This window comes from Emydura macquarii, unplaced genomic scaffold, assembly GCF_026122565.2.
Source record: "Emydura macquarii macquarii isolate MOO-44397 ecotype Brisbane River unplaced genomic scaffold, CSIRO-AGI_Emac_v2 contig_1363, whole genome shotgun sequence".
Lineage (NCBI taxonomy): Eukaryota > Metazoa > Chordata > Testudines > Chelidae > Emydura > Emydura macquarii.
Window position 1 is genome coordinate 507,298 of NW_027131500.1, and position 60,948 is coordinate 568,245.

The window sequence follows — 60,948 nt, forward strand, 5'->3', positions numbered from 1 at the left end:
TGGTTATTCCCAATCAAATTGTGATTACATGCAGTGGCTTGGAGTGTGCTTCCATTGAGGGCAGAAGCCACACAATTTCCCTAGCCTCTGCCCCCAACACCATGTGGGAAATAAGAAAAAAAAGTTAATTAACAGTTAACATTATCTTTTTTAGTAGATGCACACATCTGAACCAGCATGGCCTTCCTTATGCGTGTGTTCTGACACTGGAGGGTTCCGCATATTTCCCAGAATTTCTGGTTCTTCATGAAAAAATTCTGGAGCTACTGCTGGTCATTCCAGGTCCACATGACAATGTGATCCCATCAGTCTGTGCTTGTGGCCCTGCTCAAGAAGCACTGATCTACATATGGGGAATCTGGAGCTATGACAACAGGCTTGAGCGGCCTTAGCAGGGGTATGGATGCCACGTCTGTACCCATTTCTGAGGGATGCCTTTGATAGGGGAGATATCAGCACCAAAATGTCCACCACATCTCATAGATACTGTGCCTGATTGCCAATATACAAGTGAAAGCATGAGCAGAATTTATTTCATCGGTGCTGGATCCATACTGCTGGCTCTGGTGGTTGCAGGAAAATGATTCAGATGGAGATACTGGTGGGCTAACAGCACTTCTGGTTAAGTGCCATGGGTTGGACAGACAAGTTCTCTCTCAATACACCATGAACCAAGCCCTAGATTGGCCACAGCTAGCAATGGTTCTAAGAATTCTAGGATATGTCCCCAGAAGCCACAGTATTTGACTCATGTCCACATAATGCAGTATGGGCACGTCAGCACAGATATGAGGCTTGCACAGCAATGCAGTGTGGACAATCAAGCAGGAGCCTGCAAAGAACAGGTTTAGGCACAGGTCATATGGATACTGGTTTACTATGCAATGTAGACATACCCCCAAATTCCTCACAAAAGGGCTGACTCTCTGGAGTGTTCCTGACATAGGATCTCTGTCCAACAACCCTGCTTTTCTATGCTCCTGCTTTTTCATAACAGGCCTTACACCCACATCTCTCCATTCATGTCCTTCATCTGATATGACAAGAAGGCAGTGTTTCCAGGACACAATTCTTAAGGATAACCAGTGATGAACGATACTAATTAATATGAATAACACTTTGATTTTCTGCAGCTTCTTTAACCTGAGGATCTTAAAGCACTTTACAAACTTAAAGCCTTAAATCACCTCTCTGAGGTAGGTAAACAAAAGTGAATGCATGTTGTTTGCTCAAAAAAATAACTCCAAAGATCAAATTTGACATAGCTGAAGGAGAAAAAAAAATTAGATGGAGGATTTAGACAGAGTCCAAAGAGAAATATGATCAAAATAAAACTATTTTGTTTACTTATAGGGACTATGACATTTCAAAGCCAAACTTTGGTAACAGTGCAGATAAAAAAAATATCATGAAGTCTTTGCCTGGGTTGCACACGTCAGTTTTAGAATGATTCTCAACAAATTCAGAGAATTGATATGAGGTAGTGTTGTCCCATAAACAGGAGACAGGACTGGGACTCAGAAACCTAGATTCTATTCTTATCTCTGCTACTGACCTACTGGGTGATTTGGGCAAGTCACTAAATTTCTCTATGCCTCTGTTTCCCCTCCAACTTAGTCTATCTTGTCTATTTAGACAGTAGGCTCTCTGGGGCAAGGATTGTCACCTATTGTATGTATGTACAGTGCTAACATTGGAGCCCTGATCTTGGCAGTGACTTCTGGGCACTGCTACACTAGACATAATGAATAAAAAAGTTACACTTTTTTTCGTACTGATCTGAACAAATGCAAGGAGTATGAAATGAAGTCTCTATTCATTTAAGGAAATATTTTAATGTTAAAGGATTAAATACAGGAATTTAATGAAGGATTAAATACAGGAATTTTGATTAGGTTTCACATTAGTATGTGACATTAAAAACTTCAATAATAACTGGTTTGGTAAATGAGAACGGTCTTATTCACAGGTCAGCGAGCAGGCTGAGGATCTATGGAATAACTCAGCCTGACAGAGCAATTGTTGTTTCCTGAGAATAATTCCATTTGAGCTACAAAACACTTGACATGCTGAACATCTTAATTACTAATAATGAATTAAATCCAGCTCTCTAATCACTGTTCAGATGAAGATGTGCCAAATTAAGAAAGGAACAGGCTAGGGACAGGCAATTTTTACCAGAGAGCAACGGGAATCATCTGAGACGAGAAAAGAAAGCAGGCATAACAGGGATAAAAAGGCGGTAGTACAAACTCTAATTTAAAAAGAAATTAACTTTGTACATAATCAGCCCAAAATACCTGTAACACTGGAAAGGGGAAGGGAAACAAGAATACAACTTCAGGGACTTAAGCAGGTTGTTACTTGCTTCTGCCAACAGAGAAACAGAACTATGGAGTTGCTTCCTGAATGAAGGATTAAGTCAGTGGATGTGTGTGAAAGAGACAGTGGCCTCATCTTTACCCTGCAGAGACACCAAACTCCTACAGTCCAGATTTAAACTATTGGTTTTATTTTCTTTCATTTTGATCCAGTCTCTGCTGATGCTACTTTAAAATAAGGCCATACACATTTACCCACAACTGGAAGACTAAGCAGCACACGGTATGCTGCAATACTCTTTCTTTATTTCTTGTGACTGTAGTGTGCTCTTCCATTTAGTGCTGTGAATTTTCTGTCCCTTTCCAATTTGTATTAAGAAGCTACTTGAAATCTCTTCCTAGAAGTGGATGGATTTCTTTGAAAGGTTTTGGAGTAATGTTGTGAGCCTGAAAATACAAAACATTATTTGGTAAGTGTACTATAACCCGAAAGTCACACCATGACTGTATTTGGGTTGTTTCCATAGACCTCCTTAGAAAAGCATTTGTTTGATTGTATTCTCACACATCACCTTTTTTATCCAAATTGTTCTTTTTGGTTTGTATTAGTTTCTCTGCACAATGCTCAAACTAAAGAATTATCCAAAACTAAAGAAAAATCTACAACTCTCAGAAATGCAAATGGACACAAAGTGTGGAATGGCAGACTTTCATTGACTGAATGGAATCTAACGTAAAAGGTACTAATTTATCCCAGAAGTTAGAGAGCCAGGTATGAAGATTCATTTTAATACTGATTTAGACATCCAGTACCTGCTTGTTTTGCTGAAAGACCTTAGCAGAAATCCAACAATGATTTAATTGAATTTAAGGTTTGATTTAAAAAACATTATAAACAAAAAATTTCCATTTTCTTTTTCACATTAAAAATTACTTTTTTATGGCACTATGCTAATAATGAGGGCTTGCACACTTTGTACTTCATGTAGGCCAAACTTACTGCATATATACGAGTCTCCTTGCAACCCTCCGTTTGCCCGCAACTTCAAGCTTATGTGTCACCCTATCATCCCCCTCTTTTTCAGAGACTCCCTGCAACTCCTCCCTGCCAGGGGTTCTGTGTGCCCCCAGTTTTCCTCTTCCCCCTATTTCTACCCCCTAATGCCAGTGCTACTGTGTCACCCTATTTCCACTTCCTCCCATGCACACCTCCCCCATCTCCCTATGACAAAGGGTCTGTCTCTCTCCTCCCCCCCATGCCAGGGACTCCCAAATAGCCCCACCCGCCCCACAACAGCAAGGCCCCCTACTCTCCTCCCCTCCCGGCAGGGATTCTGCATGCAAATCTTTCACCTGTTCCCCCTATGCCACCCATACCAATTGCCACCCATTCCCTCTCTCCCTCTATACTAAGGTCCCATAGTCTCCCCCCAGTGGTCGGGGCTCTGTGTGAACACCCACAATCCCCATACCATTATTATCTCTCTGGGAGATACGTCATTCGAGTATCAACATGTCAAACTCTCTTGGGAGGATGAGCAGGAGTACTGTGATGCTGGAAGGTAGTAATGGGTGCCTTCAACCAGTTGTTTGATCTATAGACAACTGTAAAGGTGCTTGAAGTTGTGTCTGTGCTGTGGCAGTGCCCCCATTTCCTCCCTTTCATTGTTCTGATTTTCCCCCCAAAATCAATAGGCCACTGATGCCTACAAGGTTCCCTGAAATTTTGGAATTAATTGGATGTGGTGTTCATAAGTTTTCGCAGTACATACAGACAAACACAGAAATGCCATCAAGTTGAGTGTAAAGCCTTTGCAAACTCAGCCAATTAAAAAGCATGGCTTATGTTTAGACGTTTTATAATCTAGTGTGGAATGTCATGTGGAATACACATTTCTGAGTAAGTTTCTGAAAAATTTTATAAACCACCACCGCCACCACTATTTATATGGAAATTACAACTAGAGGATTGCACACTTCGTAGCTTTTGTAGGCCGAGCTTATTGTACACACCAGGGGCTTTCGCATTCCTCCATGCCCCCAACAAAAGTTCCCTGCATGTCATTCTCCCATTCCCCTCTGTTTTAGGAACTCCTCCAATGTCTTCCCTGCCAGGGGCTGTGTGTGCCCCCCCATGTCCCTCTCCACCCACACCAGGGTTTACCACTATCACCACCATTCCCACTTCCTCCATGCCCTCCTTTCTCCTCTCCCCCCCATTTCAGAGGCTCTGTGTGCCCTCCAACCCCATACCAGGTTCCTCCAATTTCCTCCTCACCAGGGTTTCTATGCAGTATAGCTTTTTATTAAATTAATCTTTTGGATTTGCTTACCTGTTAAAAAGCCTTGCCCTGTCCATATATGATTAGCAAAATCCATGGGCGTCAATGACCTTTTATGAGGTGTGTCTGACTGTAAAAAGGGGGAAAATGACTTTGTTCATTATGGTCCTCTCATAGATTAAGTGCTTGATTGTGGCTGTCCTGCCACAGCCCAGCACAGAGGGCTGTGGTGGAGCTGCACTGCTCCAGAAGGGTATTAGAGAATCGTGCCTCCACAGGCATTTTTCTTGTATATAGAGGTGGTGCAATCTACCTCATTCATTAGGATGCAGCAGATCTCTCTTCCCAGCACACTAACCCCACTCTTCAGAGCAGTGCAGATGGAGTGCAGGAAAGTGTTACCACCCTCTTTTACACATCCTGCTCTCTGGAGGGAGTAGGAGTAAGCAGTCCTGCACTCCAGCCATTACAAGGTCTGATACTGTGGGAAACTGTTTCGTAGTCATACAAAGGTGGTGGTGGTCTTGGGGAGGCAGCCCAACATCTCTAATCACACAAAAACCCACCCTGAATGTGTGCGTTGTATTGGGTCTTGAAAACTGATCAATAATGACAGTTCGTTCTCTAAGTGGTCGTCGCTCTGTACTGTCAGGTACTGCGCTTGACACTCTGCTATGAGGATACCGTCCTCTATGCTGAAAGAGAAAAAAAAATTGAGCATTGAAATAAATGCAAATATTGGCAGGGCTAAAATCAGAATCCTTTTGACCTTTGCTTAAATTAAAAGAAAAGAAAAAAAAAAGCAAAGAGTTAATACTCCACTAAGTGAAAGCCTCATGTTAAGAGTTTTTAAAATTACTAGGCTGGGCTTTTCAATCAGATTTCAAATGTATAAAAATTAAGATAACATGTTTTATAGAGAAGGTAGGAGACGGCAAGTGTAAGTCCTCTAAACATTGGGTTTCAGTAGCAAAGGTGGGGGGTACCAGCCCAACACCACAACGGTTTTTCATGAGAAAGGACTGACTTGGCTAAGATGCCTAACTCCAGGAAAGAATTTACAGCTAGGAATCCTGAACAGAGGAAAGCTCTTCCCTCCAGCACAGAATTAGGCACCTAACATGCTTTGAGGGGCAGCACTTAGTCCTCACCCCTCTCTTCAATATTTCTGCTGGTTAGTTTAGGCAGCTCCCGCTCAGCTTGCTGGCTTCTGTGAATCTCTCTTTATGCATCTAACTCTCCCCATGCATTGTATATGGAGCATGGGCACCTAATTTAGGGTTGCAATTTCCACTAGGTAGCTGGATGCTTAAGTGCGGCGCTGCTACCCCACAATCTTTAACGTATCTATCCTCACAACAGCCTTGTGAGACACAGCAATGCTATTATTTCCATTTTAGAGATGGGGAAGTGAGGCACAGAGAAGCTAAGTCACATGCTCATGGTTACACAGGAAGTCTTTGGCAGAGTAGGGACGTGAACCAGATCTCCTAAGTCCTAGGATAATGCCCCAATCACTACACTATCCCCTTTTCCTCATAAAGGAGCATAAGATCATACAAAACGATAAAGGTTGTGGGTTTTTTCATGTATGTCTATATTTATACATTTTAAAAATATTGAGAAGTCTATTATTCAAACTGAAATAATTTCAAAATTCTAATTTGCTTTTCATCATTTTTCTGTTTTCTTGCACTTCATGCTTTTTGGACAATGAAAATGGATCAATTTCACTTTTATTTATATTCACGTTTATAGTCAATTTCATTTTTTACTTCTCATGCACTAGCACAATGCAACAAAATGCTGGAAGGCAATATATAAATTCAAAACACAGATACAAAATTAATTTATATCTGCTTTCTAGAAATTGAAGAAAAAATATTTAGTTTTAGAAAAATGTTTTTAAAATAACCTACATTTGAGGCCTAAAATACCTCCCTGTGCACCTTCAAATGTAACTACAGTAGAATTGCAGAGATCCAAACACCCGAGTTATGAACTGACCGGTCAACCACAGCTCATTTGGAACTGGTAGTGTGTTATGCAATCAGGCAGTAGCCGAGACCAAAAAAAAAAAAAAAAGGAAATACAGTACAGAAGTACAGTACTATGTTAAAGTTACTATGGGCAAGTTTAAAAGAAAAAGACTTGACAAGGTTTCTGTGCTTGTTTCATTTAAATTAAGATAATTAAAAGCAGCATTTTTCTTCTGCATAGCAAAGTTTCAAAGTTGTATTAAATCAAAGTTGAGTTGTAAACTTTTAAAAGAGCAACCATAATGTTTTGTTCAGTTACGAACACTTCAGAGTTATGAAGAATCTCCATTCCCGAGCTGTTCATAACTCTGAAGTTTTACTGTATAAACTCTCATGCAGGTCAGGGTCTTTTATCGCAATAAAATATGATTGAATGTTATTCTCCCCAAAGTAGTAATTTCAACCAAAGATGCAAAGTGGATTTGGGGATTTTTTTTGTTGTTCCCCTCCCATCCCCATGTTATGATGTTCTTTAACAATATTAACAAGTACACATCTTACAAAGCCTTGCCGTGATCCAGGTACTGAAAGGTATTGTTCAACAGCCTCTGTGTTTATTGGTGGTAACTTGTTCCGGACTGTATGTACAAGTGGAGAGGACAAGCGATCTAAACCAGTATACCTGTAGGATTCAGATTAAACAGATTTCAGATTCCATCTAATACTCTAGGGACAACATTTCTTAATACATTTAAGATACTGTAAATAGTGGAGCACTTAATGCAGCTGCACAGAGTAATGTAATTGCTGCTGCTTTCAGAACAATGCTTTACGTAAACTTCATTTTTCTGTATGAAGTGTGGAATCTTTTGGAAATTTCAGAACTAGTTCCCAAATCTTTTACACTATTCACCCTGTAACAATGAATGCTCTTGTTCAAGTTTAGCAGGGTCTTGATCTCAAGGAAGAAAAAAGAGAAACTAAAAACTCACAATTTAGTCCCCCTAAGGACTTTATCACTGTACACATTAGGAGTCTTTGAGTATAGTGGGTCTGAAGTGACAGATGGTAGCCTACGATGGGTTGGCATTTTCTTAGAAGATGCCAGCAGTACTCGAGACGATGAGAGAATACTGTTATCAGTAATTCGTCCCCGCCGATTCCGCACTGAGTTGAGAAAACCAGAGCCCATGCTATGTTGTTTGTCTTCTTGTTCATTCCTAGAACAAACACACACTTCTTAGAAGAATATAATTGCTACTTATACAAATTAAAACTCAGTCATGTCTATTATTGACAGAAAGATGTCTACATTTTTTATTACATTTTTGGCATCCCAAAGCATTTTTATATGGCCAAAATGACAAAGTACAAAATAAAAAGTATACTATTTTCATATCAATACTTACTGTATCTTGTCTGCCAAGTTTGCATGCCTCTGTTGGAGTGGTTTAGCCTGAATTGTCATAACACCATTCAAATCACTACAGAAATTGCTGGAGAAACGGTGAACCTAAAGAGAGCAAAAAAATAAATGCATTAAACCTTTTCAGTCTCATTACCTTTTATAGAGGAAGGCTTCAAAAAACCAAAACACCCAAATAGTTAGGTCAAAAGATGCTTAAAGAACAGCATGCAAAGGAAATCTCGCTTCAGATCATAATTAAGGATACAATTTGGTCACGTAGGTCATGGATTCCATGACTTTCCAGGACCTACGTGACTTCAGAGGCAGGGCTGGAGTAGCTGTCTACCTGGGGGCTGCCATCCAACAGCTGATCAGTGGGGCTCAGGAGCTGCCTGAGCCACAGAACAGCTGACCGGGAGCCAGCCCACTGGAGCAGTAGGCTAAAGCAGCTGCAAGCCTCCACAGGTTTGTTCTCCCTACTCCCCCAGGATATGTTTAGTAAAGGTCAGGGACAGGTTGTGTCTTCTGTGTATTTCTGTTTACTATTTGCGACCTGTCCCTGACTTTTTACTAAAAATACTCATGACAGAACCTTAACCTTAATCATAATGGAACATTTTCTCCATATAAAAGATAAAATGCAAATAAATAAGGGTCAGTACCCCACAAAACAAAGCTTGAAAATTAAGACTAACAGTAGATATTACAAGCAAGAATTATGTAATATTATCAGTGCAAACATAAGTAATATGTACCCCACTGCTTATTTCTATTAGAGACAGAGTTGGCAGCAACACCTATAATTAACATTGCTTAACATTTTCCATTCCATTAAAAGTAACTGAAAATGGGGCCCTATAACTTTGCCTAAAGTTTTTTCTTCAAGCTAAAATATTTATTAGGTGTCCACTTCAGCTTTACATATATAATTTATTTGCTTACTTTTTGAAAAGTTTCAGCTAAAATGATTCAGCCATTTCTGAGAATGAGGTTAGGGGAAAAGATGTTTTGTTAATATTAAAAAAAATCTTGCAACCACTTTACAGAGAAGCTCTACCACCATTCTTTAGAGTAGGGACTCAAAAATGTAGCAGGGGAGTCGCTGTGGGGTCAAGGTGACTTGAAATGCCCCCATGAAAGTCCATTGGAAGCTAAATTCTCAAAATACTCCATTTTCATTGGGCATACTCCAGCTCAAGACTGCACAGGCTGACCAGGACTTTTTGCAATTTACTCCTTCTGGCTGCTGGGCCACTATGGAACCAAGCACTCGAACTAAGAGCAGAGAGGTTATCTTTCCAATGTTCTCAAAGCTCCCCTTGCAGACACCTAGGAAGCATGGAGGAGGAGGAGAAGAAAGCTGTTTGAATGCAGGGGCAGGGACATGCTGGACAGGAATAGGAGTAAGTTATGGGAAACAGAAGCAGAGGGGACAGAGATGGAAAGGGACAAGCTAGAGGACAGAGGCAGAAAAGTATGTAACTGCTAGAGCATACTCACCTGCAGAAACTCAACTAGAACCCAGGATTCCCAAGTTCCAACACTGAGGCACAGACACTGAACAAGTCTCCTCTGTTCTCCAACCCATAAGGCAGTGGGGAGCGGAGGCAAGAGGAGAGACATAGAGAGAGGAGGGGCAACTAATACAATAAGACATGTCAGGGGTTTTGAGAGGGAAGCTGGGCTAGAACTTCACACACGCCTCACATGTTCATGGTTCTATTTAGAAGGAAAGGTTGTCTCTCAATATAAAGGATATAATTTTCTGGGAGGAAGTAGAGAGTACTGTTATCTGTTTTTATAGCACCTAACACAAAAGGGTCAATGCTAATTGGGATCTACCAAGTCTGAATAAAAAGAAGTTATAACAATGATGTAGATTTGTGTCTTTTTTAAAACCAGACTAAAACTAAATACCGTAGACATGCATAATCAATAAATATGGAAACTTTTCTGGTCTAAGCTAGAAAAGGTGCAGATCAACTGAAAACAGAATTCTGTTTTGTAGAACAATATTTTACCTGAGATGGAACAAAATGTGAACCGAAAGATGTGCTTCGTGCCTCAGAGCCTGTTGAGGGGGGGACACTTGCTGTATCTGCTGCAATATGGGAGACTGGTAGATGTGGCAATTTACTTGTAATAGCTTTCAATTTCTCCACCTGTTTATCATTCTCTGCACCGGTGTAGAACATACAAGCGAATAAGAAACAAAATTGTATATAGTTATACAAATTGATGATGGTAGGCAAATATCAGTGACTCAGATTTGACATATTATCTGCTAGGTAAACAGTATTCAAAATGTATTGTAAATGTTATAATGACATTTTGGCTTAGATTAGTTTTCATTTAAGACTTCATGACATTTAAAAATAAACCAATTGTCAGATTAAAAGCATTTATTTTTAAAAACATTTTCAAAATGACTGTACTTTGTCTGTCAATGTGAAACCAGCTGGGCCATGTATGTGGAAGAGATGTAATTTGCTTTTTTAGAAGACACTGGTAAAACGGCTGGAATATTGTTGAACCATTTCCACGAAAGATGTGTTAGAAACAGAAAAACATATGAACCGAGGCAATCAAATGTCCTCTTGCCAGGCAGGAAAGGACTAAAAGCTGTATTACTACTTTTTCAATGGGTATAAGCCACTATATTATTTCTATCATACCCTTAAATTTCTCAACTGTCCTAGCCCAAATACTTTGCTTAGTAGCCTATTCTCCACAAATGGATGACTTTTGTAGAGGAAAAGGTAGCAAACCTGATAGCAAACCTAAATCTCCTCTTCTTTAATTCATAATACTGTGCTAAACAATTCACTTGTAGCCTGAATAATTCTTGTGTATTCTGGCAATAATACATGCAACACTCAGTTCTACCAGCATAGAATACTGCAAGTATTTAACCTCTTCTATTTAGGCCATGTCTACACTACGGGGGCTATAGTGGCACAGTTACAGCACTGTAGCTATAACAACATAACCCCATAGCGTGGACACAGCCTACAGCAACAGAAAGGGTTTTTACATCGCAGTAGAAACATCACCCCCCTAAGCAATAGTAACTAGGTGAGTAGAAGCATTCTTCTGTCAACCTAGCTCTGTCTACACCAGTGGTTAGGTTGGCATAGCTACAGCACTCAGGGCTGTGAATTTTTTTTTTTACACACCAAGCGCTGTAGCTACGTTGACCTAAATTTGAAGTGTAGACCAGCCATAGTTTTAAAATGAATTTGAGATCTATTATTATACTAGTTTCCATTGATATACTTTTCCTTTTCCATTTTATTTAAGAATGACATTATGTATTTTTTTCTGGTATTGATTTATCTGTTAACATACATTTTAAGAAACAATGCAATCCCATTAGCTTCAAAAGACAATCCCATGCACATACCAGAAGACAAAATGTATCTTCTGAATTAAATTTATCACAGTGAACTATGCTCTTTCATCTGATGTTAATCTCTGTGTAACTAATATTCAATGTGGCAATCTCTCCCCCTCTAGTGACTGATAAGTCTACACAGTGATTTTGCTAACAGACCCTTTTAGCTTAAACGTTAGAGGCTAATGCTTTTAGATATCCAGGTCCCAGATTCAATCCCTACCAATAAAGGCCTTCCAAGGGGCATCATGTTACACCTTCTACCAGTGATCTCTCTGTGCCGACTTACACTGAAGCACTTCTTGTAAGAAACCTCCTCTCTTTATGGGTCTGATCCAACGCCCACTGAAGTAAGGAAGAATCTTTCCATTGGGAGGCTGTGGATACGTTTTATAAAGTGCCATGTAAACACAAGGTGATATTTAATAATAATAATTATTATTATTATAATAAAGAAGTTTCCTAAGCCATATTTAATAAATATCAAATTACCGTTCCAAGTGCAATTTTATAAGTTCCAGCTACAAAAACTCCAAGTACCTGTGATAGCAGTTTCCCAGTTTTTTCTAATCAGCTCCTCCAATATTTCAACTACATTGCTCCAGACACAATCAAACACTTCAGCAGCCACTGCGTCTTTGATACAGGCATTGGGAGAAACAGGAGGAATGCCACGTTTATTCCTCTTTCGAGCAAGCTGGGCTTTCTTTTGTTCCAAACTCTCATCATCACTAATGATTGAAGCAAATGCAGCTGTATTACCAAATTCTACCTGTTTCTGTTAATACATACAGTGAATCTAAAATACTTCCTTACTGAACTAGAAAAGCATCAAATAGATTTATATTTAAAAAATCAAGTTTCATATTATACATAATCCAAGTACTGTGGGAAGAAACCAGAACATCTCCAAACTGAAATTATGACTTGGTTTTACTTTGCTTTGTTGCCTCTTGCTGGTTGAACTGCACTTGTATCGTGGTGGTAGCAACATGAAAAGTCAAACTCGGGCAGTATACCAAAAAGTTTTTGAGACTCTTGATATAGCAGCCATATACATAGATAGTATAACAGGAATGAAACAAAACTGATGGAGTTGGTCATTTGGGACTCGAATCCTTTACCTCACCACCACCCAAGGAAAATACCATCCCACAAGCTTTGAAGGGGAGAAGATTATGTAGAGTAGATCCTTAGCACCCCATCCTGCTCAGTCAGACACATTTGCCATGACTAGTGGAGTGACTTGGAGGGATTTCCACAGTTTTGCAGAAGCAGGGGACCATGTAACCTCATGTGCCACTCCGACCCTTCCATTATTATACGGACATTTTCACCCCTCTTTATTTCCCTCTCTTTGTGTGTGGACTGGGGAACAGGTAGAGCACAGAACCCTAAACTCACTGCCTCATAATACCCTTAGTATGAAAAGGGTTTTCTGGAACTAAATTTTATTCTATGCCTGTTCTTACATTAACTACATCATATTACAATTTAAAAAATGGAAAAAAGGTATTAAAAACAATCTCTATAATCTTAATTCAGAAAGGCCCCATTCTTTTGCTTTTTGAGCTGCACTGTGTACACTTTAACCACAGCTGAGAGTGACGACTAAGGAATTTTCTAAAATAAACTGGAAGTAGGTTTAGAGAGAAGCAAATCCTCAGGTTTAAAGCAATTTCATGCTAGTTTTTGATTATATTCTTCAAAAAAATATATAATTTATTTACAGCTCCTTGTTGTCAAAAGCAAGATACTCTTCAATTTTTCCATCCACATCATAGATTTCTTCTTCCAGGAATGAATACTCAGATGAATCAGAAACAGAAATCCTTGGGGAACCACAATCTAATGATTTGTGTACTGGGGATGCTATTGGAACCAGTTTAGATCCCAAAATGCAGAGCCTGAAACAAAAGAATTAGAATTAAATATACATGGAAAGAAGCATAAACAGACAGCTACTGCATTATACTGAAGTGTTTTACAGCTCGTAAAATAATATGCTTATAAAATTATGAAAAGATATGACAGATCAAAGTGAAGTGCTTTTGACTAAATACATTTTATTTCCACTTCACAAAGACAACATACTAAAATGATATCCTAAAAAGGTCTGAAAAGCCTAGGCTACGATTGCTACACAATCAAGGGAATTGTTTGACATATCATACAAACTTTTCACTCATTTAATCATCTATAAGAGGTAATGTTTATATATTTGTGACTGAGGTTTTTTTTTTAATGTTAATGTAGTTACAGTTTAGTTGCTGTAAATATTAGGAATATATTGAATTCAACTGAAATGCTTAAAAAGTAACATATATGAAACTGTTAACATACTCTTTCATGTTGCTAGTGCTTTCACAGAGGCCGGGTAAAGATTTGGCATACACAGAGCTAGTAGTTCTGCTCTGAAAATGCTGAAAGCCTTCATCCTTAAGAAAAAGGAGCTGTTTTCCTAAAATCCTGCATAATACAAAATGTGAAGTAGATACATGTAATCAAATCTGAATAACAGGAAGTGCAGCAATGTGAAAAATACAGACATCTGCAATACAATCAAACAGATAGAAATAATTTGATAATAGCTCGCATACATTTATTCTGAGCAATTAATGGAAATAAGGGGCCAGATACTCAGATAACGTAAAGTTGTGTGGCTGCACTGAAGCCAGTAGAGCTATGCTAACTTAAACCAGTTGAGGATCTGGCCCATAAGCTTTAAAAATAGCCAGACCTTTACTGAAAGGATAACAGAAAACAGCCATAGTAGCTAAATGAACTATGTTATAGAAGTTGATTTGTATACAGAACATAAAACTTTCTTTCATAATCAACAGTCCAGCAGACAACTTAGAAGAGAAAATTTTAAAATAGATGGAGAACACAATCCCTTTAGGGTTGATTTAACGTCACTCTGCACAACTCTAGTAAAACAAAGGGACCTCCATGAGGACAGAGGATCTGACCCACGATGTTTATAAGGATGGCTGCTAATGCACATGTTACTGAAATTGTGTGGATTGCAATTGGGGAAAAAGTTTATTTTTCTTTTAATGTGTACACAATTACGTTGTCAAAAAGAGGATTTCAGATCATTATTTATCTGATTAACGCTCATTACTTATTACGTTGTTTTCCACTAAACATTTGCAAGGGCTCTTCGGGGAGTCTACAGCCAACAGCAGGAATTTGTATATGTCAATCTGAAATTCTCAGGTTCTTTCAAATATATGAAAATGTTTCCTTGAGAATCTCCTACTTTTTCACTGAATAGCACTGTAAATAAGGAAGTTCTGAGTAATGTTCATTAGTCACTAGCTCATTAATCATTAAAAATTATCTACTTTACAAACTGACTCAGTAAGAAAAGGCCTTTTCTTTTAATAGGTTTGATCCCCTACATCTAGAAGTCAATGGCAATTTTCAGGCCCAGTATGAACAACTACATATGTTACCTGTTCAAATGGGGACCGGGATAACTAACCTATTTTACAGAAAATGGAAGGACAGATTGTGAACCTCTTACTCACACTGGCGAACAGATCTTCACAGCAGCAGTCCCACTAGAGTCAACAGTGCAACTCCTGTAACTGCTCAACAATGTGAGTAACTGTGTTCACAATCTAGCCCTGACTGAGAACAAAGGGTGTTTTTTAAACCTCGGAGTTAACTATTTTTGTACACAGCACACCATGCATTTTACAATATCATGCTGTAATGGTGTTGGGTGATCCTCTGCACACACAACAGAGCATCACCCCACGGCTAAGTCTCCTCCCTGCCCTCACTGGGTGGTTTGCTGTGCTGTGCGTGGAAGGAAGGAGCAGTCCCTCTGTTCCCCAGGCACCTTGCACCACCATGAAAAAGCCAAGGACAGTTTCTCCCTAAGTATATATCTCTCCATTTATGTAACTACTTATTTGCTTTGCTAACATTTCACTTTGGTTCATGCTGGTTTACATGGCCCAGGATGGTGACATCACTGTGACTACATATTGTTCCTGCAGTCTGTGGACACTCTCTTTTCTCACTACTCCTAAAAATGACAGCATTCAACAGAGTAGAATTGACAGCCTGGGTGACTTTCTACTGACTTCAGTGTAGACAAGATTTTGCTGCATGTCTTCACTGAGGTTAGTTTTCATAAATATAATATTCACTGCTCTATTAGATGTATTCTGTAAATATTAAAAGTCACTACTGAAGTATGTTTTTTCTTTTCTCATATTAATTTGCACATGACTATTCTCGTGATTGCACTAATATAAAATCTTTTGCGATGATTACATTACTTCGGATGAATATCATGAGTAGGTAGAGCACTGACAGTCCATGCATGGTCAAGGACTAACACATAGTTTGACCACTGAGCTGCAGATGAATTTGAACACAATTCTGAAAATAGTATTATAAATATAATCCAATAAGAACAGCTCAGATTGAGATACCTAGAAAATATATTAAGTACTCAAACAAAAAACTCTGATTGGTTAGAACTGTGAATGAATGAATGAAATAAAGAAAGAAACTAAATTCTAGTAGGAAATTCCCTTACCTCAGATGAAGAGATCGTTTGGTCCATTCTTTACATTCTGCCTGCAGACCCTGGGTTTGAGATCTCACTTTTCCTTCAAACAACATTTCATCCACATCCCAGAATGACTGATGCACTCTTTGTGTATTAGCTTTGTCAAATTCCTACAAATAAGATTGTTTTTAGTGAATGCTTCTAAACATATTTAAAATGAGAACCACATCTAATACACAACATTTTTACTTTTTTAATTATTATTAGTCACTGGAGATACAACTAAGTTAATCAGTGACCTAGTTACTAATTCAGTTTTCTTTATTGCTATAGCAGCTGTCCTGCACTGGAAAAAAAGTAACTTTTCAATGACAAGTCGTGCTGTATGTCTTATGAAAAACTAGTTTCCTGTAAAGCAGTTTCGTCTTTCTTCAGTAAATTGGACAAAAAGTACTATTAATAAAAGTTTCTGAGACATACATCATCCCTCCAAGAATAAATTGAGCTTCTTTCAGTGGACAAGCCAGTAGTATAGCTTTGTATTCCAGACCAAGAATTATTCAAGTCAGTTGGTGTTGTAGGATTGCTAGAGGACAGTGATGAAACAGTTTCACTGTGGAAAGAAACAAAATAAAATGAAAAAAATGTATTTTTACACAAACATACTAAAAGTAACATTACACATATTCATATCATATACGTGATAGTGATGTATGCCTGTGTATGACATGTGACATTCAGAACATGCTGTGAAATCCATCTGTTAGATAAGGGTGATGAAAAGGTTGAGGGCATGCGCTTTTAGACAAGGTGGGATGGGTGTGTGCTGCAGTCATATCCATCATCCAAAAGCTGTTAGGTTAACTTTTCTTCTCTATTACACTGCTAGCTGATCATCATTTTAACTATTACCAGGACACACAGACTACGTGTACAGGTATTTACTTTACACATGCACCCACATACATACTAAATATGTGAAAGATGCTAAAAGAATGATTTGTGTCCTCCAGAATACTTTAAATCAGTGCAGCCAAAACTGTACAAATTATAGACAAGTTAACCTTTCAAAATCTATTAGAAATTGATGTGCTCAATTTGCAGGATTTTTTACTGCAAAGTTTTTAAAACAAGAAAAGTTTCAATTAATATTGTTTTATTATATTTCCTGCTACATATTACATTTTACACATACAGAGAATGGGCCCATACCAAACTTTCAGTTATGGGTTTTTCATTTGTCAGAAGGCTTTTAAAAGGCTGTACTCTGGAGTACAATGAAAATCTGAGCAGTCATCTTTGCAGACCAGCCAACTTCTAGACAGTGCTCCCGCTAATTGGAGTGAAGCTTCTTTAAAGTTAGCTGATCTACAAAAGCAGTTAGCTTTCTCTTCACTGAACTCTGAAGTTTGAACCTGGACTTTCCATGCTGGCTGCTGCGTCTTCATTTTGCTCTGAGGTTGTGGAACCCCAGAGCCTTGTAGCATAGTTCAAACCCAGAGATATTTCCAGGAGACCTGATTAACAAGATCTTGGGTAAATCAGCATTACTTGTGTTCTATACAGTAGAGTCTGTGTTTCTGTTCCTAAGTTAAATGCTTTTAGATATCATAATAGTTTTTTTAAAAAAAGAACGTGATATTTTATTACTCAGAAAGTGCAGACAGGGTTAGGGGAAGGAGAACGCAATTCTGAGAAGCAAAGAATCATGGTAGTACAAAGCATTAAGTACGCTGGAGATAATGCAGGCCACGGACAAATGTCATCAACCTGAAATGCAAAGAAGATGAACTTTGAATTAAGCAGACTAATACATAAAAAGCTGAATGTACTTGCTATCTCAGCTAGTTAAACTGCTGCTTCCCTTGCATGGCATAATGCTTATTTGGAAAGCTGAAGTCCTTTCCTAACACCTGTCATCCATGAAAATGACCTAAAATGACCAATGAAATCCAAGAGGTAATCTGAAAATTATCACTTGAATTAAGAGATTATATTTCTTGAACCATTACGCCAACAGAAAAAGCTTACTGAAAAATGATTGGTGGCATTCATGTTAATTACATTAGAGAATATACTTTAGTGAAAAGAAACTGCACTAAATTTGTGTAAAAGCATAGTATTAAACGTAGCCACTGTTTTCCAAAATAATAAAGCAATCTGTTAATTATTTAAATTTGCTGTAGACACATTGTAATATTTAACTATAATGGATTACCTCATATTAGCATTCTTGGCCCATTGTTCTATTATTAATAAGTACTATTTCAGAAGTTAATACATACCAGGTAAAATTGTCGATGGCTTCCTGCACATTTTTCATAAAAATTGCTGGAAGATTTCCACTCTTCCCTGAGAAACAATGATCTGTAGATCCTTTGGACAGCCCTTTTCTGAAAACACCACATGAAAACTATATTAATTCCAGTCTGTACATAATCATAACTCATGTCTCACTCTCAAAAACAAACGGTACAAACTAATTTACAGGTGCAGCAAACTAATGGGTAGCCAAATGAAAAGAGCAGATTAGATTTAAAAGAGGTTCAGAGCAAAGGACTTTCACACCGCAACTGATACTGTAAATTCCACTCGTAAGTAAAAGAAGAGCTCTGAGCTCCTGTACAACACTCAAGAATATGCACTTAATGATGAGTAGTAGTAGTATAGCACTGTAAGGTAAAATGAATTTGACTCCCAAACTGACAAATAAGAAGGCTTCTGAATAGGAACTTGTACTATAATCAGGGATCAGGAGTGAGATCCTTCAAACTTTTTGCACACAATCATTAGTGTCATTGGGATTATAATTAGCTTTGCATTTAGTCCATTTATAGAAAAAAAAAGTATTATTTTCCATCTTCCTGCAACCTGTTTTTCTTTGCTGACTCAAACAACGTATTTGCATGATCTGAGCCGATGACGGTATGATAGCAGAATAAATTAGTTCTTAGTACTAGGCAGGCACACTTGCTGAACAGTATCTGGCCTATGAATTCAAAGCAATGACTTGAATTTCCATCTCTGCCAATTCCTTAAAAGTTTTCATTAATAAAAACGTTTACTCAAACAATTTTAAGATACAATGAATCAATTTACAAGAGCTTTTCTGAGAAAAAAAGTGAGTGTACTTTTAATGTAATTAAAGACTTATTTTAAGAGTGGTGTTAACCTTTACAGAAATCTGCACTTTATTCTTCAAGCATTTCTGTAACCTCTATTTTGCAGTTCAGAAACCACAGGAATAGTACTTAGGCAATATTCCCTCTCAGCACTGGAGGTACTTCAAAGCACAAAACAGTAATTATTCAGACAGTATTTAGTTAAATAAATTTTGTTGTTCAATTATTAACTTGCAGCTGTTTTCACTGCCTATAAAGTCTGCAAGAAAATAAGTTACAAATATGCTAAGTGGACGATGACCTTTTCAAAGGGTCTTTAAACAGTCAACTTAACATTTTTATTAAGGAAATCTGAGATGCTAGTTAAATATCAAGCTATGGTAAGCACCATTACTTCAGTTCTGAAGACATTTGGATCATTTGCATTAGGAAACAGGCCCTATCATTTTTCATTATTCTGCCCTTTTCAATGCAACAAATATTAGTACTGGTCTTCGGACTCATTTTGATTGCTACTTTATAAAATGTCATTCCCTATGCCGCTACCCCCAATAACTGAAAAGTCTATAAACCTTAACCACATATTTTAAAATACACAGATGAAGAAAACTGTACTGTTGCTTTATTGCTATTACTATTTATTCAACAATATCTTACAGTGGAGAGAAAAGTTAGTACTTTTAAACTGAAGTATTTGTTGTTACTGTACAATCCTAAACTGCTACAATCTCAGTTGTGCAATTAATAAATTAAACTGATCCCTTTAAAATGTATAACATTTAGAAGGACTTATGACAATCACCCAGCGAAATTAATAGTAATATACAAATAACAATACTTTGCCAGTTAGCAGCCTTAAATAATCAAATTGATGAAACAATTTACCCCAACCAGCAAAACATAAAACCAGAAAAACTCCAGGAAAGCCGCTCACCCTCAGATCATAAACAGTAATATAACCTCATTTCTCTCCAAAAACCCTATCAACATACTGAACTTTCCCAATATTACCATATTAATATAATCTAAGATAGCATCTTAACTTTTGGTACTTAATTTTAGTTAAATTTGAACACACAACTTCTATACAGTATAGTATTGTTGCTAAATCATTATGTAGCAGTTTATGAAGTACAAATATATATTCAGAATGCATATACAATATTTTGCACAGACACAATCAATACAGTTTTCCTGAGGTCAGAAAAAACAACTGAAAACTCCTTAGGAGAAATATATGTGTTTATAAATGTATGTAACAGGGCTGACCAAACTTACTGTGTCCCCCCCAGACTACCACCCCACGGACAGAGTCCTCTAGCCTCACTACACTGCAGGGCAGAAGCTCCAAGCTCCCCACCCCAGTCTGATAGGCGGAGAATGGGGGGGAGGCATGGAGCTCCGTAAGCCGCACTTTAATCGTAAAAGAGCCGCATGTGGCTCAGGAGCTGCAGTTTGTCCACCCGCTATATAAATTCAATCCAGCAACCTTTTCTGAGATGAATAATTCTCAATTTAAATATTACCTATGTAAAGACTGTATGATCAGCCCTACTATTTTCCAATTTGTCTTAATGCTGACTGGGACATAATGCAAGCCAGGCTACGATTATGAGAAGAGTTTTGCGAAGAATGCCAGGAGCAATTAAAGCCTTAAATTAAGGACGGAACAGTCCCTTAGAGCTATATTCCACTCTTGTTCCAAATATGGGCCTTCCATTGAGTTCAGTTGGACATATTTGTTTATTTCTGAAGAACAAAGGTCAAATATAGTATTAAGTCACTAGTCAGACATCAAAATTATTATTACATACATGTATACGATATGTATGTACACGCCTCCTACTTAATCCTGCAATTATCATGCACCTTTGACAGCTTCAGCTGTATTCCGGCCTCTAATCCATCTCCTTTAGGAATTCTAAAATTCCAAACCTCTGAACAGCTTCAAGACAGACACCATTACTTTAATTAAATCCACTGGCCAGAGAAAATGTTTCCTTTTTTTCCTTCCCAGATGTGAATCACACGCCTCTGATTAAACTGACCTGAGGCCCCACTTGGACAACAGTCAGTCTACAATGGAGATGTATTCATGGTCAGATATGCCTCCTGAGTGCTAGAAATAAGAACCTCATAGTTTTCGAAAGGAGAGATTCCCAAAAAATGCTGAGACACTGACCTTAACATCATGACATCTGTATGTGTAAACAAAATCTACTTGTACCGAATTTTTAATGAACTAGATTTTCTCACTCCCTCTGAGGTCTGTGCAAGGTGTTTTATCCTGGCACTGAATACAGGCTGAGGTATGAAAAAGTAACCATAAAAACATCTTCAAACGCTTTAAACCCAGCTTTTCCCTATGACAGGCAGCCTATGTCTGACACTTGATGGGTATAAAGCGCTTACTGGCGATCCTTTGGCATGACCTGTCAGTTACAGAGTCATGCCAAATTTGCACCAATAAACATTTCTCCCACCCCACCCAGTATTTTATACACACGACCCAGACACAGCTTACCTATAAACAGGGTATCTAGAGACACCCGCTCTACACATTTACACACGGGTTCACGCCACAGGCTCCCCCACACACACACACACACAGGACATGTGTAAGAGCCGTGCACACACGCTGCCCCCAAGCAGCATCCGGCGCCCAGTGCCTTCCCCAGGCGCGGAGGCGCAGACCGCCGTCTCTGCCCGGAGGGACGGAGCCCCCGCGGCCGCCTCCAGGCCTGAGGAGCGCGCCCAGCCCCGCGTTTTCCAGCCTTACCCGATGACAACCAGCTCTGGCTCTCGGGCGCGCCGCCGCGGGCTGGGGGGAGTCACAGGCGGGGGGCAGGGGCGCCGCGCCCCGCTAGCCACGCGCATGAAAGGCGCAAAGAGGAGGAGCGGCGCCCGGGGTCGCAGCCGCCCGGCAGGGTCCCGATCCCTGCCCCTGCCCCTCCTCGCGGCGCCTCCCTGTCATTTCTCATTGTGACCCTCCATCTCCCGTCGGGGGCAGAGGGGCGGCTGGGAGGGGGCGAGAGACAGGGGTCCGCGGGGGGTCGGGCTGCTCCGGAGCCGCCGCCGCCCTCTCCGCTGCGCGCTGTGAGCGCTCCCCTCCCCGATGCCCGCAGCTGGCGGCAGCGGAATTCCAACACAGCTGCGGCGAGCGGGGCCGGGGCGGCTCCCGGCCGGGCCCACACGTCAGGTAGCCGCCCTCCAGCCCGCCTCCCCCCTGCGCGACACCACAGAAGCTGGGGTGGCGACTCGTTCTCCAGAGAAGGAGCGGCAGGGTTCGAATCAGAACAGCCCCACCCCGCCCCACAGTGACCCACTCCGCTGCCAGAACCTGCCCTCCCTTCTCACTCCATAGGAAGACCCCCTGACCACTACTGCATCGCCATCACTCTCCCACCACCCGCCCCCTGCTACCAATTCTTCACCTCCTTCCTGGAGCAAGAGTCCTAACTACCTGTCCCTAGTGCCAATCCTTCCTGAACCCAACAAAGCCTTACCCACCCCCACTCACCTTTCTGTGAGCCCCGAAGAAAAGCTCTAACCACCATCCTGACACACACCTGCCAAGTCCTTCCACCCCACACGACTTCAGAATAGGTCCCCCCTCTCCCATCCAATGGACAAGGGTAAGATCTCACACCCAATGAACAAATAAATTGCGGGTTTTAAGAAAGGAGACCAGGGGCTTGCAGAAACCCAGGCCGGGCTCACAGAAATCCTGACCCTTCTTCGCAGGAATTTCAGGGCAAGGCTGCTGATGGACTACTCACTGGGGGGGGGGGCAGTTTGTGCCAGCATTACAGTAAGTAGCACTTTACTGCCCTGGTAACCCCATGGGAAATGACAGGATGACTCACAAAGAATACTCACTGAATATTTGGGTTTCAATATGACCCACCTTATTTGGGAAAAAATGCCAGACAATAGCTGCCAAGAACAGTGGTTAAAAATAGTTCTGTGCTGTTCAGAAAATAGTACCAGGTATGGGATTGCAGTGACGCACAGCATCAGGCCAGGCAACAAGAATGCATGCACACCTTCAATGCACTATAAACCATACATATATGGAGAAGAGAAGAGAATTAGTGTCTCTCTGGAGAATGATGGTAGTTCCTTCCTTTGCCCAGCTGTGAGAATTTCAAAAGCACCATTTAATAAAGAAATTCCAAGGGAGATTTTTCCCAAATGATTTTAAATGAAGGTTTCTTTCAGAAATGAGTTTCTAATTCAGTTTATTCACTACAAAATCCCTGTACTTGCCCATGGTATTGGCAGATGTAGCCTATTATGTATTTCCAAAATGTACCATTTAAAATGTCTCTGTACCTAATAATACTCCTTATAAAACAATACCAAACACTTCCACTCCTATCCTCATTTCCCCAGTTGTTTCTGAAACAATGATTGTATTCTTGGCTTGGTGCAAGGAAAAGGCAAAGCACGAGATAACTCCTACGTCAGGCCTTGTCTTCTACCTTTCCTTTGCAGGGTCAATTTGTTTGGGAAAATGAGTCAATCCAGAGCAAAGAGTTGGCTAGCAGCCTCTCCCTCAAAACGCTGCTGGGGTTTAAGGAACAGGGCCACCTGAGATAAAGTAATCCATACTAGTTTTCTCCTCAAACTACCCCAGTTTAAAGTATAACTAATCTTCAATGCTACGGGCAATGGGGGGAAGGTGTGGCTGCATATTTACCTGAGAACACTTCCCACTGCTACCCGTATACAGCTTCCAACGAAACATATACATCTCAGATAAATATTGTACATCTCTCCATAAACAAACACTACCAGGAAAAGGAGAGGTCTTGGGGGAGCTAAACATAAACTGTGCTAAAATGCAGGAATATGTAACAATTTGGTCAGCTGTGTTAAAATATTTAAATCTTGAAAACGTAATGTTAGATTGTTAGGGGTTTTTGTTTGTTTTAAGAGAGGAATGAGAAGGAAAGTATGCAGAATATTTCTGATGTTTAGTAATACAGCTATCCTCAAATACAGGCTTGAAAACCGTTTACTTTACCCTTTCTTCTGAACCACTACAACACTAAATAATAATAAACACAATGCACAATCTAGACAATAAGCACAAAAGAGCATTGCAACATAATTTTAACTGTAAGCCACTATGAATAAAGACACTAACAAAATGCAGCGTATGAATTGCTCACTGTACATCTCTGAGTGTAAATGAGAAATACTCAAAGATGAAATTTAGGACAGAAAGAAAATGACAAATTTCTGAACTTCATATAGTCAGGGAGAAGTACAGTGCTTCTGATGCTCATTTGACCCACCCTGGATATAATGGAACCTGGCTTGTTTTGCACTAGAATGTAATTTATATAGCCACTAGGTGGCTACTTTGTTTACTAGAGTGTTACACTAACAACATGATACAGTAGCTCTTATGGACAAGTCACTTCAGTTATAAGACCCTATTTACATATGTTTATAACTATCTTTCTTAAGTTCCAGAGGGGTTGCTGTGTTAGTCTGTATACAGCAAAAACGACGAGAGTCCTGTAGCACCTTAAAGACTAACAAATTCCTGCGGGCATAAGCTTTCGTGGGATGCCTCTGACTAAGTGTTTACATAGAGTTCAGGAGTGCATGAGAGTATTTTAGATTATAACTCTTGAAAGCAGGGATTATCTCATTTTATGTTTGTACAAAGCCTAGCATAACAGGGTCCTGGTCTATGACTAAGCCCTTTAGACCCTACAAATACAGTACAATATTATCTACGAAATAGGTCTGGGAATACATAAGGGAACATTCTAGGGGAGTGTGGGAATATCTCAAAAGTCTCTAAAAGGAGGTTTAGGAGCATTACAGGAGCCTTAGCAAATGGACAGATTCAGGAAAACAGTGCGGAGCATCTACAGGGCAATGAAGTATTAAGCAGGAGGGATAAGAAGTATTCACAGGGGATGCTGGATTACATTAGGGAACTCAAACTATAAATGAAGTGCACAGGAAGGCTCCTAAATGGTGTGCAAATCATCAAGGATTTAAAAAGAAAAACATTGTAGGAACACATTGGGTGTGTCTATAAAAGGAGTGTGCTAAAAGTTTCTAGGGAAAAGTTGTGGAGCACTGCAAGATCTCTAAACTGGAAAACAGACACTATTGAAATTTCAAAGGAGTTAACAGATGTGTATGGCTCTGATACAGAATTGGGATCATTAGAGAGAGGTTTTCTTGAACCCTTCATGGGGGTTCCCTATATATGGAAGTGTATGAGTGAGCTCTGAGAGAAATGGAAACTCAGAGTAGAGGAATGGAAACAAAGGATCACAAAATCTTTAAAATTAGGGTTCTTGAATATATCAGAAACTACAGTGCTTCAAGGAATCTTTAGAGTGGTGATAAAGCACACCGGAGAGGAATAGGGTATGTCAGCATGAGGTCTTTCAGATGGATTTAGGAGCACCCTGAGATCTTGTCCAGATTAGCACTTATGCCAGCAAAACTTGTCACTCAGGGGTGTGAAAAAACACACCCTGAGCGACATAGTTTTGCCAACATAAGGTAGCCATGTTATATCGACAGGCGAGAGTTCTCCTGCCGACATAATAAAACCACCTATATGAGCAGCAGCAGCTATGTCGACAGGAGAGCATCGGCAACCACACACACATATACGTCGTCTCTTTCTTCCTTTGCTGACCTATTTCTCTCTTCCACAACAGCATACTAAGCAGCAGAAGAAAATTAATAATCAACATGATTTTGTCCATGTCATATTGAGCAATATTTTCCCAGAAGCCCCAGCTACAGTAGTGTAAATTAAACTAGTTTTGATTAATTATCTTCAAGCTGATGCTGCAAGCACATCTGAGAAACAATACACTGCAGGAGGACAAATACACTGGTGCTGAAGGAAGAATCCTGTGGAAATAACTATTAGTGTCTGTGCGAAACATGGTGGGGAGGGAAACTGCAGATGTGTCAAATGTAGGATAACTGCAGTATCTGCCCTGTTTAAACTCCTGTATCCTCAGAGAGTACATTATAATAGATGTTAGATAACTAACTATGCTACAAAATGAAACCATAAGAAGAAATCTGTGGCAAGCTTTCACACCTCAAATGACAACTGCCATCACCTCAACTTCCTTTTTTTCTCCTGTTAAATTATGTCTTGTGTCTTAAAATATGTTCTTCAGAGCTTTGCAAACCACTATAAAGAAAATACATTTCTAGAATAAAGATGGTAAAATTACAGCTTTGTGTTATCTCAAGAAATAAATAAGGATAAGATTATGGGAAGGATAGACTATCATATCAGCTGAACAAGCGGGTGCCAAAAGAAACAAATTATTAGAAGAAAAATGCTTAGTGACTATAATGTGATTTATTGCACGCCAAAACCTACATGCTATAATTTACCAACGGCAACAAAATCCAAGAGAAAATTCAAGATATGGAGAATTAGAAAATGGAAAAGGGAAGTGAAAAAAAAAAAAAAAAGGCTGTCTGTAAAGCTGCCACATGAAAACTTAAAAAAAAAAAAAAAAAGGGAATTAGCATCTGCAGCCTATTTCTCTAAACCCATGCAGTTTGTTGAATGGCCATTTTAACACAAGTTTATTAGCAAAAAACAGCATGACTTAGATTACACGTGGTAACAAACAGTTCAACAAAGCTTCCTTAAAAAAAACCAACAAAGAATACATGTAGCATAAAATTACTCTCATCATGCCAAAAAAATAATACAAATGGGAATTACATTTGAATTTACAGTCCCAACAGAGATTAAAAAAAACCCTTCACAACTGTATTTAAAACTTAATTTAGACTCAGTACACTTTACATGATAAATGTTCAGTGCTATTCAAGGGGGAAAAAAGTTCCTGCCCTGAAAAGCTTACTACCTAAGTTAAGAAGAATTTGACCAGCACAGGTACAGATACATAAAATCATAGAAGACCTCAGTAGGTCACCTAGTTCAGTCCCCTGCACTCAAGGCAGGCCTATATAACTAGATCATTCCTAACAAGTGTTTGTCTAAACTGTTCTTAAAAACCTCCAATAACAGAGATTCCACAACCTCTCTAGGCAATTTGTTTCAGTACTTAACAACCCTGACAATTAGGAAGTTTTTCCCTAATGTCCAACCTAAACCTCGTTTGCTACAATTTAAGCCCATTGCTTTTTTTCCTATCCGTAGAGGTTAATGAGAACAATTTTCGTCCTCCTCCTTGTAACAACCTTGTATGCACTTGAAAACTGTTATCATGTCCCCCATCAGTCTTCTCTTCTCGAAACTAAACAAACCCAGTTTTTTCAATCTTTCCTCATTGGTCACGTCTTCTAGACTTTTAATCATTTTTGTTGCTCTCCTGGACTTTCTCCTGTTTGTCTACATCTTTTCTGAAATGTGGAGCCCAGAACTGGACACAATACTTCAGCTGAGACCTTATCAGCACAGAGTAGAGTGAAATAATTATTTCTCATGTCTTGCTTACAACACTCCAGCTACTACGTCCCAGAATGGTGTTTGCTTTTTTTTTTTTTGCAATAGTGTTACACTGTTGATTCATATTTAGCTTGTGATCTGCTATAATTCCCAGATACCTTTCACATATTCCTTCCTAGGCACAGAGGAGAGGGAGAGGTAGTAGGAAGAGAGAATGAGGGTGATTATAGTAAGATCATATGGTTAATACTTTAGTTGATCAATGCATATTGCACTGAGAGTTTTATGATTCCCCTTCAGCCTCACAAGTTAGCAGGAAAAACTAAGGTTTATAGATCTCACAGCATGTGAGGGACTTGATAGAGTAGAGACATGGCAGAGCATCAAGAAAGGAGTTCCAGACTTAGGGGCCACATAAAATAAAGTGAGGAGATGAATGTGGGAGAAAGAAATGAAAGAGCTTATTAGAACTGTGGCTTAAGCTGAATGAAGAGGTGAGGGGAGGAGTGAAGAGGATGAATAAATATGAATGAAGAGAGATGCAAAGATTAAGGCTATGTCTACGCTACAGACTTCTGCCAGTATAGATATGTTGATCAGGGTGAGAAGAGGTGTGATCACTGACAGACATAGCTATATGCTGTCAGACATCTGTAGCATAGACACATATACTGGTAAATTTGTGCTTTTACTGGTGTAGCTTGCTTCACTTGGAGAGGGTGGTTTAACTGTATTGGTACAAAGTACAGCTTTGCCACTACAGCTGTATCCATACTAGGAGTGCTTTGTCAGTATAGTATGCCAGTACTCCTAAACCAGTAAAGTGCTGCTATTGTAGACAGTTTAAGTTGTGCATAGCTTAACAGAGCTTGAATTTGTTACAGAAGGCAAGAGAAAGCCAGTGAAGGGATATGAAGATGGACTGAACATATTAAAGAGTGGTAGGTGTCAGATCATTTTCACATCTAATTTTGAACAAATTAAAGAGGAAGTAAAATCAGGAAGCCAGACAGAAGGAAATACTTTACATTCAAGAAAATAGCTTAGAATAAAGAGGAATGACTTGAGGTGCACAGCATCACAACAGCAGCAATCTCACTATTTGGTTTGGGCAATGTGGGGAGGATAACGTAGACTACCACATTTCTGCAATACTAAGCATATGGTCATTGGCATTGTCAAACTCAAAGTTCCCCCAAGCCAATGGCTCATTGGGCTGACACAGTTAAGGAAGGTCAGTTTCATAGCCAACAGTACACAAGGGAATGATGTGAACAGCATCATATCTGACTGTAAGGAACCAGGGCACAGGCAGTGTGCCTAGCAGTCACAGCTGGACTGACCAACATGTCAAGGATGGCTACAAGGCAGAAGTCGGTAAGCAGGGATCAGAGTAATCACTAGAGCCAGGATCAATAAGCAAGAGTCAGAGACCAGAGATCAGAGGTAGTTATCAGGCTAGAATCAGGAGGTATGGGTCAGGGTCCAAGTCAGGTGCAGGGGTCAGAGACTGGAGATCAGAAAAAGAGGTAAGGTCTGGAGTCGTAGCAGACCAGAAGTCTGTGTCATTGCCCAGACAACTTCCTGGTGCACCCTCTAGGGTTACAGAGTGAGCAAGGGCCAATCAGAGGATGCAGGTTGCTGTCATTCTGGAAGGTACTTCCTGTGGCATCTAATCCCCACAGTACTCCTTGGATGTGGCTCTGCATGGCCTCCTGGTGGTAATGTTAGAATGTCACCTGTCCCAGGCTCAGCAGACCTGGGTTTTAATCATACGGATCCTTAAATTACGCCCCCCCCCCCCCCCCCCCACACACACACACATCCCTTCTGGGTTGGCATCAGATCTGGTTTACCCAGCTGGTCTTGAGGAAACCTTTTCACCAGGTTAGGGGCATGACATGGGCAGCTGGTTCCCAGGAAAACTCTTCAGGACCATAACCCTCTGAATCAATGAGTTTAGAGTACAGGATAGCATGGATACTCCTTGGACCTGAACTGACAGAAGTGGCTGCTGGGACAGGTCAGGAAAAGGGTCTCTGTGTAAGGCTTCAGGAGGGATACATGAAAAACATGACATGTCTTAAGGGATTGAGGGAGCTGCAATTTGAAGGTAACAGTGTTGATTTGCTGATAAATCCAGAATGGTCCAAATAACTGGTGGTATAACTTGCAGGTCAGCTTGTTCATACAGTGTTTTGCTGCAAGTCAGACCTTTTAGCGCACTGCGAGAGCTGGGCCTTCCTGGCATCAACAGTCCACGTAACACTTGTAGTCCTTTTTCGCATCTTCACAATTGTCTTTAAGCTCCCCTTGGATATGATTAATTCATTGGATCCAGTCAGTGGCTGCTGGGTTTGGACAGGCTGCTGGCAAGGCCGGGTGGTAGTGAGGGCAGAACCTGTAATTTTCAAAAGAAGGATTCTGCTCCATGGAAGCATGGTCAGTGTTGTTGGGGAACTCAGGATAAGGCAGGAGGGAGAACGCTTATCTGGATGGTAGTTGACAAAGCACCTTAGGTATTGTTTTAGTACTTGGTTCACCTTCACTGTCTGCCCATCTGTCTCAGGGTGGTTTGTGGAGGAAGTAAAAACACAAATGTCCAGTAATCATGGCTTTCATGCCAAAAGCGTGAGACAAACTGCAGTCCTTGGTCTGAGATGATATAGTCCGGAAGCCCATGAAGACAGATTTAACATGCATCACCAGCAGTTGAGCTGTTGTTTGGTCAATGGGAATGAAATGCACCATTTTGCTCACTTAGTCCACAATGGACAAGACTACTGAGTGGCCATCAGAGTCAGGGACTTCCTGGAAATCCAGGGTGATTGAGGCCCAGGTTCGAGCTGAGGGCTCTAGGGTTGCTATAGTGCCGATGGGTTTAGTGTGAGGTGTCTAGGTATGCGCACACAGGTACTGAGACACTAAGGAAATTGCAAGTTTTTAGGGAATAGGGTTGTTCTTTTTAGGCTCCTCACTCTCTTGGTAGTGTTCATCCTTTCAGGATAAGGCATCGGCTTTCCCATCCCTGGCTCCTGTGCGATAGGTAATGATGAAATCAAACCAAGGGGAGAATAATGCCCACCTGAGCTGTCTTTGGTTCAAGCCTTATGCAGATAATTGAGGTTATTATGGTCAGAAAAGAATGGTGCATTAGGTGTCAGGCATCGCTCTTCAAAGGCTGATTTAATCATGAGCAGTTCCTTACGTAATATTTCATAATTCCATACAGCAGGGGTGAGGTTTTGGGAGAAGTATGAGCAGGGATACAGCACGTGCTGTAGCCTGCGCCTCTGAATGAGCATTTCCCCAATGGCAACAATTTACGTAATACTTCATAATTCCATACAGTAGGGGTGAGGTTTTGGGAGAAGTATGACCAGGGATACAGCACGTGCTGTAGCCTGCGCCTCTCAATGAGCATTTCCCCAATGACAACACTGGATGCACTGGCCTCCCCTATGAACACCCTATGGTGAAAACCTATGAATGCCATATAAATGGATAGGTCCGGATGTGCAAGAATGGGAGCGGTCACGATAGTGGCTTTGAACTGTTCAAAGGCATGGTGAGCTTTAGGCATCCAAACAAATTTGACAGTTTTCCAGAGGTGGTTTGTCATGGAGGCTGTTTGCCCTGAGAAGCCTGGAATGAATCATCAGTTAAAAATTTGCAAAGCCCAGGAAGCTCTGTAACTCCCAGGGAGACCTGGGCACTGCCCCGTTGTGGATGGCCTTCACTTTCTGGGGGTCCATCTTAATACCCTCTGTGAAAAGGATACAATCCAAAAATTATCTGGAGGATTGGTCAAAGATGCATTTTTTCAGTTTTATGTACAGACTATGCTTCCACAGTCTTTCCAGGATGGGACAAACGTGGTAACAATGCTGATCAGGGTTCTCTGAACACACAAGTATGTCACCGAGATAGATGACTACATATTGGTATAGAATGAAGTGTTGAAAGGTTGTGGGAACACTGGTCAGACCAAATGGCATTACTAAATATTCAAAGTACCCATAGTAGGTCAAAAGGCAGTCTTCCATTCATCTCCTGCCCTAATGTGCAATAAGTTATAAGCCCACTAGAGATCCAGCTTGGTGAAAATTCAGGCAGACCACACACGATCTAAGAACTCTAAGACTGGGGCAGGGGGTACCAGTTTCAGAGCATCACCCGGTTTAGGGCCTGATAGTCTATGTGGGGAGGTGGAGTGCTGGATGAAGCCCAAGGCCAGGTTTTCTTGGATGTATAAACAAAGGCCTGCCAGTTCTGGCTCACACAATGCATAGATCCATCCATAAAGGACCTTCACCATGGGATCCAAGTCTATGGGGCAGCATAGTCCCAGTGCAGAGGCAGTAGGTTTGCATTTTTCTTGGAAGCAGTTCCTTCTGGTTAGCCACCAACATCTGGGGTTCCCCCATAGATGCTTCTGATCAGCTGCAGGAGCCCATGACCAGAAGGTTGGGACTGGCTGCATGTAGGCAGACCCTTCAGCAATGTTCAGAGGGGAAGCTGATTCTCTTCTCTCATTAAAAAATGCAGGGACCATGCTGCTCCAGCCAGGTGACACACAGAATCAGGGGGAAGCATGGAGAATGAATCACGTTGAATTGTAACACTTCCCAGTGACCCTGGAGTACAGCCTCTAAGGGTCCTGTTTCCTGTATCACTAGCCCCAAAGACAGGAGTGACCCATCTATCGTCTCTATGAGAACTTTGTAGGCTTTAAATGGAGATGGTTTGTAGGTCTCAAGTGGCTTCAGTATCTATGAAATTATCAGAAATCCTGGAATCGATCAGGGCCCATTGAGGGGAATTGGCCTGGTCCCATCCGTGGTACGTAACTGTATCTATACTTGAAGTGTGGGAAGGACCCGCATGTCCTGGATCAGGTATCCTTCGAGAGCTAGGGGCTAGTTCTGGAGCACGATGCCCTGGTGGTGCCCAGGCTGGCCCCCACGATTCAGCCTGGGCTTACTCATTTCCCAATTCTTTGCTAGTCGATGAGCAAGAGGCAAAAGCACATCCTGGCACTCCACAATAAAAGCATTTTACTGTGCTGTCACTATTCCTTTTCTTCTGGGATCAAGTGTCGGTGGATCAGATCAAACTGTGTCCATTTGTGGTTGGGTCATAGGATTTTCAGCACAGGGTATGGGCGAGATGACAGCATGGTTCCCCTTCTCTCCTCCTTTCGCTCATGCATCTGGTTGTCAATATGGAGGTGTGTCAATAAAAACATCCAAGCTGGTCAGGGTCTCAACACGGACTAGCCCATTCTTTACTTCCACACTAAGTCTACACTGAATTTGGCTCAACATCAGCCACAAATCATCAGAACTGGGCAGCATATCAGGCAGCTGGCCATTGCCCTTTTTGGAGCCTCTGTAATGTGGCTTCTGCTGAGTGAGCATGAGAATAATTGAAAATTGTGGAAAACACTCACAGGAAGGCATTCCAGTCTGTTAACACTAGGCAGTTCTGCTCCAGAAGGCCTAAACCAGCATTTCTTCAACAAGCAAACTGATCACTAATCCCACCCTGGCCTGGTTGGTGGGATACATTCAAGGACAGAGCAGGAAATGGAGACAGCAGTGGTTCAGGAACCCCCTGAACTTCTGGCAGGTGCCATCAGAATGTTTGGGTGGCAGTATTGCAGGACCCTGTTCGGAGGCCACACCCAATCCTGGAGCACAGACTTCTCTTCCTGGGACTGTGTTAGCTGCTCACGGAGTGTCTGATTTTCTGCTTGGAGCTGCGCCACTTGGTACCGCAGCACATGGTTCTCGGCTTGGAGTTGAGCAATCTGCGCTTATGAATCTGGTACCCCATGGGATCCAGTGGGTGGTAGACATGCCCCTTCCATATCCCTGCTAAGGGGCTTCCACAGAGGGATCAAAGGTGGGTCTGGGCAAACTGTACTGGGGCATAGGTGGTCTGGCCTGGCAGTTGCAGCAAGGCTGGTGTCCACAAATCAAGAATAGCCTTGAGGCAGTAGTCAACAAGCAGGGATCTAGAGCTGGGATTGACAAACAAGAGTAAGATCCAGGTCAGGGTCAGTGCCCAAAGATCAGCAGGGCTGGAATCAGGAGGCAAGGGTCAGGGTCAGAGTGAGGGGAGGTCTGGAGTGCTACTAGGCCAGAAGTCTGTGTGGTTGCCCAGACAACTTCCTGGAGCACCCTCCAGGGTTAAATAATGATCATAAGCCAATCAGAGGGCCTCAGCATGCCACTTTGGACCCCCCACAGTGTTCTTTGGATGTGGCTCTGCATGACCTCCTGATGCTGATGTGGAAACATCTGCTATCCCAGACTGCAAACCCAGGTTCTAGACCCACACATCCTTACAATGACTGCCCTAACCCGATAGATCAGGTGCCCATTTTGCAGCTGGGAGAACTGGAGCTGGCCTTTCAGTGCCCTATCAAGAGAGACTCAAACATATGACCTTCAGGCTTGCAGTCAAGCTCCTTATCCTACTCAGCCACTGCATACATTTTGTTTGTTTTAAACTTAACTCAATTTTTATTCCCTCTCACAAGCCTTCTCTCAATAGTAACGGATTAAGAACAACCTGAAGCACAATTTCTGATACATATATACATTTAAACTCTACATAATAGCATATGAATAAAAGGAGTGATGGAGAGTGGAGTCCCTTACATATGAAATTTACTGTTTCTTAAATGATTAATTGGCGCCTACGACCCACAGTGATAAGCAAATTAAAAAGTACATATACAAATAGAGAAAGAAAAAGTTATTGTGCTGTAGAACATTTCATAAGTTTTCCCTCTGAGTCCTGATATATCAAGGTTCTAACTGAAGGGAAAACTCAGGGGAAGTATAAGTGCACCTGTAAAAAAGAGGTTTATTACTTTTAATAGCAGAAGAGTACGTAGCTGATGATACCCAATGCCAGCTTTCAAATTGCATGCAGACACAACATGAAGATACTGGGCCAGATTCTCAGCTGGTTTAACTCAGCACAGCTCTACTGAAGTTAATGGAACTACACCAATTTACACGAGCTGAAAATATGGCTCTGTTTATGTATAGAGTACAGCACAGTTACCAAACTAGATGGTCACTAGATGTCACTCTTGTTCCATAAAAAATGAAACAGCATGCACTGACATTTCACTGGAGAAATTTATGGGCATCTTCCACAGTAACATCTACATGGCTAAAAGGAAACTTTAATACAATTATGATTTTTACCTTGTCACAGAAAATTTTGTGATGAAAATAAAATCATCTGCACCCAAATCCTGGATCTGATCCCCCTTCCCACTGAACTTTAGTGGTTCCGGGAAAAGGGGGGTTCAAAATCCAGATCTCAATTTTTTAGTTTTCACGCCTTATCACTTGTTTCTAAAACAATCCTTGGCATCGATACTGGGATATAGCAGGAGGACTAAAGGTCAGAACCACTGAGTGTTACTCTGAGCTGTTTTACTGTTCTGCTATGTGATTTTGGGAAAGTCACTGACCCTTTCTGTGCTTCATTTTATCCACCTGCTAAATGGGTTTACTACTATTACTTGCCTCACAGACATATGTTTATAGACAGCTTTGAGATCCATGAATGAAAGCCACTATCACCTTTGTCATCTTGTTGAATAAATGTAATACAAGATGTTTTTAACATAAAAGTAATCTATACATCTATCTGAGGAGATTGAGAATTGAAAAAAAAATTCCTTGACATTAATTTGGGAGAATAAATATTGATGCCTAGTTTTTTGTTATTGTTGTTGTTTTCTACCTGATTAAAAATACATTTGTTATTTCACAGAATCACTTTGCTAAGTGTAATGCTCACTACGAGTAGTCTCAAGGAAGTTAATGAGACTACTCATGGTAATGAGTGGTATATCCAATAGTAAGTTCTTACAGATCACATCTTCAAGCTGAAGCACAAGGTCTTGGGGCCTGTAGTGTAAACTTCAGTTTCTTCCTTTTGGTGCATAGCAACAACCAACTGGTTTGCTTTTAGCTTAGAATTTGAACTATTTTTATAGCCTTTTATTTGTTGTGTGAAGAGTGCTCTAGCCTTTCACAATTATGGCCTAATCCTGCATGCCCTTGTTCATATTCTATGCCAGTGGTTCTCAACCCATTTACCATTGTGAGCTGCATATGCAGCTCTATGTGTGTTATGCAGGCTGCATCCACACTACATATATACTAACTGTATGGCCCTGAGGATGTCACAGGCCGCAGCCGTGTGCTGATTTGACCACGCATTGAGAACCACTGTTGAATTTATGCAAATGGTGTCTGTAAACTTTCTTGCACCTGAATGGCTGCCAAAGTTTGGACATCATCCTGAAAGTACATGGTTTGAATCTAACATTACCCTGAAAATGGGAAATAAAAAACTTGGTAACAAAAGTTAAACAAATATTAAACTTTAACATGCAATAACCTGAGCTTTTGCTGTGTATTAACTCTTGAATGTTTTATTTATATCTGTTTTTAATCCTCAATTGGTGTGGAAAAACTTGTATTTCCCAAAGCAATAGGGTCATCTGTCAGATGATATATTATATACATTATTTCTTAGACTGAGTTTCTGAAAGCTACTGAGGTGAGACATACATACTTAGAAGTTCATTTACCTTTGGAGGCATATCCGACATTTTATCATATTTTTACATAAATTATTAATTAATGTCAAGAAAATGCAATCATCTTAATTAACTACAAAAACAAAGAAAGCTAATTAGTGTCTTGGCAGAGGTGTTTTATTTCTTTGCGATCCGATAGGAAGCATTTACTGTAACAGGATCAAGTGTCCCTGAAACTGGAGGGAGAAGGTGGTGGGGGGAGGTTGAATAAAATTATTGGAAATGGTCCATAAGGCTTTCAAAGCACATACGTAATAAGAATACAGTGATAAAATAGAGGAAAAACGCAATTACTATTCTTTGTGCATACAATGGATTTCTTTTATCATCATATTAATTATATCAATGTGATCAGTAAAATCTTTCTTTTCTGTTTTCCTTAACCCAAAAAGCCTTGATCATTCAGCCATCATCAGAACTATTTGATGTGTATATCGGGTACTATTGAGCAGCTAAGATAAGGCTGTACTTTAGAGTTTGCATTAAATTGTTTCAAATAAACCTCCACCCCTCACAGCAGGTCTGAACACAGCTGAAGTGCTCAAGCTGCATTTGGAGCAGGCCAGAGAAGGAGTCTGCTCTAACTTGTGCTAGGAGCCAGACTAGCCCCAGGAAAAGGATGGCACATACCTTGGTCACTGTAATGGGCTCACAACCAGCACAGGGTAAATTTGGTCCAAAATGTATGCCACACTAGACCAGACAAAAACTTGGTTTAGTTTGCATGGGAGTTCAAATGTGCAACAGGACAGCCGGTGCCCTACAGCTATTACCATCTCAAGCCTATCCCAGGACTTGCACACAAGGTGAGCATGCTCAAACAAATCAAAATTTGATGTGTGATGCCTCAGACATTTGATGTCCCTGACCTTATCACAACTCATACTGTACCAAATACTGGACTAGAAACTTTCCCCACAGGCATACTACTGTATATTTGCCTACTTTGGGGGTTGACACCTTCTTTCAAAGCATACAAATGCTTTAAAACGGCCAATTTCCATGGGCACCGGGTAAACTGCCCATTAGAGGAGGCTAGCCTATGGCTCCTCCCCTTCCCCCTGAGGTCACGCCCCTCCCCCCTCCTTCACCACCGTGGAACTCCCCTTCTCTCCCCACTGCAGCTGGAGGAGCCTCGCCCCACCCTACCCCAGAGCCAGGTCACCAGTCCCCAAGTCATATCAGGGACAACCCAGCTGGCACCCCCAGCTGCCCAAGAGTCCCAGCCAGCAGACCCAGCACCAGCAGGGTGGCCTGAGCAGCACGTGGACCCAGCCGTCCCAGAGAGCACGTGTAGCCCCAGCTGCCCCAGTGCAGCAGCTCCAGCGTGGCCTCAACCGCTCTGATGTGGCGGCCACAGCCGCCCCGAAGCAGCGCCCAGGTGGCCCCAGCAGTGCCTGGGAAGCTTCTGCTGCAGCAGAGGCAGCAGGAGGGGATGGGGCCATGCCTGGCTCTTTGGGAAGGCTGAGCCTTCCCCCGCCTACATTACCTGGCGTCCATGCCAATTTCACAAAGCTGACAACAATTATGAGCCAAACTTGATGGGGGGGAAGAATTTAACAGAAAAATGTGACTATCTGGGAATGGTTTATTAGATGCTCAAAAAAGAAACAATCAAGGAAGAAGTCCACACTGGTTAAAAAACTAACCAGGATTAGAGGGGAAGTGGAGGCCGCTATAAAAATGAAATATATATAACAAATGAAAGAAAGGGACATTTGATAGCAATGATATAAATCAGAAGCTAGGAATTGTAGAAAATTGATACGGGAAACAAAGGACACAAGGAAAAAATCTATGACAATTAGAGTTAAGGATAAAAAGAAAGAGTTTTGAGTATATTAGGAACAAAAAAAATCACGATAATAGTATTGGTCCATTACTAGATTGAAACAGTAGAATTATCAGTAATAACGCAGAAAAGTCAGACATATTCAATAAATATTTCTGTTTTGTATTGGGGAAAAAAAAGCAGATGATGTAGTCATATCATATGATGATGATGATAAAACTCTTTCCATTCCACTACTATCTCAACAGCTACCAAAGTCAGATATTTTTAAATCAGCAGGTCCACATAACCTGCAGCCAAAAGTTTTAAAAGAGCTGGCATCAGAGCTTGTTGGACAATTCATCTTGCTTTCCAATAAATCTTAGAACACCGGGGAAGTTCTAGAAGGTTGGAGGAAGGCTAATGTTGTGCCAATATTTAAAGAGGGTAAACAGATAACAACAGGCCTGTCAGTCTGACATCGATCCCAGGCAAAATAATGGAGCAACTGATATGGGACTCTATTAATAAAGAATTAAAAGAGGATAATAAACCCATGTTGATTGGCATTAATTGTAAGGAAAATAGATTCTGTCAAACTTTCTTGATGAGATTACAAATTTGGTTGATAAAGTAAAAGTGTTGATGCAATATATTTAGACTTCTGTAAGGCATTTGACTTGGTACCACATGATATTTTGATTAAAAAGCTAAACTGAAATAAAAATCAACATGCTTCACATTAAATGTACTACACAGAAGAAAATAAAATTATCACTGATAAGTTTTAAGAGGACAAAAGATTTGGGGAGTGATAAATAATGAAGAGGACAGGACAGTGACACAGAGCAATTTGTATTGCTTGGTAAGTTGGGCGCTAGTAAACAAACGTTTCAATATGGCTGTAGTGAGGGGGCGTGGCCTACCTCGGAGACAGAGAGGAAGGGATGGCCTAACCCCTGTTGGGCAGAGCTAGGACACCCATGCCCACCCTGTCTGAAGCATGGGGTGGGACACGAAGCATAAAAGGCGAGCCCTCTAGCTCAGTTGGGCTGGAGCTGCCAGAGGAGAAGGATGTCTCTCCCCCGTTGCTGGTGCCCAAGCCCAACCACCATAGCGCTGAGGAACTGCCTGCCGCATGGGCTTTGGAGGAGCTGCCTGCAACCTGAAAGAGATGCAGGAGCTGCCTGCGAATTGGAGGAGCTGCTGAAGCTCACTACTGCTTTCAATGTTGAGGGCCTTTTGGGGTTACCACTTGCAGTTTACCCCAGGGAGACTGATGGTGACCCTGAGGCCCAGGTACTCCAGGGAAGGGGAGTAGGAAGGAGCCAAGGGGAACCAGACAATTGTCCGATTGTGTTGTGGCCTGAAGCCATGTCAGTGAGTTTTGGCTGGAGCCCCGCCACTATGAGGGCCCTGCGCTGGGACACGGTGAAGTCAGAAGGGCCTGCGGCCCCCTCCCGTGGCAACTCCACCCCTGGGGTGGCAGCCTCACCTCTTCCTGTGAACTCTCGGCTGGGCTCAACCCCCTGCCGTGAGCCCTCGACTTTGCTAGTGCTCACCCACTACTTATGAGCTCTAGACTTTGCTGGTGTTCATCTTCCAGCTTGTGAACCCATAGACTGGTGGTGCTCAACACCCCGCGGTTGTGAGCCCAGAGATTGCTTGACTGCCCCACCTGACCTGAGGGCCTGGGGACTGAGACTGCTTGACTGCCCCGTCCAGCCTAAGGGCCTGGGGCCATTGACTATATGTCTGCTTTGCCCCCGGCTGAGGGGCCAAAGCCCTCGAATGCTAATTTCTCCCCTTCCCCCCGTGAGTCTCAGTACCCACAGGCACACCATAGCAAGGGGGCATGGCCTCTCCGCCCTCCCCCCAAGACAGACTGGCCTAACCTCTTACAGGTCAAATATCAATGTACATATCTAGGAACGAGGTAAGTAGGCCACACTTACATGATGGCAGACTCTGTCCTGAGAATCAGTGGCTCTGAAAGAGATTTGTGGGACATGGTGGATAATCAACTGAACATGAGCTCCCAGTGTGACACTGTGGCTAAATGGGCTAATGTGATCCTTAGACACATAAAAAAGCAATCTCTAGTAGGAGTAAAGAGGTTATATTGCCTATGTATTTGGTACTGGTACAACCATTACTGGAATATCATGTTCAGTGCTGGTACCCATAGCTGAAGAAGATTGTTGTTAAACTGGAGAGGGTTCAGAGAAGAGCTATGAGAATAATTAAAGGATTGGAAAATGTATTTTATATGATAGACTCAAGGATTTTTATCTATTTAGCTTAACACAGAGAAGGTTAAGTAGCAACTTGATCACAGTCTAACTACATACATGGAGAACAAATATTTTATAATGAATGCTTTAAACCAGTAACATAGGTATAAACAAGAGCCATTGGCTGGAAGCTGAAGCTAACAAATTCAGACGGGAAATAAGGCATAAATTTCTAGCAGTGAACATAATTAGCCATTGGGACAATTTTCCTAGAGTCATGGTGGATTCTCCATCATTGCCAAGTTTTAAATCAAGATTGTATATTTTTCTAAAAGAAATCCTCTGTTTCAAAATGGAATTATTTTGAAGAAGTTCTATGCCTGTGATATGCAGGAAGTCAGACGAGATTATCAGAGTGGTCCTTTGCAATCTGTGAACCTAATAGTGCCCACTGCTGGAGATAGGGCACTAGTTTAGATGGAGAACTGATCTGATCCAGTGTGGTAATTTTTACATTCCTCTAAAGAAAGCCAATATAACAAAGAGCTAGCTGAATTTCATTGTTCAGTTCTCAAGTTGACGTGCGAAGTCTGGGGTCACTTCCATGATCTAATTATGGATGGAGGAAACTTTACCGGATACAAACGTTGCATTAAATTGCATAAACAGAAGAATAAGGTTACTGTTAGATGATAACCAGTGCTTTCATATACAAACACTTGAAAATAACCCACCCACACATAATATGCTACCCAGGCCCCAAACCAAGATCAGTAATTCTCTTCTGCTATCAGGAGGAGGTGCCTGTCATGTCTGAATGTCTGAGGTTTATTTATTTATTTATTTATTTATTTATTTATTTATTTATGGGGGAGTTGGGCTGTTTAGGTTCTACTGTCTAGCATGGATTTAGTTGCAGGATGGCCATGTGCTTCATCTATTGTTCCCTCACAGAGGCCTCTAATTGTAGTGGGTGGGGGGATCAAGAAAAAGCTCTATAGCTATCCTCCAGAAAAGTGATTGGATTTCAAAGTCTCTCACCTATTACTGTGGAAGAGTAGGGGCCACGGTGAAAGATGTTTACAGAGAAAGCCCTGCATATTTGTGTCCCTCAACTTACCACCATTCTTTGCTGCTATCTTGCGTCTTTGTAGCCTATTCTGAAAAGTCCAAGGGATGCCTGTTGATGACTCCTTAATCGCCCCTTTAAAAAAAGTCCATGAAGGAGATCCATGGTACACTCCACAATCCTCAACCAGGTCTCAGGGAGTCCTTCTGGGAGGCCTGATGCAAATAACACACAAATAGACCCACACAGACCACCAGAAATTATATGGGGTTCCCAGGACAAGGCCACTGACACAAAATGTTAAGAACACTATTCTTTTCTAAGGAAATTTCAGAGTCAGCTGCCGAGGAAAGTCCTCTCTGCTCTAGGGCAGCTGAATTTCAGAGTAGCTTCCTATCCCAAAACAAATATGACAAAGGCATCTGCGGGGGAAGTACCAGTTATTTAGCTAATTCTCTTTTAACCTTTTCCAAAGTGAGTGAGGCCAGAACAGTAACATTCCAATCCTTTCAAAGTCAAATATCAAAGTGCACTCTTGTCACCAGACAATTCCAAAGAGATCACAAGATGGCCTTCCATGGACTACTTAAAATGATGACAGAGAGTCAAATTTTCATTCAATAAACTTCTTCAACTTGTTGCTACCCAATAGTATGCAATGTTGGGGAAATTATAATTTGGTGATAAAAGCTTGAATTCTCTTTCCTTTTCGACACTTTGCTAGAGCCCCATTCTTAAAAAACATAAAAAACAACAAAGCCACAGTTAAAACAAATGATTTTCAATTGAACAATTGCTAAAGGTTACAAACTACATCCTGACTTGTCTCTCTCTTTTCTTAAAAATTATGTACTGGAACCCCTGAATTTCACAGCACAAGTGTACTCATTTCCAAAGACACCATTTATTATTATGGTCTGTCTGCTTACAAAATAATAATTTTCTTTCAAGTTGTAAAGTTGTTCAATAACGCTGATAAATTTTTAACACTTTTTAACTTTGTCTAGTAGAATATTGAGGTATCTAACAAATGGAAATATAAAACATTGACCAACACTGGGGCTTAGTACAGTTGTCATTTTTAAGAAGCACACCCTTGCTTTCATTCACTGCAGACTACTATAGTATAATGCTCTGTCTGCTGAGATGCCACGTACATTTATTATCAAGCTTCAATGAATGTCAAATTTCTCGTCCACAATCTTACATTTTACAAAGCAGTACAAGCACATCTCCCTAATCTTCCCATCCCTGCAACCATTACTAATGAAACTAAGAATACAATTTAAATCCTGCAATTTCCATGGACATAATACAGACCTGAGTATATTTTGAAATTGATGTTAAGAAGCACTCTTCTTCCAGAGCCTCTTAACTCAATTCTAATCATAGAGCATTGGATTCACTTGACAAATCTTTACTGCAATATTCTACTCTCACTTTGTATAATGAAACACCTCTCCTTCACAAGTATTGCATCAAAAAACACACATTTTAAAAATCAGCTCTGTTTGAGACTTAATTTTACTAGGGTGAAATGGAACTGTCTCAATCAGAGTGAAGGGATGATGTACAGTTATTGACTGGTAGTTGTACAATCATTTTTCAGTTATGCACAATGGTTAATGTGAGTCTAATCTGCATAATCACTTTACGGTTATTGAGAAATAATCACTTGTGATTATGCAAATCCCTCTCCCTCACTGACTGTAGCCTTCATAACACTATCCAGAAGCCAAAAACAAAGTCACATCAATATCTTAACCCATTCCCACCTATTGTCAGCACTTCAGTACTATAAAAGTTGCAACAGAAATAATGAAGCTATATTCCCAGATGTTAAATACAAGTTGATTAATAAAGGAATTACTATTACTGAGTGGAAGAAAGGGGACTAAGGGTAGGTCTACACAGCAACTAGACACCTGCAGCTGATCCATGCCAGCCGACTAGGGCTCCCAGGGCTCGGAAGGCAGGGCTGTTTCACAGCTGTGTAGACTTCTGGGCTCGGGCTGGAGACCGGGCCCTAACATCCTGGGAGGTAGGAGGGTCCCAGAACTCGAGAAGTCTACACAGCAATGAAACTGCTCCACAGCCCAAGCCAACTGTCACAGACCAACTGTGGGTGTTTAGTTGCAGTGTAGACAGGCTGTAAACTAGCCTCAAGATGAGAAGAGGGCAGTGAAAGATGGTGACTGGTTGGAGAGTCTATCAGAAGCTCTGGGAACCATGTCTGTTGTGATGAGATGTTCCCAAGTTAGTAGCCACTGAAAGTAGAGGGAGCTGTTTTAGGGCACTCTGTTCCGTATCTTAAGATGAAAAGTTTAGACAAACTCAGAACAGATAGCCTGGAAGGGAAGCAGTAAGGGTAAAAGGACTTCATGGCCCAAGTATAAAAGGTGAACGAAAGGCTATAGCGAAAAGGATTGTAAAAAAGTGGGGAAGGAGAGGGGAGAGAAGAAAGAAAAAAAAGAAAACTGAGTATTATATTATAGCCATTATGGTAATTAGATTTTTTTTAATAGCGAGCAAGAGATAGTAGTAAATATCTTTCATCCCTGTCCAGTTTCTTATGTTTTTACCCATGTGTAAGGAATTGGGGCTATATGTACATCACTTATGAATTCTGATAGATATTGTGAAGTTGTATTATGAAAAAACTGCTCTATTATGAGTGTCTATTTGTATGTGAATCCATCATTGCTGACAGGGCGTTTAGCATGTACATCCCAGACAGATACAAAGGGAAACACTTAAGGTTAAGGATAGTACTTAGACCTCACAAAGGTTATGCAAAAAAAGTAGCTGCATCTTTAGAAAAACCTGTTTAAGGGATTTCTCTGAAGGGGGGGAGGGTCAGGTAAACAGTGGAAGTTACCAGGAGGAGAACAAAAGGGGACAGGAGGTGACCACTGGGGAGTTTAAAATAAACAACACACACACAGGAACAAGAAGCATGAGGCAGGAGAGAGCCATCAGACACTGGATAAAGGGTTGCAGGAGGGGAAAAGACCAGCTAGTATGCAACAGACTGAATGAGGAGGGGATATCATGCTTACCCACCTTCCAGGACCCCGATGGTTCCCAAAGGACTCACAAGGGAAGGATAAGATAGAAAGTGAGGGACATTTGCAGTTTCAGCTGTTCATTGTTTTGTATGATCTGTGTTCTCCTGGGCTTTTCATGATTAACTATAACAACATAAAGGTTTTACACCATACAAAGTGTGTGTGTGTGGTATATATGCTTCATAATTACTGGGTGTCCCAAGGAAGTTAAAGTGTAAACCAGAAGCTTCACACCTTTTGGGTGGAGTGTTGGGAGTGGGTCCATTTAAGTAAGATATTTCAGGGTCAGCCCTGGTCCTCCTGGGGCCTAGAGAACATGAGCTAAGGAGACACATTTCCAAGAAATGATAATAGACTGAGAGTCAGTGCCCAGGAAATGTGCTAGAGAGACCAAGGGAGGAACGAACCAGTGCTGCAGCCTGCTGAGGTTCTAGAAGCTTAACACACCCAAGGCGACCCAGAGCCCAGATACTTAGATTTCCCTCACAGCAGTCCTAAGTGGATGCCAGGAAGAAGTGCTCGCTAGAGCCTCAGGGATTCATTTTGAGGGAGAGGGGCATGAAATCCCAGCTCCACTCTGTTTGGAGTGGTGCATGGTTGTGCCATCACAAAAAAGGCCTAAGCACCCAACCAGCAGCCATGGCTTTGAATAATTAGTGTTTCCAACCATACTCTAATAAATCTAACTGCCCAGTCATCAACATTTTTTTTAATTGTCTGCTGACCTGCAAACATGTATTCTCTCAAATCCTACGCATGACCTGCTTTTACTGCACCTCAGTATTTATGCATTATTTAATGTTTTTCTTCTGCATCACATAAGTAGTTGAACATGTTCCAGACAATGACCAGTGCAAGTTATTGTAGATCTGCTGATAAAATGAACTAGAACTTGTTCAGCTTTGACATACGTAACAGATACTTTTAAACTATTAACATTTCAAAACACTTTTATATGGGCTTTTTTGTCTTATTTATCATATTAATGAAGGCTAAAGCTACTTTTGCCTCATGGTGAAAGTTTCAGTCTGGATGGAAACACTGTAATAATATTCTCTGAGATAGTTAAACTGGTTCATTGCAAGATATCTCACTGTGCTGTTCAAAGTACTGTATTTAAGATTCCACCCTTAGAGCTAACAGAATATAAGCTTTCACAAGAAACAATGTAAACACTATTAGAATAATGTACCTGATGTTTAGTTATTTAACTATTAATATAACTTGCTCTACCTCATGCAAAAACTTAGTGTAGAGCCTAACAGTTCCATTTTTTAAATTAAAATTTGTAAAAATGAAACAAATGTGAAGCAATCATTAATAAATAGCATTCCATATCTTAATTTTTATTGCAAATTTCTCTTTCAGAAGAGAAATCAGTCTGACTTCAAAGTTTTTAAAACGTTGTAAATAAAATGCCTGATTTTCAACATAATTTCAACCTAACTTCCCCTCTGTGCACATGCAACTGTGTCTGTGTACAAGCATACACATACACTGTTTCTACACTATCACCTGGGTATTCTAGTGATAGTTATAAAATAATGCACATGTAGATGTGCACCTACAATATGGCTCACACAGAAATGAAGGCCACCTTTAGAAAATAATTCCATAATTATTTTTTGGTTTTGGTGGTGGTGGTACAACTGGTTTTCCACTTTGTTTACATGCCTGGTACTATGGGAACATAGAATCACAGTTTATCAAAGCCTTAGTTGGTTACTCAATATGTTTGCTTTATTTTTATAAATAGCAAACTAACAGGCACAAATTCTACAGAGTAATCAGCAACTGAAAACACATTAAAGGCTTTATAAAGTGGAATGTACTTCTTACACACTAACTCGCTTATCTTAAGAAGAAATCATGATCAAGGTATCTTTCATAATACCGTATGCAAACAGATTAACCGCTTGACTGTTGTCCAACATTCCCGGTATATCCCATATGGATAGCACCTGCTATGCAAAGTTTCAGGTTTAACAAAACATTTTAATTACTTTAAAATAACATTAAGAAAATGAGAGGGGTTAATCATAATTTATTATAATACAATAAATAATGTATTTATAATACAGTTAATAAAATCAAAAGAGCTGTTGTTTTGTTGAGAACTGTTTCACAGTTTATTATAAGGTACTCTAACACTACCGCTAGTCAAAAAAATGTTCAGTTTTGAAATTTCAAACTTTTCCCATAAAAATAGGGAGTGGGTTTTGCAAAAAAAAAAAAAAAAACGGGTCCTATTTTTCAACCAGCTCAACATAACACTTTTGAACAAATGTGCATCACTCAACAGATCTGATTTACAATGAAATGTAAGGCAATTACAGAAAGCATTATATTAAAAAGGTGTGGGTTTGATTTAACCACACCCTGAGCAAGTCTACACTACAAAATTAAGTCGATCTAAATTACATCAACGTACAGCCACCACAGTAATTCAATCGGTTTTACACGTCCACGCTATCCTCCTTTTGTCAGTGGTGCGCATCCTCACAAGGAAAGCTTATACCAATTTAACAGACAGTGTGGGGCAGTGTGGGACATTTTTTGAAAGGCAGCAACCATCAATGTAAGCAACGCAGTGTCTACACTGACACTGTGTCGACCTAACTACATCGACCTAAGCACTATGCTTCTCGCAAAGGTGGAGTTATTAAGTCAGCGTAGTGGATGAGTTACATCAATGGGAGCTCTATGTTTGTGTAAACGCTTACAGTGTTAGGTCAACTTAACTTCATAGTGTAGACCAGGCCAAATTTCACATTTGCCATGTCCAAACTCAGAAACACAAATAAGGGCAAATTCCTTTAATCAGTGGGTTGTCCAGAAAATGATGGATGCAATTATATCCCTATAGCAGTTATATCCTTCCTTTAGCATACTGATAGTTCTATTGTTTTCCAGGAGGTACTTTTTTTAAAATAGTGCTTAAGAAATGGATTTTTTTTTTGTAAAATAAATCTGTTTCTTTACAAATTTCTAATATTAATGAAAACTGTGTGCAAGGAACAAGTGTACAATTTGATTCTGTTTATTTTTTGAAGTTTGCTGGAATGTGGGACTATTTGTACAGTATCAGCAATATGTTTAAAGATATTCTTAGGTATGCATTCCTTTCCATTCAATTTCACACTGTCAGAAACCTTTTACCAGATCACTTAACACATCTGACTCTAATCTTAAGGAAACTACTTATTTTTAGATAATCATTTTAGGTGCTGAATTCTTACTACATTTCATTTATTTCTAGTAACTCATAATTTTACTGAAGTTCACAGTTTTATCCATTTGCTAACCTAAAAAATCTAAACACTCCAGTTTATTCCATATCGTAAATTATATAGATTTTGCCAACATGAACCTGTACAGATCAGCAAAGCAAAACATGTTCACACATAATTTATTGCTTAGAAATTGTATATTCTGCAAACGTGCCTCTATTACTGATCTTAAAAACAATGCTTCTGTTCCACATTAAAATTGTTCCTTTCAAATGTTATTTTCAAATCATATCAAATATATTTCTTAGTAGTCCAGTGCCCAGAATCACAGCAGCCAAGAGCAATAATTGCAGGGAAACTCCTGGTCAGTAACTGCAGCCGTTGGTTGCCATGAAGTTCTGTACAAATTAATTTTCTGAGAATTCGGCTGCAAATTCTAACAAGTGTCCATTCAGCATTTGCACATTGAGTTTTCAAAGGCTTATAATTTGGATGCTGTTTCCAACAAGCACAACACTGACACAAACCCAACCCCTCCTCCCGGCAGCCAAATGTCAAGCCTTTTCTCCAAAACGATGGAAGCACTAGGGATTCTCAATGAAAACAGTTGTAAAAATTATTATTTCTCCCATGTTAAAAAGTATTTCAGTATCCAAGAGTCATAAAAGCTTTGTTGAGAAATACTGGGGTTTTTTTCTTTAACTTTTGTTGACTTTATCTTTGTCTGAATTGCTATTTAACACAAACTTCATGCCTATTTACAAATACTCCATTACTATAACCTGGCAAATTAGAAAAAGCTTCAAAAGATACTCATACCAAACCCTTTTTTCATTAAGAGAACTGTCCAAAGAATAGCTATATAGGAGCAAATCTTGGTCGCAGACAAGTTTAAAGGAGACTTCCCATTGACTTCAGTGGTGTTGTGTTAATTAGGATCTAGCAGTAAACGTTTTGTTGCTGCTATATTTTCACTCAATCAAAATCCAAAAATATCCTGCCAATACCCCACAAATTACTTTAAAGTTTTTCTAGTAGATAGCTGTCCATTCTAGTTACTGTATTTTAAGTGACATTATGATGTTATGTATAAGATCCTACTCATTAGAATGGAAAAGATATGTGTTAATCGTCCAGCAGTTGGAAAAGGGGACAGGATTCACTGGATTGCGATTCAGTTTCCATTTCATGCTATCACTTCCGCAAGTCACTTATGCTCCTTCTTCAAAATGACCACTGATTTTGAATGCTGAAGCCAAGACTCAAACTGAAGAAGCCAAGAAGCAAACTGGAAGTGGAAGATAACATTTTTCCCCATTATGGATGGAGCCTGTTCTTCTAAACTAAGCCATATTAAAAGTTAAGTGCACAGTCAAACAGGACCTTGAGGGATTAGTACCATTTTGATGAATGGGGGCAGATGCCTTTGACAGGAAAGGGGGAAGGGGACTGTGACTCAATAAGTTCTTCAAAATGTTTCCCTCTTCCAACCAATATCACTCCAATCTTGTCCATTTTAAGTTTGAGCTAGCTGTTCTTCATCCATGTGCTAATCTCCTCTACCATTTTTTCATCCTTAAAATGGCATTGGTTGCAAATCTGAAAGAAGACGTATATAGTTGGGTGTCACCAGTGTATTGCTGGCAGTGGAGTCTATGGCATATTATTACCTTTCCAAATGATTTCATATTGAATAGTGCAGGACAGGATAGATTTTACAGGACATTGCAGGTGAGGGTTTTTTGTTTTGTTTTGATTTGGGGGAGGAAAGAGAAACAGTTGCCTATTACCATTTTTGGGCCCTGCTAGAGAGCAATTCATTATATACTTAGCCAATCAATCAGGCAGAGGGGATGGGACTGTGGAATCCTTTTTGACTAGGGCAGCAGTTTACACTTCTTCCAATATTTCAGACTTCTCATTGATTATGGAATTGAAAGAATTTGAGTGACTGGCATATTCAAAATTCAGCCTAAATGAATACAATGGGGAGAACTCAATTTCAGATTTTGTGTCTTTTTGGTATTTCAATTTATTCAGGATGCAATCATACTAAAATAGTTGAGAAAAACTGGGCTGAAGTAGAACATGAATACTTATATATTTATATGATTACTTTTCAGTAAATGTTTTTAAAAAAGACCAAGTCACATTTTAACATTAAAAAAAACCTCATGGCAAAGGATTTTATGTTTGGGTGAACAGAAAACTACCTCACCTGCTAAAATACCAAAAAAAAAACCCCAAAAATCCCAACTTTGTAATTTAGAGCAACTTAAAGCTGAACTCAAGGTAAGGAGGACTATAGTTATCAATAATTAATTCTGGTGCTTCTAAAAGCTTAATGGAATCATCTAATTAAAAAATGCTAATGTAGAAAGTATAGACTTTCCTCCTCTAGGTGCCATATCTTATTCCGTCTTCGTGTTTTTTTTTCTTTTTAAGACAGACAATACATGTTCATTACATTTCTTTCTGGTATGAATAAAATATTCAATTTGCTATTAAAAATACACAAAGGAACATAATAAAATGATATCAAATAGAGGGGTCTGAAAAGCATTGTTCAATAAAACGATAGTATTTTGTAGTGCACATCTATCGTGGATCTTAAGAAGGATCTGCAACCGATTTTAAATGACAGAAGGTAGATTTCCAAGTGTTTACTGATCAGCTCTTATAAGATAGACAGCAATTTATCTTAAACAATTAACTAACAATAATTAGATCCATCTTTTAAGTTGTCTAATTACGTCTTCTACTTTTCACTAGGAAAACAAATTCAGATTGCAATATATTCTGCTTTTGTTTTCTTACTCAAAAAAGAAAAAAGAAAAAAGAATAGAATACATTTTGTATTCATGAAATTAGACACACAGCATTGACCTGAGTCAGTCATGAGTATAGAGGCACAGCCTTCCTCAGACAACTCGGCCAATGAACCTCAATTCTGATCTACAACAATCTTGCTATTCCAGTCCTGTACCTATCTGAGCAGAGTGCAAATCATGCTAAATTGAACCTAATTATCTATCCATTATTGTTATTTGTATTGCAGTAACAGCTAAGACTCAGGTTCTACATAAACATAAAGAAAGCACAGTCTGTGTGCCAAAGAGCTTGCAATTCATTTCAAAACAAGACACAACTGATTGTGAACAAAAAAGGAAGGGAAGTGGGCAAGGAGGATGAGACTTACAAAGATAGGATCATACAGTTACATAGGTTAGTGTGAAGAGGCACTCCCTCACTCTAGAAGAAAGGAGACTAACAAGCTCTTCTGTGCTCCTTCAGCACTCACCAGGTACACCTGTATGGTTATCTCTGCCTGGAAGGAGAGTTTAAAGAGGGAAAACCTGCCACAGGAAAGGGTGGTGAACAGGAAGAAGACTGCTGTACCTCAGAGACTACTGAACACAGAGATAGATAAGCCAAGAGAGAGACAGTTGCAGGCCTTGCCACCTCTGAACCTTCACAGACAATCTATAAAGCAGGATGCCCTCCAGGAGGAGGGGCTAGAGGCAGACCCTAATTTAGACACTATACCTGCTGATAAACCAAGCCCCAGAGGGTGACCCAAAAAAGAATACCTAAGTGAAAGACCACCTTCACCTTTCTTTTTTTATGCTGATTTCCCTCTCTCTTAAAGGAAAGAAAGAAAATAATCTCTCTTTTCTTTGTGTTTATTTTGTTTGGAGAACCTCTTGTGTGCTACAAACAGGAAAAGGACATCATAAACAACCTGAATTGATATCCAGTGGGGATTCCAGGGAGCTCCAACCACCACCACTCAGTCAGCTATTGCACAACTTGTAGGCCCCAAATCATCTGTGTCACTTTGGTTCTAACAAATAAATGCATAACTACCTAGCTATCTCCAATTACTATATAATCAGCATTGGTTGTCCAATTTCTTGCAAGAATCACAGTGGAACTGGGTCTCGAGACAGGATTAGAAAAATGAGAGGGCGTGAGCCAAAAATGGATTTGAACTTTTTTAATCACAAAAAGTAAATGACTAATGCACTATTTCCACTTCATAATATAATACTTTTAAAAGATCCTAAATATTTGTGCTTTGATTCGCTTTTACATTTTTTAACTGAACAGTTCAGTTCAGATTCCAAAACTGTTTTTCCTGGAATAGCTGCTTGCCAAAGAAACAAATTGTTCACTCAATAAGTGACTATGGACATTTATTGAATCTGTTTTTCAAATTAACATTTTACATCATGATGAGAAACACTGAAAGATAAAAATGTCCCAGTCCTCTGCATTTTTTAAACTATATTACTAATATTACAACTATTTGTTTTAGGGGACACATTTAATAAAAAGAAACAATTAGAATAATTAAGATAAGGTGTTTAACTAACTTGTATTATAAACCATTTAAATATTTAAGATGAATTATTCTAGATAGAAGTATTAAATATAGTTGGCTTTAGTACTCAACTGCAGAAGTTAATTGTTTTTTTGGTTTTTTTTTTAAATTCAAAAGAGAATATTCAAGTATAGGCAAATCCATTATCCAAATTTAATTTAGGTCCATCAGATCCAAAGTTTCCTGAAGAAAAGACCAAGTACATACTGTGATGCTGGCTGAATTAGGGGGGCCATTTGTGATATTATTTAACATCAATATGTCAAAAATCATAATAATAATTCATATGAGATATGCCATCTCAGGTATAGTTAGAAAGGCTATAATGTGCTAAGTAAGATGATAATGTTTATGTGTTATATGTGTAATGGAAGTTATGAACATGTTTGTATCTGTATTTCAACTTGTGCTGTGTTTCTGGGCGACACCCCAGACAGGACGGCTGCAGCATTAAGGCAACTCACAGGTACAATGGGTCCAGCGGGAGAAACCAACGATATACCTGATGAGTCACCAAGACTTACTTATGTGACCCTGGACTCCATCCTATTCCTGTAAATTTCCACAAGCCGCATGGCAAAGGCCAAGGGACATAAAAGGCAGCTGCACCACATCCATTTTGTCTTCAGTCATCATCAGTCTTCAGCTGTCTCTGGATTACCTCATCTACAACTGAACTGAAGCTTTGAAACAAAGGACGGAGACCCACCCAGGTACTGGATGTATACCAGAGGGACTACACAAGCCTGCAAACTCCACAATTCTACTAGAAACCTGATATATATGGACTCTCAAATCATTTGTATGTATCTGATTGCTTAATCATTTAACACTTCTCTTATGGTTTGTTTCTTTCCTTTTATAATAAACCTTTAGTTTTAGTTATTAAAGGATTGGCTAGCAGCGTGGTATTTTAGGTAAGATCCAAACTTATATTGATCTGGTGCTGTGGCTGACCCTTTGGGGTCAGGAGAAACCTTTTTGGTAAAGAGCATAGAAATTTAAATAACTGATCTCTTTACTGGACCTAGTGACTGTTTGGGAGCCAGAGACTGAAATGCAGTAAAGGGGGCTGAGTATACTTTTTTTTAGCTTCTTGATAACCAGGGTGGGGAATCAGAAGCATTGTTTGTGGCTGGTTGGGAAGTCTGACTTCAGTGTCACCCACTAGTGTTGGTGGAATTTGCTGTCCTTTTCCAGCCTGCCCTGACCTTGGCATTTTCAGGTGGCTACCCTAGGCACAGACCAGTCTCACACACTAAACTGTGTTCAGATCAAGAGGTACAATCCACTTTCTCAGCTAAGTCCAAGTCCAACTGTTTTTCCTGCAAACCAAAAAATTTCCACTCTAACCAGGGGAAAGTAGAAAAAGAGAACATCTTATGGGTTATTTTTGTTTTGCTTTTTATCTACCTGTATTCTGCACTGACAAATACATTTAGAAGTATTTTATTTATGCAGAGAGAGCCCAATACACTCTGAGACCCAAACTTGCATTTTGGAGGAAAGAATGGGAAAATGTGATATTAGGGATGTCAAAATTGTTCAAGGTTTGCTGACATTCTCCCAGTACACTGCTGTAATGTGAATGCTTTTTAATTGGATTATGAAAGTTACTGAGCATTTATTTTTGGCATTTTGATAATATGCATTTTTATTTAGCTCCTCTACATTTATCTGTATTTGCGGATATATTTTAACTTCTTAATCGGAGCTTCAGTAATATCTATCATTTTGAAGGCTTACACTTAGTTTTATTTTGTATAGAATTTAGACCTTTTAGGGATGAACGGGGATCTTAGCCTGACTGTTTCTGCAGTCATTTCCCAAGACCTTGGCTTAAACTATCCCAGATGAGATTATAAATTATACATTTAGTTGATAATTTAGCAAAGTCTTTTATTTTTAGTTTTTGTTCATGTATGTCCTAATGTTTTTCCATCATTTATTTCTAGCCCCTAGGGGTAATTTAGGATATCTTTTGTGTACAGATGCTATTATTATCACAGGCCCCAATTCAGCAAGGTACTTAAGTATGTGCCCAACTTTAAGTATGCAAATAGTCCCACTGAATCAGGGCCTAAGATCCTGAACTAAAGTCACTTAAGTCAATGGGAGTCTCTCAACTGGCTTCAATGACCACTGGATCAGACACTAACTGAATCAAGTCCTACATGGTTAGTATCCTTACCTAACAAACTGCTCATTTAAGGGCTACAAATCCTTCCCTCTTTTCTTCTTTTAGGGTAACCCTTGATTTTCTAAAAAGAAAACAGCTTTAATTATTATTTGCACTGTGGTAGCATCTAGAGGTCTCAGTGAAGGATCAGGGCCCCACCATAGTAGGTACTATACATACCAACCTAAAATGAAAGAAATGCCTCAGTGAAAAGCACTGAGACGGAATGTCTTTATAATTATATTTGGTTATAATCATTCAATAAATGTGTTACTTTCTGTTCCTATTTTTTAAATAGATAGACTTTATATTCAGGTTAATTAGTACAATCCAATCCAAGGATAATTAGTTGCAAGCCTCGCGTGCATAGTGCTGATCAGACTTGCTGCATTGCATAGCGCCCAAAACATTCAATTTAGATTTTGACAACAATTTTGTAAAAATCTAATTATTGAAATTGATACGAAGCTGACAAGATCATCAAAGTGTAAAGAAATAAATGTATATTAGTTTAAGAAAATGTAAAAGCTTTTCTGCGGTGTATCTTATTGAAACAGCTTTCAAAGATTGCATAAAAAAACTAGAAAGTTAATTTATATCTTTTCTACAGTGGATTCTTGATTTATGTAGATAACAGGGCAAAGTGAAACAGACAATATGTAATTTGCTAGCCAGATGCAAGGAAGACTGACTAGAGAGGATAAACACTGACTGGTCAGAACTAGCCAGCAATTCCATGGTCATAAGAAGCACCAAAATAACAATAAGCCTACTGTTGTAAGAAATAATGAATAAATGAAAGCAATGGTTAAAAATAAAGATAAAGAACTACCCATTAGAGCATTAGCAGAATAAGTACAAGTTTATTAGAAAATATATTTAGAATGGAATGTTTATAGATGAGGTAGTTTTAATAATTTGTACCTATGTGATGTTACAAGACAAGGTATAAAGATGTATGTTTTTAACAAAGGGGGGTGATGGAGCAATCCAGATCGGACCAGCATGGATCTATAATGACATAAACAGCTTATCTGTGCCACACGATTGGGTAAGATCATTACACTATCCTGCTCTATCTGCTTTACTTAAGTTTTATGCTTGAATAAGATGATAATATATTGTCCTATATATTGTCCTAAAAATTTCTTATTAAAGCTTTAAATTAGTTAGGCTTAGTAACTGGTGTGGACAGTGCTTTTGACGCACAAAAAGTAGCATCACTGATTTAAAAAAATCACATCTATTAATAATAATCAAATGTGAATCACAAGAACAAAAAAAAAAAGAGAGAAAATCAAATCACAATAAATATAGCATTGGAGACTTTATTGTTCATCCTATTTCTCTGATGAGCAGAAACAGCTAGCTGGATTAAAATAATACGATTAAGATCATGTCATCTACATGACAAGGTGTTGTTAAAACTTATGGCTGGTTAGCTGGCAAAGCTCGATATTTTTTTCCCTCCTCCTAAAGGATGGTCAGTCATGTATCTATTGTAATATAGTTCTGAACACTGAGATTACTACTACGCCCTTGCATAAATACTTATCAAATAAAAGGTCCCCCAAAACACCATAAACTTCAAAGGCATCCCACTGCAACAAAGCAAAAAGCACAAAGCAGCATGTGAAGTGTAAACTCTATGTACTTGCCAAAACTTCTCATGGATTTTCCAGATTACAGATAAGCACCTTTCTATCACCGTCCTACATGATATTTTCTGCTTTAAAAAGAAATATCACAAATACCATGATAAATTCAATTATGATGTTGTGGTATATGTTCATATTTTTAGTGGGTAACACCAAGTCTATTCTCTCACCAAGGCCTCCTTTTGTTCATGTAATGACAAAGTTTTGTAACACGTGGCAATCAGGCTACCACCTTCTGTTACAGCAGCACTCATGTGGACTCACGCACCCAGAAGCTCTATAGATTATTACCAAGAGTCATAATCAGGCTACCACCTTCTGTTACAGCAGCACTCATGTGGACTCACGCACCCAGAAGCTCTATAGATTATTACCAAGAGTCATAATCATGAGTCATCATCAACTCTCATGAAGTCATCTTCAACATCCTCTCCTTCTCTCTTACCTAAGCCCTTACCAAATCCTTTTGTTTCTTCCTCTACAATACCAAACATTGTCACTTCTTTTATGATTACTGCCAAGATACTAGCCCAGGCGTTAGTTATTTGATTTCTCTTCTTGACTTCCACAGCCTAATGCTCTTATCCGAAACATTTCCAAAGAATCAGAGAATCATAGAAATGTAGGACTGGAAGAGACCTCAAGTGGACAGTTAGCCCATTCTCCTGCATTAAGACACGACCAAGCATACCCTGACCTTTGTCTAACCTGTTCTTAAAAACCTCCAATGACAGGGATTCCACAACCTCCCTTGTAAGCCTATTCCAGAGTTTAACTATCCTTACAGTTAGAAATTGCTTGCTAATGTCTAACCTAAATCTCTCTTGCTTCAGACTAAGCCCATTTTTTCTTGTCCTCCCTTCAGTGGACATGGAGAACAATTGATCCACCACCCTCTTCATAACAGCCCTTACACATTTCAAAACTGTTATCAGGCCCCACTCAGTCTTCTTTTTTCAAGATTAAACCTGCCTAATTATTTAAGATTTCCCCATAGGGTCCATGTTTTCTCTACCTTTTATCATTTTGTTGCTGTAAACAGGATTCTACAGTTTTCCACATCTTTCTTACAGTGTAGAGCCCAGAACTGGACACTGCACTCCAGCTGATGCCTCACCAGTTCGAAGTAATAGACAACTACCTCCCATGTCTTACATATGACACCGCAGAATGATATTTGCTTTTTTGCAACTGCATCACATTGTTCACTCATATTCAATTTGTAGTCCACTCTAACCCCCAGATCCTTTTCAGCAGTACTCCCACCTAGCCAGTTATCCCCATTTTGATTATCTGTATTTGGTTTGTTTCTTCTTAAGTGTAGTTCTTTGAACTTATGTTTATTGCCTTTAATCTTGTTGATTTCAGACCAATTGTTCAATTTGTCAACGTAGTTTGCATTCTAATTCTAAAAAGTACTAGCTTCCTCCCCCAGCTTGGTGTCATTCGCAAATTTTATAATCATACTCTCCACTCCATTCTCATGGCAAGTTATGAGAATGTATGGCATCTCTGAAAAATTGATCAAGCTCATAGAAAACATCTACAGCAAGCTGATGAATGCAGTGAAAGTTGACAAGAAGCAAAATGTTTCAGGATGACTGAAGGAGTGGCAAAAGGATAAATGGTATTACCAGATTTGTTCAACTTGATGCTGGAAGTAATAATTGTAGCACTGACAGATGAAACGGGTGTAGTCATGTTAATATGTAGGATGACCATGTATAACCTTAGATTTGCAGATTATATTGACCTCATAGCATTGACCAAGAGAATAACTGACAAGGTTGACTAGGAAAGCAGAAAATTCAGATTAAACATCAGCAAGGAGAAAACAAAAATTATGGCATTTGGAAGACAAGAGAAAGAGATAAAGATCAAACTCAGAGACAAAGAACTAGAACAAGTGGAAAAAATTGCGTATCTTGAAGGTCTAGTATCAAAGAATAGGAATTGTGAAGATGACATAAAAAGAAAAAAACAACAGACTAACCACTGTATTTGGAAAACTCTGCAAGATCTGTAAAGCTAAAAACATTTCAATAAAAACAAAAATCAGCATATACGAGATAACTGTCGTGACAATACTGCTGTATGGGTCAGTATGCTTGAGTACAAGGATAGCTAATGATGAAAGATTTTGACTGCAGAAATGAACTGGCTGAAGATAATATTGAGAGTTTCAAGACTGCAGAAAATAAAAAGATGAAGAGATAAGAAAATGGCTACGGCAAGAAATAATGCTGTTACAGAAGATTCAAAAAAGACAACTGTGGTTGGTTTGGAAACGTGTCAAGAATGGACCTGGAAATATACCATACATGGCAATACATATCAGAATGCAAGGAACTGGAAACAGAAGAAGACCAAGGATGTGTTGGATATACACGAGATGAACAGAGTTGTGAAGCTGGTACAAGACAGAAAGTGGTGGACAGACTTCATTCGTCCTCATTGCTGCTGTTGAGCTGACACATAGGAACCAAAGAAGATGACTCCTCTCCACTTCATTATCCAAATTTTCATTAATTGAAAATATTGACTATTACCAGATCCAGGGCAGACCCTGCAGGACATCCTAGAAACCACTTCCTCCCCCCCACAGTCAGACAACAAACCTTTGATAACTATTATTTGAGTCCTGTCTTTCAACTAACTAGTTGTGCACCCACTTTATAATTTCACCTAGACCCATTTCCCTAGTTTTGCTTATGAGAATATCATATGAAACTGTCCCAAAAACCTTACTAAAATCAAGATATATCATGTCTACAGCTCCCCCCCCCATCAAGTAGGCCAGTAATCCTGTCCAAAAAGGAAAAGAGATTACTTTGGCATGATTTGTTCTTGACAGATCCATGTTGGCTATTACTTAAAACCCTATTATCCTCTGGTTGTCATCTTCTTCTTCTACGAGTGTGACTTTCTGCACCTCCAGAATTCCTGTTTTCCTCACAAAGTTCAAGGTACTTCACTTTCAAAGCATTGCCCATGGTCCCATCTTATATTTCATTAAGAAAAGTGATGTTTATTAATTTAGAATCAAGTTTATATATATTCAAATATGGCTGCTTGCAATTTTTATGCTGAGAAAGTCATGAAAATTGAAATCAACAGTGACTTCAGCAATTAATCAATGTTACAGCTTCATCAACATGATTTTCACATAAAATTAAAAATTGATATGTGAAATCTACTATATAGTAAGACTAAAAGAAATTCAGATACATATTTTAGCAACAAAAAGCAATTTTCAAATACCCCAATTAAAATATGTTCTCACTATTAGCTTTACCAAATATTTTTTTCTCTGATCATAACTCCGCTAACTTTGGCCACAACTGAAGCAGGATGTATGTAATAATATAATAACCATAACTTTATAATTTTAGCATGGATTTTTCTTTTAAAACTATAGACAAGGTATTTAGCTGGTAAATTGGCTTATGGAGCTATGCTCTTTTACATCAGCTGAGAAACTGGCTCTGTTCTCTAATGTGGTACAACTTTCTGCAAGCAGAACATCCCCCAGTGGAGTCATACAAAATGCACATTTAAGTGGTTGAATATGTGCAGTTGTCTTTAACTATAGTCCAAGTTAAGTATTTTCAAAGAGTCAAAGCTGGAAAAGTTCAGATTTAAAGAAAGTTTCCAGACTGTCTTTATATTGTATTTATGAATCCAATCAAATGTGTGCTTCAACACACAGCATTCATGTTGAAGCAGCTTTTTACAATGTGCACAGATACAAGAATAATTGTATGGCAACATCTTGAACTGGCAGGCCCTTTTACCCTCCCCTTTGCCTTAACTGGTTTCTTGGTTGAGTCTCATTTCTAACAGAATTTTACCCTACCGGGATAAAAAGAAATAGGAGAAACTCCCTTTAGGAGATTATTACACATGCTGGGACAAAAATTCATCTCAGTTACCCTGGCATAAACCCAAGGTCAGCTTGTTGATGGTGGTAGAGTTGTTCCGGATTGATTATAGGTGCATAACCCAGTGCCAAATCCAGTCCTCTCGCCCCAGGGACACAGCTGATCTGCACAGGAGCATTTTAAACCTTTTTCCGGAAACACGGGGCCCAGAGGGGAAGGTTCATTAGAGCTCTGGGGTTCCCCAAGGGCTGCATAATCGGGGTGGTTACCCATTAGGTAGGCAGAGCGCAAGCGCCATACCTTTAAGGGAGGGTAACACACCCCTTACCCCAGCAGCCCCCCAACACAAACTGAGCCTCTTCTCGGGCAGTGAGGCAGGCTCTCAACGCCCCCCACGCCCTAGCTGCCTGGGCAGGGGAAATCCTGGGCCATGGGCGTTTTGCGATTGACCTCAGCGGGGCCAAGCGTTGACCCCCCGGGGGTCAGACACAGCCACCCCCCCGCTCCCCACTCACGCTGGGCCGGCGGCGCTGGGGGCGCAGGCTCCGCCCTCCGGATCGCTCTCGGACACCCCTTCCTCGCCGATGTCGGGCAGGGTGATGAAGAGCAGCGGCTTGGCGCCGGGGGCTGCCCAGGCGCCGGGCTCTCTGTCCGCGGGAGCCGCTGCCTGGCGCGGGGAGCTGCCGCCGCCGCCGCCGCCGCACGAAGGCTGCGCCGCCCGCCCCAGGGGCGCCCCTGCGGCGGAAGCCGGGGAGCCCCCCGCTAGTGGGGGGAGCGGCCGGGGGCTGGAGGGCAGGGGAGCCCGTGGGACGGACGGGGCGAGCAGGGGGTGGACGGGGGTCGGGGGAGGCAGCGCCCTTGGCTCGGCGGGGCAAGCGGGAGGCGCCGCGGGCACGGGGGAGCAGGCGGCGGCGGGGCCCGGGGCTGGAGCCGCGGAGGGCTTGAAGAGCCTGGCGAAGATGGTGCCCAGGTCCAGCACCGCCACCTTCATGGCTGCGCGTCCGGCCGCAGCCGCGCACAGCCTCCGCCAGCGGCCGGGGCTTGAGCGTCTTCCCCCCGCCCGCCGTCCGGGGCCAAGGCGGGCGGGCGCGGAATAGTCCCCAGTCGCTCACTGCTCCCTAGGGGCTGGCAGTGGCAGGCTGCCGCCGGCAGGTGCCCGGGAGAGAAGCAGCGGGAAGGGAGGGGGCGGGGGGTTGCTAAGCTAAGCTAAACAAAAACCCTGGAGCTGCGGTAATTGGGCGCTTGACGGCAGCTCCGGGGCCTAAGAGTCTGAGCTGAGACGGGCGCTGACACTGACAGTGTGCACCGCGTACAGCCCCCTGGCATAGCCCTGAACAGGGGACCTGTTGCTGAAGAAACAGACCT

At 40.3% G+C, this 60,948-nt stretch overlaps 1 protein-coding gene across 4 annotated transcripts; it reads right to left on the bottom strand.

The window, feature by feature from the left end:
- Nucleotides 1–1,804: 1,804 nt before the first annotated feature.
- On the bottom strand, nt 1,805–60,707 carry FAM149A (family with sequence similarity 149 member A). Of its 4 annotated transcripts, none has more exons than XM_067551599.1 (14): nt 60,099–60,707; nt 18,204–18,311; nt 16,399–16,531; nt 15,946–16,088; nt 13,728–13,853; nt 13,115–13,291; nt 11,925–12,115; nt 10,012–10,166; nt 7,992–8,095; nt 7,575–7,802; nt 7,144–7,264; nt 5,170–5,298; nt 4,655–4,733; nt 1,805–2,768 (listed from the first exon to the last, which is right to left on the bottom strand). In XM_067551599.1, the coding sequence occupies exons 1-14, from the start codon at nt 60,572–60,574 to the stop codon at nt 2,695–2,697; spliced, it is 2,244 nt and encodes a 747-aa protein (XP_067407700.1). In that variant the 5' UTR covers nt 60,575–60,707; the 3' UTR covers nt 1,805–2,694. The 4 variants fall into 4 exon arrangements, with proteins under 4 accessions (XP_067407700.1, XP_067407703.1, XP_067407701.1 ...); XM_067551602.1 differs by lacking the exon at nt 60,099–60,707 and adding an exon at nt 22,561–22,579; XM_067551600.1 differs by lacking the exon at nt 60,099–60,707 and adding an exon at nt 21,820–22,216.
- Nucleotides 60,708–60,948: the final 241 nt, after the last annotated feature.

What these genes read in the sequence shown, in the direction of transcription:
- FAM149A (XM_067551599.1), bottom strand. Translation starts at nt 60,574, where the DNA reads ATGAAGGTGGCGGTGCTGGACCTGGGCACCATCTTCGCCAGGCTCTTC. An exon ending in CACATTTTGTTCCATCTCAG is followed by an intron (nt 8,096 to 10,011) that starts GTAAAATATTGT and finishes TGCTCTCTTTAG; the next exon opens with GTTCACCGTTTCTCCAGCAA. An exon ending in AGGGCAAGGCTTTTTAACAG is followed by an intron (nt 2,769 to 4,654) that starts GTAAGCAAATCC and finishes TTGTATTTTCAG; the next exon opens with GCTCACAACATTACTCCAAA.